This window comes from Primulina eburnea, chromosome 6 (genome assembly GCF_022965805.1).
Source record: "Primulina eburnea isolate SZY01 chromosome 6, ASM2296580v1, whole genome shotgun sequence".
Classification (NCBI taxonomy): domain Eukaryota; kingdom Viridiplantae; phylum Streptophyta; class Magnoliopsida; order Lamiales; family Gesneriaceae; genus Primulina; species Primulina eburnea.
Genome location: NC_133106.1, coordinates 703,236 through 775,324, shown reverse-complemented (window position 1 = coordinate 775,324; position 72,089 = coordinate 703,236). Strand labels below are relative to the sequence as shown.

The 72,089-nt window shown below is 36.2% G+C and overlaps 4 protein-coding genes across 5 annotated transcripts; 2 read left to right on the top strand and 2 right to left on the bottom strand.

Annotated features, from left to right (window-relative positions):
• The first annotated feature begins 17,780 nt into the window (after positions 1 to 17,780).
• LOC140833711 (nicotinamide adenine dinucleotide transporter 1, chloroplastic-like) lies at positions 17,781 to 21,188 on the top strand. The gene is made up of 9 exons (XM_073198037.1): positions 17,781 to 18,314; positions 18,641 to 18,736; positions 19,030 to 19,136; positions 19,278 to 19,326; positions 19,450 to 19,559; positions 20,156 to 20,250; positions 20,348 to 20,436; positions 20,507 to 20,601; positions 20,701 to 21,188. The coding sequence occupies exons 1-9, from the start codon at positions 18,245 to 18,247 to the stop codon at positions 20,950 to 20,952; spliced, it is 963 nt and encodes a 320-aa protein (XP_073054138.1). The 5' UTR covers positions 17,781 to 18,244; the 3' UTR covers positions 20,953 to 21,188.
• Positions 21,189 to 24,510: 3,322 nt separating this feature from the next.
• Positions 24,511 to 30,780, top strand: LOC140833709 (kinesin-like protein KIN-14I). The gene is made up of 19 exons (XM_073198033.1): positions 24,511 to 24,867; positions 25,292 to 25,458; positions 25,601 to 25,744; positions 25,943 to 26,179; positions 26,263 to 26,331; positions 26,617 to 26,685; positions 26,875 to 26,952; positions 27,036 to 27,167; positions 27,264 to 27,345; positions 27,491 to 27,586; positions 27,662 to 27,835; positions 27,923 to 28,029; positions 28,129 to 28,306; positions 28,485 to 28,644; positions 28,709 to 28,962; positions 29,042 to 29,205; positions 29,305 to 29,478; positions 29,654 to 30,153; positions 30,268 to 30,780. The coding sequence occupies exons 1-19, from the start codon at positions 24,744 to 24,746 to the stop codon at positions 30,395 to 30,397; spliced, it is 3,039 nt and encodes a 1,012-aa protein (XP_073054134.1). The 5' UTR covers positions 24,511 to 24,743; the 3' UTR covers positions 30,398 to 30,780.
• Positions 30,781 to 31,659: 879 nt separating this feature from the next.
• LOC140833710 (probable polygalacturonase) lies at positions 31,660 to 34,755 on the bottom strand. 2 transcript variants are annotated; one of them, XM_073198036.1, is made up of 6 exons: positions 34,503 to 34,755; positions 33,558 to 33,856; positions 33,249 to 33,366; positions 32,967 to 33,141; positions 32,777 to 32,847; positions 31,660 to 32,695 (listed from the first exon to the last, which is right to left on the bottom strand). In XM_073198036.1, the coding sequence occupies exons 1-6, from the start codon at positions 34,516 to 34,518 to the stop codon at positions 32,016 to 32,018; spliced, it is 1,359 nt and encodes a 452-aa protein (XP_073054137.1). In that variant the 5' UTR covers positions 34,519 to 34,755; the 3' UTR covers positions 31,660 to 32,015. The 2 variants fall into 2 exon arrangements, with proteins under 2 accessions (XP_073054137.1, XP_073054136.1); XM_073198035.1 differs by having other exon boundaries at positions 33,558 to 33,860; positions 34,507 to 34,754.
• A 28,924-nt stretch (positions 34,756 to 63,679) lies between these two features.
• Positions 63,680 to 64,561, bottom strand: LOC140833664 (uncharacterized mitochondrial protein AtMg00860-like). Its single transcript, XM_073197990.1, has 3 exons — positions 64,501 to 64,561; positions 64,147 to 64,269; positions 63,680 to 63,969 (listed from the first exon to the last, which is right to left on the bottom strand). Exons 1-3 carry the CDS (start codon positions 64,559 to 64,561, stop codon positions 63,680 to 63,682), a joined length of 474 nt encoding a protein of 157 aa, XP_073054091.1.
• Positions 64,562 to 72,089: the final 7,528 nt, after the last annotated feature.

The window sequence follows — 72,089 nt, the reverse complement described above, 5'->3', positions numbered from 1 at the left end:
ACCCCTATGCGACCCCACACCCGTGCCCAAGCTTCCATTCGTCTGAAGGAGCTTGCCCTTCACTATCAGTCTCGTCAGATTCGGCAACTTAGAGCCAGATTGAGTGAGAGGAGGAGTGAGGTCGAAACCTTAGCCGCTGAGAAAGAGGAGATTCAGTCCGCTTTAACCAATCGATCTATCAGGGTGAGTTAGTAAGAGGTGATAACATGGACCTAAGGGATATCATAGAGCAGTGCAAGTATCAGCATGGGAAGCTGCGAGAGGATACGGAGCGTTGTCGCAAGGAGCTGGAGGACGAGAAACAGCAGAATGCCAAAGGTAAGAGGAGGTTGGAAAATTCGTGTGAGGCCATGAACAGCCTCGCATATGTAAACCAACGTCTGACCCAACAGGTGGAAGCTCTTAAGGACCAACTCAAGCAAAAGAAACAGTATCATCTGCAGTATCAGCAGCATTGGAACGATGAGATGGAAGTGGCTGAGGCAGAGATTCAGGGACTTAAGGCTCAGGTGACATAGCTCACAGAAGAGAACGCCCAGCTCACCCACATGGTGGAAATACTGCAAGAGGAAGAGCCGGAGGAGGAGCCGGAAGAAGAGGAGCCGATAGAGATCGATGAGCCTATAGCTGTCATAGGAGATGTAGAGATAGATGATTAGAGTTTCTTAGTGACCTTTCCTTATTACTAGGAGTTTATCTTTCCATCGTTGTTATTTTATTTCAGTCAGTATGATTTATTTCCATTCAGTACGCTTGGTTCATTCAGTTGTTTCTTTACATTCAAAAATTAATAAAATTATGATTATTTATTAATCTCAGTCGTTCATCTATGTTCAAGTTATGTTTACTTATTAACTTCAGTTGTTCCAGCATAACTCATTTATCCAATCTTGTCGTTATGAACGTCAAATTCTTAGAAGCGTTTAACTTGTAGGAAATGGTCGGTAGACCACCAAGACAGAACCGCAACCCCGTTATGCTAATACCGACCGTGAAGGCGGACAAGAGAATGGGCAGGGAAATGGAACCCCGCCTGCAGTCAACTTAAGCCGAGCTGATCTCATGGCCATAGCCACTATAGTGGCGACGACACTGCAAGGGTTGGGAAACCCGGACGCCAATCAACCTCCATCACCACCACCTAATGGAATCAAATTTCATTACTAGTCCCTCCGTAAGAACAGGTGTCCGATATTCAGAGGGGATGTCGATCCTGAAGTTGGCCAGAGTTGGCTAAAGAGTATCGAGACTCAGTTGAGGCTACTGGAAGTTCCCGATGCGCTCAAAGTTGATGTGATCCTGCCCTTCTTGGAAGACAAGGCAGCTAAATGGTGGGAAGCAGTCTCGCCAGCCATGACCGCTGCTGGACCAATCACATAGCGAATCTTCCGGGAAACATTTCTGAAACAGTACTACCCGGCAGAAGTCAGATTGCAGAAGTTAAGTGAGTTTGAGAATCTCACTCAAGCTCCAAATATGTCAGTAGTGTAGTATACATCTCAGTTTAACTCCCTTGGGTCTTACGCTCCGACAATTATGGTAGACGAAGTTTTGAAATTGCACCGTTTTAAGAAGGGGTTGAACAGCAGGATCCAATCAGCTCTAGCAGTCTACCAACCTGCGAATTTCTCAGACTTGATGGGCGCAGCTATCCGAGCTGAAACTGATATCCAGCGAAGGGAGAAGGAATTTAAAAACAAAAGGCCTATGAGTAGTCAATCTTCGCATAACGGTCAGACCTTCAAGAGGCCTAACCAGTCTGGTGGACCATCTAAAGGGCCTTCGCCTAACTCAAGTTATCAAGATATTAAGCCTTGCCCAACTTGTCAATTACGACACCTGGGAGAATGCCGAAGAAATAGTGGAGTATGCTTCGGATGTGGGAAAGCGGGACACCGAATTGCCGAATGTTCTACTGCCGCCAACCAAGTAGCCGGGCCCAACAAAGGAACTGGGCCAAATACAGGAGCTAACCCCAACAAGCCAAAGGAAGGCAAGCCTAACGCCAGGGTCTTTGCTATGACTCAAGAAGAGGCCGAAGACGCCAATGAAGTCGTGTCAGGTACCATCCTAATTCAGAAAGTGCCTGCTTATGCGTTATTTGATTGTGATGCTACGCATTCCTTTATGTCTAAGAGATTTGCTAAGAAGCTAGGACGTAAGCCCGATAAGCTAACTGAACCTTTCCGAATAGCCACACCTACTAGTAGAGCCATTGAAACTGACGAGATCTACAGAGATTGTAAAATCAGTATTAGTGGTCAAAATTTTAGCGCCGACTTGATACAGTTGATCATGGTCGACTTCGACGTAATCTTATGAATGGATTGGTTAGCAAGAAACAGTGCGATGATAGATTGTAAAGGAAAGAGAATCAAACTCCGAACCCCAGATCAGGACGAAGTCGTGTTTCACGGCAAATCCAAGGACCGGAAGCTGCTGCTCTCCGCATCTCAAGCTTGGAGAGCCATGAAATCCGGAGAAGACATCTACCTAGCAATGGTCAGTGAAGTAAGAGGAGAATTCGAGCTGAAACTGGAGGACATCCCAATAGTGAGAGAGTTCCCAGATGTTTTTCCAGAAGAACTCTCGGGGACGGTCCCGAACCGTGAAGTGGAGTTCGAGATCAATCTGGTTCTCGGTGCTGCTCCAATCTCTAAAGCACCTTACAGAATGGCACCAGCCTAACTCAAGGAGCTGAAAGAACAACTCCAAGAATTGCTAGATAAAAGGCAAATTCGACCGAGTGTGTCCCCGCGGGGAGCTGCAGTACTCTTCGTGAAAAAGAAATACAGGAGTATGAGATTGTGCATTGACTACAGAGAATTGAACAAGATCACAATCAAGAACAGGTACCCTCTACCTTGGATAGACGATCTATTTGATCAGCTTAAAGGAGCCTCCGTCTTTTCTAAACTGGATCTTAGGACATGTTATCACCAGTTGAAGGTCAGGGCTGAAGATATCCCCAAGACAGCCTTTCTGGCTAAGGAGTGTGTCATTTCTAGGACACGTAATCTCGAGAGAAGGAGTGTCAGTGGATCCAAGAAAAGTAGAGTCAATTTCCGAGTGGCCGAGACCTAAGAACGCCACCGACATCAGAAGTTTTCTTGGATTGGCAGGTTACTACCGGAAGTTTGTCGAAGGGTTCTCCTCGATAGCCGTGCCACTGAGGAAACTCACACAGAAGAATGCTAAATTCACCTGGAGTGAGGATTGCGAGAAGAGTTTCCAGGCACTGAAAGAGAAACTCGCGTCCACACCAGTGTTGATCTTGCCAGCAGAGAATAAAGATTTTACCATTTACAGTGACGCCTCTAAGGACGGTCTAGGATGCGTACTAATGCAAGAAGTAAGAGTGATCGCCTACGCATCAAGGCAGTTGAAACCGCACGAGCAGAATTACCCTACTCATGATCTGGAGCTAGCAGCGGTTGTCTTCGCATTAAAGATTTGAAGGCACTACCTGTATGGTGCTAAATGTGAAATCTTCACAGACCATCAGAGTCTCAAGTACCTGTTCACCCAGAAAGAACTTAATATGAGGCAAAGGTGATGGGTCGAACTTCAAAAGGATTATGACTTAACCATAAGCTATCACCCGGTTAAAGCAGACAAAGTGGCTGATGCGCTAAGTCGGAAGGGCCCAGGCAAGATAACTCTAGCTTCCCTCTCGGCACAGCCATGTCTGCAGGAGACAATCAAGTTAAACCAAGATCGAAACCCGGTACTGACTAAACTTAAGGAGCAAGTCAGAGAGGGGAAGCCTCAGGATCATCAGATTGATGGCAAGGAAATTTTGTGGATGAAGGGAAGACTGTGTAGCGACAACCTTCTCCAAGAGATAATGGCAGAGGCGCACAAGTAAAAATTCTCAGTCCATCCAGACAGTACGAAAATGTACAAGGACCTCAAAAATAATTTCTGGTGGAATGGCATGAAAAGAGATGTAGCTGAATTCGTCTCCAATGTCAGGTTTGTCAGCAGGTTAAAGCAGAACACCAGCGGCCCGGAGGATTACTGCAACCTCTGGAAATTCCCGAGTGGAAATGGGAGCATATTTCCATGGACTTTGTGGTAGGATTACCAAAATCTAGGCAAAGCCACGACGGTATATGGGTGATCGTGGACAGACTCACAAAGACTGCACATTTCTTACCCATCCGCATGAATTACAATCTTGACAAGTTGGCTTCACTGTATATGGACAACATTGTAAAACTGCATGGAGTGCCAGTGAACATTCTATCCAATAGAGACCCGAGGTTCGTCTCGCGTTTTTGGAAGAGCTTTTAAGAGGCCATGGGAACGAAAGTGACCCTAAGTACCGCCTATCATCCTCAAACAGATGGGCAAGTGGAGAGAACCATCCAAATATTAGAGGATATCCTGCGAGCATGCGCTCTAGAATTCAGTAGCAAGTGCAGCACTCATTTACCCTTAATTGAGTTTGCTTAGAACAACAGCTATCACAGCAGCATCGGAATGGCTCCATACGAAGCTCTGTACGGAAGGAAATGTCGATCACCACTTTATTGGGATGAAGTGGGAGAGAAAGCTATAGTGGGACCTGAGCTACTACAGATGACCGTGGACAAGGTTAAGATCGTTCGGGAAAGGCTCAAGCCAGCTCAAGACCGACAGAAGAGCTGGACAGATCTGAAAAGAAGGCCTGTAGAGTTCAATGTGGGGCGAGAAAGCTTATGTGAAAGTCTCGCCTATGAGAGGAGTTGTCCGATTCAGTAAAGCTGGGAAACTGAACCCTCGCTATGTGGGACCATTCGAAATCTTGGAAAAAGTGGGCACACTAGCATGCGAATTGGTATTGCCACCAAGCATGACAAGGATCCACAACGTGTTCCATGTGTCCTAACTGAGAATGTACATTCCAGACCCCAGTCACATATTAGAGGTAGAACAACTCTTGGTCGAAGGAAACTTGGGAGAAGAACTGAAGTATGAAGAAGTCTCCATCAGAATTGTGGACACCAAGGAACAATTTCTTAGGCGACGTATCATTCCCTACATCAAGGTACAGTGGTCCAACCACAACGAGCGAGAAGCAACTTGGGAAGTTGAAGAGAAGATGCGAAAGGAATATCCTTACCTATTTGGAGACCAAGTCAACCCAAGTTTCGAGGACGAAACTTCTCATAAGAAGGGAGGGATGTGAAAACCGGATTTTTATTCTTAAGCATTATAAATCATTAATTTCAAGGAAAGTAGGATATTGGTTTCTTGGGATTTGATGGAAAAGTATATTGTAAATCTTTGTATTGGGAAGTTTTATAGATTGAATATTCTATAGCAAGTCAATGATATCTACACCTTGCATACAATTTTCGAAATTTAGGGGATTATATTGCAAGATTTGGTGGAGACCATGCAAGGCTAGAGGAATCAATGGATAGACTTTAGCAAATTTCGAAATCCACTAAATGTTGTGCATCAATATTGTGGTGTTTAAAGATAGAATTCATGCAAGAATAAGCCACAAGAAAATAGGAAGGAAATCATCAACTTTGAACCACAACCGTTGGATCTAGCAACCTAAATTCTGAATTAATCAAGAGCATTGGATTAGAGTATAAATCTCCTAACTTGGTAGCTGAATTTTCAAATTTTAGCAAGGAATATGAGAGTCAATTTGTGAGATTTGGCATGGCTTTTAGTATGATTTGAATACCAAAATTAGCACCCTTCCCTCCACCTATAAATACCACACCAAAGCCTAGCATGCCCTACACTATATTTTCGAATTTCCCCTTGCTGAAAGTCTCGAAATTCAGCAGCATTCCCTAGCCAAAAATCTACTCAAAACCTGTCCTAGAAAAATCAAACCGAAGTGCCGCCGAGTGTAGAGCAAGGATCGACCCATTCCGAAGCTAATCACCTACGTTTTTCAGCATCCAAACACTGTAAATGGGCTGTTTTAAATGCTTAAATTTTCGGTTTTATGTGTATGAATTTCGGTTTTTGCATGTTCCGTTTTTAAAGATTCGGTCGAGCTCCGTCTCCCGTCTATATTTTTTTCCAAAATTTTGGTACGTTTATGTTTGACACTGTGAGGATTCCCTGAAAATGGGTGGAATTTCCAACATATGGCCCTTAACGGCGGAATAGAACCGTTTTATGGCATCGCCCCCTTAGAGAATTAAAACTTAAGGACTGACGTCAGTAAACCGTTAAAGGTGAAAAATTGCAGTGTTATTACGTTATGGAATTTACGTTACGATTATGAAAAGCATGATATAAGTTTATGATATGTTTCAAAAATGTTATAAAATTGTTATGTAGTGTTCAAAGTGCCCCCATTTACTGAGTATTCCCAAAATACGCACCCCCTTACTCTCCCCTCCCAGATAAGTCCGAAGAACAGGTTGAAAACGAAGAGTCCGAACAGTTTTGGGGCTGGTGAATCACGAGATTAGTAATAAGTTTATTTTGAATTTTATGATTTAAAGAATTGTAAGACGCTTTCGCATTATTTACTATTTCGTTGGATTTCGTTATTGTAAAGACGATGTTTGTTTCGTGGAAATTATGAATTATAAACTGGTTTCGGTTTAGACTGTACTACAAAGGCTTGTTGTATTCAATTGTGTGATTGTTAAACAACGCCGGTGTCAATCCCGAGTTTCGGGGCGTGACATACATAGGGACTATGGAGTAGAGATAGGTTATCGCAAGGTGTGGAAGGGCAAGGAAATAGCGATGCATGATATTCACGGTTCAGAAAAGGGCTGCTACAGTAGATAGAGATGGTATTGCCAAGCCGTTAGAGAAACAAATCCTAGCAGTGTTGCTGAATGTGAGATAGATCCGGTAAATAATAAGTTCAAACGATTATTCATTTGTTTTAATGCATGTGCAGTTGGTTTTGCTACTGGTTGTAGATTGTGGATATTTTTGGATGACACTCACATAAAAAAATAAATCCAAAAGAAGTATGCTACTTGTTCTGACAAAGGATGTCAATGACGATCTTTTCACTTTAGCATATTCTCTAGTAGATGCGGAGAATGATTCTAATTGGGAATGGTTTTGTTATCATTTGAGATGTGTCAAACTTACGCATCATACCATGAGATTCGACATATTCACTTTTTTCTCAGACAAACATCCTGGGATTATCAATGTTATCCAACTTTTATTTCCGGGTAGTCATCATGCGTATTGTTTGAGGCACTTGGTCGATAATTTTGTGAAGACAGTTAGTAATTCATTAATGTTTTTGTGTGTGTATTATATGATTAAATAGTTTTAATGTATGTATAGTTATTAGAAAAAAAAATTATTAATTGTCTTTTGGTCATTACAGGTGTTGTCCTTTACATAACAAAAAAATTGGTCGTCGGTATTCAAAAAAGTTGTCTATGCCCCATCACAACATGAGTTTTCACAGCACATAAATAATATCTTTGAGTCAATGCCACGTGCAATAGCATTTATTCAGAAGTCTGAGCATGAAACCTGGGCTAATGCTTTGTTTCGTGGAAATCATTGTGGTGTTATAAATAAAAACATCGCTGAATGTTGGAATAATTGGGTTAAACTATCTCGTTATCTCCCTATTGTTTCTATGGTTGACCATATACATGTGTAAATAATGAATATGATGCACCGACGACGCGACAACATTAGGCATGGTGAAAAAATTAAGCCCAGCAAAGGAAAAGGCTGTTATGAAAACATACATTGAATCTCGTACCTTGAGAGTGCACCGTTCATGTGGTTGTAAGTTTGAAGTAGTTGATGGTGATAAAACATGTGCTGTTGATTTGAATGAATGGACTTGTTCGTGTTGATTTGAATGAATGGACTTGTTCATGTAGATCCTGGCAGATCCATATGCTCCCTTGCAAACATGATTGTGCTGCCATAGAATCGAAGTCAATGTCGGCATACGCCTTCTGTGACAAATTTTTCAAAACTAATATGTATCGTCAAACATACAAGGGCATTATTAATCCCATACCGACATTTGACATGTATGAGTTTAATGACAATGAAGGATATGCAATCAATGCTCCTGATGTGCGTAGTCAGCCAGGGCGTATAAGGACTCAAAATAATATCATCCCAAATTCAATCACGTCTGTCAAAGTGTAGTCGTTGTCGTGTACGAAGACACAACCGAAGAAGCTGCAAAGAAGCTATAAACTAGCTTATTCTGTCTTTTTGGTTTTTTTGAATGGTGCTCGTAGAAATTTGTTCACTTTTCATTGACCATTTTCAATTTTATTTTCAATTGTTATTTAAATGAAGTTGATACAATTTTGATAATTTCTACAGAAAAAGGACAATAGTGGATTCAATTTTGGACGTGCGCAAAAGAAGACACACCCGTTCCAATGGCAGCATTGGCAGTGTAGCCTTGAGTTGATTATGGTGTTTTTGCATACTGTTGGTGTTGAGTTGTTAGGTGTTATATGATTTTTTGAATTTTAATTCTGTTGTAACATTTCATGTGTTGTCTTTGTAATGTATACAATTTGTTGTTCAGTTTAAGATTGATTTTGTGCCACGGGTGTATGATGCTATATTATTTCAGAATTATTTTTCTGCCACTGGTGTATGTCTTTCTGGACACCTACTGGTACATTTGGTTGAGGGTTTGTTGTCCATTTTCTAGTTTGTATTCATTGTGGCCGAGTAAATCATATGGAAAAAAATGTAGCACAAAATTGGCTGAATCTAGTATCATATATATCGATATGGTACACAATGGGCAAAATTCTGGTACAAATATTTCATGACGTTGGAATTTGGATGCTCCTATAATATGTCATTTGTTATTGTGTTCTAGACACGTACTGGTACATGTGGTTGAGGGTTTATTGTCCATTTTCTGGTTTGTATTCATTGTGGCCGATTGTATCACATGGGGAAAAAAAAGTAGCACAAAATTGTCTGAATCTAGTATCATCTATATATTTTGCAATTCACGTAGACATTAATATAAACATTATTGAAGCACGCAAAGCATAATCACACATTGTTCGTGATGACCTTTTCACTTGGACATTAAAACAAACACAAGAGTTACAATGAGCAAAATTGCAATTAAAAAACATGTGCAACCGAAACAACAACAAATTCCTGCCATATTGATGGCCATGTTGTCGTTCTTATCAGATAGAACGGTATCATCATGTGGTGGCAAAACATGTGTCGCTGAAGAGGCAGATTTTGAGTAGCTGAAAGTTGTTTTCATATGTGTACTGATGTTGGATTTTGATGTATTTTCTTCAAGTACTTGGATGTGGTATTCATCATACCAGTAAAATCGATTAGGGTGTCGTAGCTCTCGAGCACAAATGTAGTAATACTTTCTCGGACAGGTAGCTCGTGGCCCAGCTTCTCGTAAATTCATTTTTACATAGCCATATTGGCATTCTGGTGCATCCTTGAACTCCATTCAGCAACAATGGAGGTCGTGTCTTCTTACAGAAGGATGAGAAGTGAAGTGAAGATAGTTGAGAAGGAAACCGAATCGAAAATTAATGTTGTGGTCTACGTTCAAAACTTTTTAGAGTCAAAATTCGTGAGTCAAAGTTGTGTACAGCTGTTGTCACTAACAAAATAGTAGAATGAAGGTGATGTTTTTGTTTTTTTTCACTAGGGTTAAATGTGTAATTATGTCATTGTGAATGGTGCTCAATTTTTAAAATGTAATACTAGATAATAGTCACTGTGGTGGTTCATAAATGAATTATTTTCCTATAATTTGGATTTTATGTACCTTTGTTTTACGAATATAGATATGGTGCACACTTGGAACATAGAAAGCGTGTAGACATAGTAATCGTGAGTGGTGCTCTATTTTTATAATTTAGTACTAGATAATAGTCATTGTGGTGCTTCATAAAGGTCTTATTGTCTCGTATTTGGATTTTATGTACATTTTTTTTTACAAATTTAGATAGATATGGTGCACACTTAGCACACAGAAAGCGTGTAGACATAGTCATCGTGAGTGGTGCTCCATTTTTAAAATTTAGTACTAGATAATAGTCACTATGATGCTTCATAAAGGTTTTACTGTACCGTATTTTGGATTTTATGTAACCTAACATTCATTCTCAACAAACATATCGAATCATTTTACATAAATGTTGATTAATGTTATCTAACATTCACTGACAATAAACATATTGACTAATATTGATTCCTGTTACCTAACATTGATTTGTTATAAACACATGGAATCATGTTACATATTAGGGATTCATGTTACACAATATTGATTCATGATAAACATATCATTCATTTTACATAAATGTTGATTCATGTTATCTAACATTCATTCACAATAAACATATTCATTCATGTTACATATATATATATATATATGAATCATTAGACCAAGTCGACATGGTGTACGAGGTGCTCAATTTTAGGCAAATGACACCACGAATTGGTTACTAAGGTGCTCCGTAATATACAAAGTGTACTGTATTTGTATTTCTTTGTACCAATATTTTAGAAAGTGAGGACATGGGTGCATAACTAGTACATGCACGCATGGAAGTCGACGTGGTGTACGAGGTGCTCAATTTTAGGCAAATGATACCACTAGGGGTGAGCATTCGGTCGGTTCGGTTACCGACCGAACCGAATTATCAATAACCGAACCGAACCGAATTATTTATCAATAACCGAACCGACCGAATTAATTATAATAACCGATTAAAACCGAACCGAATTTAAATCGGTTAATTCGGTCGGTAACCGAATTAACCGAAATTTTTTTAAAAAAATGGGATTTTTCTTGAACACTATACAATCTACACAAATGCTTAAAAATATAAAATCACACACATCACAAATGTAAATTTTGTTTGAACACAATTAATACATGTTTTTTTATAAAATAACATAACATGGCCACAAAAAATATATATATAAATCTAGTTCCATGAAGGAGATTCAACACAAAATTGGCCAGGAAACAATGCACTGAATGCATCAAAATATCAAGTTTCTTTCAGCTTGCACAGATCTTGAACATCTGAAATTAAACAAACATTTGATTAGTCAACTGACGACTTAGAAAACGATACATGTATTTTTTAATGGTAAGAGTCATTCATACTTCACTTATCCCCTTGTGTTGTTGAAGAAGAGTCCAACACAATTTTAGAAAAATCTGAAAAATAAATGATGACAAATAAGAAATATAAACTAGTTTTTGTTAACGGTAAATAAAAATCTAACAAATACAATATTCCGAAAAAAGTTACCTTGCTCAAGTTTTTCAACATCTTCTAAAGTTTCTTCAACATTGATTGGTATTGGGGATGAACGAAGTCAATCTTGCGTACAAATAAGGCTTTCAACAACCATAGGAGTTAATGAATTCCTAAAACAATCAAGTACTCGACCACCTGTACTAAAAGCAGATTCAGAAGCAACTGTTGAAATAGGAATGGCCAAAACATCTCGAGCAATTTGAGCTAGTATGGGAAATCTATGACAATTTTGCTTCCACCATCCCAAAATGTCAAAAGAATCATAATACTCCTCAACCATTTCATTAAGATATTTGTCGAGCTCCGATACACTTCCATCACCAAAAACTTGTGCCTTTTGTCTCTTGTATTTTGCAAGGATTGATTGTCTTTTCAAATCTGTTTGGGTCAAGCTTCTGGACTCAATATCACTTGATTCTTGAGCAGACAACATTTTTGAGGTGTAGGGATCCATTTTATCCTTGTAATTCTTGTACAAAGCAAATAAAGTCTCCTTGACTATCTTTCCTACTCTTGCCCCATTTTCAGCTCCGTGCAACTCTACCAACATAAATTCTACAAAATCCAACTTATGCCTTGGATCAAGCACCACAGCAGTATAATACAACTTATTCGTCTTATCAGGATCTCCCCAATATTTGTCAAATTTTTTTTTCATTCTTAACCCCATGGAATACACATCAATATCATCACTTTCTTGCCACTCATTCAATATAGTATGAATAGAACTAATCTCATGAGCAAAAGTATTGGAAGTGACATACAATGAACCTGAAACCTTCAATGTTATTTCATAAAAAACTTGCAATAAAGATGAAAAAAGTCTAACATTACTCCAATCAGTACATGTTGGTCTCCCATCACAAGTCTCCATTTCTTTTTGTGGTTTACCATCTGCTCCAAATATCACCTTTCCATCATTCAAAACAATTTCCCATTTTTTGAATTGAAGATCTAATCTAAAAAATGGATCTTGTTCATCAAATCTTTCAAAAGCTCTCTCAAATTTTTGAGCAACGTTCAACATCAAGAAAGTCGAGTTCCATCTTGTTGATACATCTAAACATAAAGAACTCTTGCTTTCAATTTTTTCAAGCTTTGCACATTCCTTAAACTTGCTTAATCTAGCAGGAGATTGCTTAACATATTTCACCGCATCTCTAACCCTTGTCACAGATTCATTTATATCTTTCAAACCATCAACAACAATTAAATTAATTATATGAGCTACACACCTCATGTGAATATGAGCTCCCTTCAAAATAGTAAAATCCCAATTAGCCATCTTTCTTCTAAAATTATTGACAGCAACATCATTTGAACTTGCATTGTCAACAGTAATAGTGAAAACTCGATCAATTCCCCAATCTCTTAAGCAATTTTCAATTGCTAAACTAATGGCCTCACCTTTATGACTTGTAATTGGACAAAAATTGATAATTCTTTTGTGTAATTGCCAATTATTATCAATAAAGTGGGCTGTTAGACACATGTAGTTGATTTTTTGAATCGATGTCCATGTATCCGTTGTCAAACAAACTCTTTGTGATGCTTTATTCAACAAATTTTTCAAGCTTTCTTTTTCAATTGTATATAAAGCAACACAATCACGTGCAACCGTCCATCTTGAAGGAATTATAAACCTTGGACACACCATTGCCATAAATACTTTAAACCCTTTTAGAAAATGAGTACAAGGGTGCACAACTAGTACATGCACGCATGGACGTCGACATGGTCTTTAGATTACTAATTTTTGTAATGGAAAATAATCGCTCTAAAAATTATTATCTTTTCACCATAATATGTTTGTCATCAGTACAAGATAGGCAACAACACAAAAACTCACATTAACACAAAAGGGAACCCAAGTTTTAAACTCTTCTGTACTAAACAAATGTATTTTTCAAATATTCCATTACCATAAAAAATTATAGTGGCGGCAACACGGGATCGATAAGTGTCCATCTTCACATCTTGTTCATATGCCCAAATTTCTTCATTATCACAACAGAGACACTCTATCCACATGCATGCATGAACGCCACAATCCAGATATGTACTTTGTTGAAGGCATCATTGTCTCAAAACCTCATCTCTGCCTACGGTGAATCCGGATATATGTGACACACAACCACTCAAAAAACGTGCCTGCAATAAATAAAATTGATTGACACTAGAGTCGTTACTATTGTTGGAATATAATATTGTCAGACTTACCATTACTTTAGCAGTCCCAACTTCCAAAGGATCGTGAAACGAATTGAAAATTAGGAATTTTCCTTCAGATGATTTGAAAACTAGCAAATACCGATGAAATCTGTCATTATTGGAAAAATGAGATACTTGCATCTTCTAAAAAGATCTTTGTTTAGTTCAAGAAACTTCTCTCGCGTCGCGGATGTTAGCCTACCAATGAAATTTCCATAATATGTCTTGCTTATACGTCTCCTTTTATCGTATCGTACCAAATGTTCAAGCACTTCCTTCTACAAATTCAGAAAAATATATTCATACTCCATAATCTAATAAGTAGAACAAGAATTCAATTTCAATCGCAAATGTACCAACGTATCCATAAATTCAGTAAGTTTCAAATCCATAATCCATACTTTTCTTTTGCATTATTCTGATGTACACGTTTATCATAATGCCACTGACGAGCTCACCAAACAAGAAGTCACAAAACAAAGGTCCAGTTAAAAAAATATGCTCATCCAGCCAAATTGTAACACTACAGGAATAGAATACAAAATTCATTACAAACATTGAGAAAAAGATATTATGAACAAAAATAAAATTTCAAAGATATACGTACTCCAATTCATCAATATTCAAAAATTCTGTCAACAAATTCCTCTGTTCTACAGAAATTTCTTCACTCCTACAAAAATCGCTTCTACCTTTGAATTTCAACATGCAAGTCTTAAGAGGACTACTCCCCTCATCAACATCTTGGACAAAATTTCCCTATGTTGCAATATATTTTTAATATAAGATGCAAAAAAGATTAGCATTGGTATAAATAAGAAAATTGACATATTATTGAGTTAAAAGTAACTATTCAGGGATTAAATTGTGCACCATTGATCGACAAACCTGTTTTTTGGAACGCCTCTTCCGTTTTGGTGTAGAGCTGGGTGGAGTCACAAAACTCGTGGGTTTTTTTTTCCACACAATCACCCCTAGTCCTCACGGTATCTACAATTGAAGATTGGAAAAGGGTGATCTTCGGCACTTTTTAAGTACCAACAACACTACCAACATCATTCTCATCATCGTCATCTGTTCCACTCCCGCTATTTCGACCAAATCATAATTGTTTTCATCAAATGAAGTGGTTGCAAATTCAGGGCCTAATACTTTGTTGTTTTCTATCTCGAAATCAACATTAGCATTATGCACCATTAAATTTGCATTATGTCCAATTGTAATATTATCAGCTGAAGGATTTCCAGAATCATTTCTTTTCACTTCGTTATTCTCTTTATCACCTGAATAATTCCTAGAATCAGCTGCCCTTGATTCATGGTTTTCTTTATGCAGAAAAAACATTCTTCAACATTACGTCAACAACATCATCAAAATTATCAGCTACATTTTTTGCAGACTCAGCAGCCCATTCTTTATCAATCTGCCTAGCCTCCTCCTACTTTTCCTCAATAATCTCATCCAATTCTTTATCACTCTGCTCAACGCCCTCCAAATTTAGATCAATAATCTCATCATTCTTCTTAGAAACCAATGATCTTCTGGCTACATGTAAAATACTTTCTCGCTCTAATTCAACACATTTCTTTTTCAACTTTTTCAGTTCATCTTTTTGTTTTTTTAAAATTTTTACAAATTTTCTCATATGAGATCTACCATTGTCCATCTTAATTGCATGGTTTATGTCCAACAACTCCCTTTCCTCAGAAAATGGTGCAACTGGTAGAACCTGTTCACCAGTACAAAAAAAAAATATTCTGCCAGTTCATCCATCAATTATATTTACAAAGCGAGATTACTTAAAATGAACTCGGATGAAATAAGACCAACTTGGGTTAAATCTATGGAATTCAAGAGTGATTCAACTTCAACAAACTTCAATGGAATCTTACTTTCCACTCATCGAAACAACCGGGGGAAAACATGTAAACCGGTACACACTCCTAATACTGGAAACCTCTCATATAGCCATGCCTAAAACAAATAAGAAAATCTGAAAATTATTGAGAACAAATTCTTTTTAATAAAAATAAAACACAATACTAACCATTAAACCAACAGTGCTTCCATCTAAATAAGTTTTACTTCCGACGTCACGTAAACATCGCACAAAAATCGGAAGGCAACATCTCCTCAAGAATACTCGAAAAAAGTCGAAAGGTCATCGAGATAAGGGAAAATAAAACCAGGGGTTGAATAATTACAAGTTGAGAATATTATGCAGTTGAAAACAAACAAAATAAAAAAAACGACATAATCATCGACTTCACTGTCAACATCACTGGTGGCAAGCGAAATTAGTTTTTTAAAAATATCTGCACGTTTGACATTAGTCACTTTTCTTTCAAACTGACGACACAAAAAATTGGAATCCACTTTCAGGTCCAAATCAACAGGTTGTCCAACATGACGTAGCCCGAGAATAACAGAGAAATCCGCATAACTAAAAGGTATTGAGATATCTTCACCAACAACTAACAAGCACGAATCAAACTGAAATCTATTGATAACATAATCAATTCTCGAACTACTTATCGCAAGGACATGAATATCAATCCATTTCGCAAACGGCGTATCTTTTATCCGACCAATTTGTTGCTCACCTAAGACAGGCTTCGGTTTTCTCATCACGGATTTAAAGAAATGTGAGGAACAACGTGAAAGTAGCTTTGAACATAATTCATTTTCCTCCTTCTGCTCATTACCAGATTCAAAAAGGTTCTTCTCAACAGCAAACTCTACATTAGAAAACGAGAAAAAGATAAGAAATATATCTCTAATGTATGTGTGTATATATATATTTACAAATAATCTAGGCTAAATATAAACACAAATAAAGAGAGTCGATCAAGTATCAATCACATTACTATTAGCATAAAAATAACGTGGTCATTAGAGATAACTGTTTCATAAAGCCAACACTTTTTAACCTGATTTATAAACTTTATCTGTAATCTTCAGAAATAATGCAATATAACTAAAAAAACTAACTTGATAACAATATGAAAAAAGAAACCCTAGATTGGGGATAAATGTTCCTAATCAATGGGAAAAATTTCGAGCATTCACTGTCCAAACAAGAAAAAATTTGAGAAACAAAATAGCAAAATCATAATAAGAGGGTTCAATTTTAAAATTACAGATATATACAAACCTGATTTCCGCGTTATCTGATTTTTCTCTTTCACAATTTTCTTCACTATCTTTTTTTGTGGTGATTTACTCGTCCTTCTTTCCTTTGGTTCTATACTCTTTTTCGGATTCTTGTACTCAAGTTTTTTACCCATTTTGTCTCTCTGTTGTTCGATTTCTCTGCCAAGGATTCCTCCGATTCACAGTGGCATGAAGTATATAGCATTTGGGAGACATTGGGAATTGTGAAGAGTAATGTCGGGAAGATATAAAACAAATACAAGAGGGAACCGTAAAAATAAAAACAAATACAAGAGGGTGTTTAAGGGTTTTCGAAAATTAACAAGGGCGGCAACGTAACTTCATGTGATTTAGGGACTTTAAACATATATTAAAATGGGTCAGAGAGTTAAAAGTGATATTTTCTGACATGGGGACTGGAAACACATTTTAGTTTACTTTTAGGGATTTTTGAGAAGTTTGCCCATAAATGTATGGCGAATGATGTTAAAAATAGTGATTGTTTTTTGCTGGTATGATCTATCTGATCTAACCTAACAATAAAATATCATGTTATGTTTTATATATAATGAATCAACCATGTAATCTATTTTTTCAAACTGTGAAATTTGTGGTTGTTATTTTTTAGTTTGTAACTAAGAAAAATTAAATTAAACACAAAATTCAAATGACACGGTCTCACGGATAAATATGAGAAATAGATATTTTATTTATGTTATCTATAAAAAAAATACAATTTTTTATATCAAAATCATTTTTTAAAAAAAAATATATGAGACAAACTTCACGAATAAAATTTATAAGATTGTTTGAAAATATATGAGGCAAACTTCACGAACAATAATCTATAAGATTGTTTGAAAGACATCTGCTTAAATATATCTTTGAAGAAAAAGTGTGCCGTGTAGAATTATGATTACATCACTACAATATTAATTAACAAGCTTAAATATAGGTTGTTCTATATTTGAAATAATGATCAAACTACCTTTTTGATGGAGAGAGATTATGTTATAAATTTTTATATGTGAGATTGATCATTTTTATCGATATTCATAATAAAAAATAATACTCTCAACATAAAAAAATATATATATATATATATATTTTTTTTTTTTTTTTTTATGTAAAACAGACAAAAGGATGGATGGATATTTAATAAGAGTTTGAAGTTTGAAGTGACAGTCTAGCGAATGACCGAATCCATCGTCAATAATTTTTATCCTCTCGTTCGTATTTTGTCTTCACCAGGTTCCGTTTCATCTTCTTCCTGATTCTGATTCTGACGCTTGATCCAATCCCCAAAGGAGGGAGGGGGATCAATAACCCTAACGTTTAGCGTTCAACAACATCTTGCTTGGTCCTTCTGTTGATTTTTTCCGTCAATAAGCCCTAGATTTTTGTTGAGTTATTGGGGGTGGTGTTGAATTTTTTTTGAAGAAGAATTGTTTTCACCGTCGAGAAAGGGGTCGGTCGATTTGATCTATTTGAGTTGTACGGATTGGCCATGCTACGGTTGTCCTCGCCGATCGTTCTCTTGAGAGAGGACTCTGACATCGCCGCCCATCAAGGAGTTGATTTTGCTTTTACTGTTTTAAAATTTTCTTATTACTGTAAATTTCCCCATGGCCATACAAGCTCACGGCCCTAGTCCGAAGGGCCTTCTTTGCAATGCTGGTGCCGGTGCGGCAGCTGGTAAAGTTTCTTCAAGTACCTTCTTTTTAAATTTATCGCTCTTCAACTTCCAATAGTGTGCATGTGCTTGGTAAAAGAATTTTTTTTTAAAAAAAATAGCTTTTTTTAATACGAAGTTCATAAGTTTCAACTTGCTGCCACATATTTTCCTGATATTAATTTTATCGAATTCCGTGTATTTCTTTTTGCCTATCTTCGATTTCCCAGTATTGAAAACTTGTAGGTGTGCCATGTTTTTACGTTACGTACCGAACTCTTTATAATAAAAGTGACACAATGAAGTAATTGGCGATAATCTGACGAGATTGAGTTCCATAATGGTGCAGGAGTGATTGCAGCTACTTTTGTGTGTCCTTTAGATGTTATCAAGACTAGGTTCCAGGTCCATGGACTGCCGCAGCTTTCTAATGCTAATGTCAAAGGTTAGAAAAATAATTGTTATTTTTTTTCTTTTCTTTTGTAAATATTGACTTTTGGATCCAACATGAAATTTTGATTTGAATATGCTTATAATATTGTTATTTTAAGCTTGAGAATGTTAAGTACTTGATAATATTAAGTGTGAGTGCTCTTCCATCTAGTTTTTAGTTTTGGTCGCCAGGAATGTTTGTCTTCTTATTTATTTCATGCTATCTTTTGAGACTGGTTGAGTCTGTCTTTAAGAATAGTTTCACAGGAGATTTAATGATGGTGATTGTTGTTTATTGTCGGCCAGGTAGTCTTATAGTTGGAAGTTTGGAACAAATATTTCAAAAGGAGGGCTTTCGTGGTATGTACCGCGGACTCTCTCCCACGGTGCTTGCATTGCTGCCAAATTGGGCAGTAAGTTATTAATTTTTGTTCTGTTTTTTACTATGGTTGCTGTTAGCATGATTCTTTGTAAAATTAGGCAGTAAATCTCTCTCCTTTCCAAGAAGGTGATCAATAATAATTATAAATGGCATTTCCGTTGATTTCTCCCAGGTGTACTTCACAATTTATGAGCAACTAAAAAGTTTTCTTGGTGCTGATGGTGAGTTCATCATTGATTTTTATTTTATATCATGTTACTTCTATAATGGATATCAATTTTTTTCCTCCTTGTGTGGTGTTGTTATGTACGGTGTACCTTAACTATATGTTTCTGGAATTATAGATGTAAATCATCATCTCTCAGTTGGTGCTAATATGTTGGCTGCTTCTGGTGCTGGAGCTGCGACTACAATTGCAACAAATCCTCTCTGGGTTGTTAAGACAAGATTTCAAGTATGCTATTTGTGACATCCCATCCTTTTGAATGTGGAATATTTACTTGTAATATGGTTAGCATGTGGGACTAAGCTGACCCAATTGTGCCTTCTGGCCTGAACCAAGGAAATTTTAGAGACTTATTTTATGTTTTGTTTTATTGAATGACCATCGAGCTCCTGATTTATATAGAAACATGTTGTGTACGTGTATGAAGTATGTTGGAATTAGAATTGGTGAATGAAATATGAAATGTTCGGTTCGGCATTGTGGCCATGGTGTGGCCTCCTTTAAGGAACTTCTTAGAATTTGAATTGGTTAGTTCAATTTATTTCTTTTAAATTTATGGACATGAGAATTTATTGAATTTAAAAAATCCATTCCAACGAATTTTGTAATTCATTTGTGTGGTAATTTACATTTGAATTCCTTACTGATTTTTTTACTAAAACTTATCTAATGATGAATTAAAATCTAAGACCGTTATCGGTTCAAACTTCAAACATTATGAACACTATCCTCCTAAGTCAAAATACAACTCTTTGGTGTCAGTAGTGTCAATGTCTATATCACAACTAGATTGGGTTTAATCATTACTAATTTCGCTACTGCAGACACAAGAAATGAGAGGAGGTGTGGTGCTATATAGGAGCACGCTGTCTGCCTTGAGAAGAATTGCACATGAAGAGGGCATTCGAGGATTATACAGGTTAGTTAATCATTTCACAGAATCTCATGGATGATTCTGTTTTACTAATTTACCAAATATAATTCACTTCATAATGTTGTGAATGTTTTGTGTGCAGTGGCCTTGTGCCGGCTTTGGCTGGTATTAGTCATGTTGCAATTCAATTTCCAACATATGAGAAGATAAAATGTTACTTGGCTGATCGTGGTACTTAAGAGTCCCAAATTCTCTCTTCATGTTCATATTTCTATTCGTTAATTTATTCTGGTGATGGTAGATAACACGACGATGGATAAACTTGGCGCAAGCAACGTCGCAGTGGCTTCATCAGTTTCTAAAATATTCGCTTCCACCTTGACGTATCCACATGAGGTGTGGATCAAATATTTGCTTTCAACTTTATGAGAATTAATCGGCACATCTTTGAATCTTGAAGAAATTCCTGAAATGAACCATCTCTACTGAATGCAGGTCGTGCGATCGAGGCTTCAGGAGCAAGGGCACCACTCTGAAAAGCGGTATTCTGGTGTTGTTGACTGCATTAAGAAAGTCTTCCAGCAAGATGGAATACCTGGTTTTTATCGAGGTTGTGCTACCAACCTCCTCAGAACCACACCAGCAGCTGTAATCACTTTCACCAGTTTTGAAATGATTCACCGCTTCCTTGTTGATGTATTCCCTCCAGACCATCAATCATTGCGAAATCACAAGTCTCCAAGTTGAATTCAAGCATTAACGATGACCGTCGTTTTAGCTCGTAAGTTGTAAGCTTTTCTTGATTGATTCTTTATTCCAACAGTTCCGAGAGCAAATATTTGGACTTCAATGATATGAGAGTTAAGATTTCTTTTAATTTATTGACAGACTTGGTAACTGATTCCATGCTATGCCATTTGCAGTCATTTTTTGTTGGTCTATTTTGCATAATAATATATGAAAGTTTAGAATAGTGGTGTTCATGACATACTCTAAAATAACATTTCTTGCGTCGCTCTTTCGGCTAAATTAGTTCTGGAATCCCATGAATTAACAATTATATGTCCCTTCATCAATAAATATTTATCAAATGTAAAGTCAATCTAGTTGTATTGCACATCACATATAATCATGGATCAAAGAAAAAGTTGTGAAGAGCGTGAAGAATAGTTTTGATTATGATTATTTGTCAAATGGTCCCTCTTCACTGAAAAAAGATAGACAGGGCGTTAGGTTGAGAAGAACCTGGAAATTTATCCCACAATTAAACCTAGGATTCCAGGTCTTTGCACAACAGTAGTAAAGTTTCAGTGTTTTGTGACATACTATTGGAGTATAATAATAGGGGATCCAACGAATTAATTCGGACCCTCTAAATGAAAGAAAGACTAGGTGGGATGGGATGCATAAGAAGACATAATGATAGTTTAGCAGCAAATTAAGTTATAATTAAATGATTCGTTTGTGTCCACCATAGTTTGATGTGCTGTAAAAGTTAAAGGCCCCCTAAAGATCATTCATTATATATATATATATATATATATATATATATATAAGAGAAGGCGAATGCTGCTTTCACGATGTGCGAGTAGGCCAGGGAGAACTTTTGTATAAAATTACAAGAATATCTCATTCAGCATACAAAATCTTGTTATAATAGGATAGTAGTATCCCATGAAGGTTATGTCTGGATCGTCCACATTTAGCAGGGTTCAGCATCTTTATATTTGTTGGATTGGCTATAAACTGGAGTAAATTATATATTTTTAAACCACAAATAAGCATGTATTCATTCGTCACTGATAGTATAGTACCACAGCATTTGGATAAAACAAAAACAAAAGAAGGTCCAAAATGTGCCGAGCATACCAACTGACCTGAGCTTCGGTGCCGAACCACTTATTTGAAAATTTTGAACGTTGGTTAAAAATCGTTGGACGAGAACACCCTTTGATTTTTTTAATTTTGGTGGTTGGTTGTGTCGCTCCTCTTTTCAAATTCAATTAATTACGGCAGGCTGGGGCCATATTAATATATAAATTGACACCAACATTTTCCTTATGGTTAAGTTCTACTTTACCCAGAATAGTAATACTTTGATTCTAAGAAAGTAAAATGAAACAAAAATTGAGACTTGTTATCTTCTTCTTTTTTTTTTTTTTTTTAAATGGAACCCATAATTGAAAAGGACTTATTGCCTGCAGCTCATTCACTTTTTTTTTAAAAAAAATAAATAATAAGTTTGAGCAAAATAATAAATAAAATTCGTGCATTATTGTTTAAAAAATAGATCAAAAAAGGTTCTTTCTGACAACTAAGTTGGCAATTGCTCCATCAGGCAATATAATATATCATATTTTTCGGCTAATTAATTGTTTTAATGACAAAAAACATCATTATTTATATTTCACAATTATTACTTAGTGCTTGTGGTCTATCTCGATTGGTAAAAAATCAAAATATTACTTTAAGCCATTTTAGTATGTATTTTTAACTTAATCGAATCGTGATTTGTTAATGATTTATGTAATTAGCTAGTCTGAAATTCCGTGATTACACATACAGTTAGTAGTAATTATTAAGTGTTTTTTTTCTTCCTTTTTAACGGTTTATTGTCACACATACAATTTCAAAAAAAAAAAAAAAAATGGATCCTATATATGCATGGACAAATCTTGGCCATCCATCGTATCATGAGAAAAATGCTTACATGGATAGGATGAAATAAACCCATATATTGGTCATAACTGAAAAATCAATCCAATACAAATCATACCTTTTTGTCAATTATTATTGGAATCTAGAAAAACTGACCTAATGTTTAAACTCAAAATGATTTCTAAGTTATCACAAAGAATCCTTGAAATATAAGCATATCATAGATTTTAAATTAGTAAGATACCACAAGTAAAAACATCCAATTGTAATTATGCAAAAATTTGTGTGAAACGATTTTATGAGTCGTATTTTGTAAGATGGATCTCTTATTTGGGTCATCCATAAAAAAAATATTATTTTTTATGCTAAGATTATTATTTTTTATTGTGAATATCAGTATGGTTGACCGTCTCACAGATTAAGATCCGTGAGACGGTCTCACATGAGACTTTAATTATATGTATATTAGTTTCCTATTCACTTTTTTTTTCAAAAAAATAAAATAAAAAAATTTGAAGTACATAAGTGGCTACAAATAAAATATCTATTTAGGTCCTTGAATATTTCAATTTAAAACCATAAGTACAAAGGGACATGATTGTGTAACATACCTTCGCCTTGATTGGCTTAAAAAAATTTTGTTGCAAAGATAAAGACGACAAATAAACTCTTACTTACGATATGCATATATTATTTTCTTAAATTATTCAACATATTAGAAAAAATATATCTATAAGCTTATGAAATACATTTTTGGAATATATAAATTATCAAAATATGTTCATAAATATAATTTTTTATTTTTTAAATTTTATTATTTTTTCAAAAATATTTACGCGCGTGTATAAAAAATTTCAAACTAATTAAAAGAAAGAATTTAACTATTTATAGAATAGAAATTGAAAGCTTAAATATTATAAAAGGAGTTTTTTGCATTTGTTTTCTTACTATTTATGATATATACTATATTTACGCATACACAAGATTACATACATTACATAGATATACGTATTACCAAACAAAAAAGAATCTCATTGTAATGAGAAAAAAATATTTATATATTTTGAAGTTCATATTATTAATTAATACTTAATTGTATCAATACACTTATTTTTAGTTATGAATCTGGAGAATGTTAAATCATATTCCATAAATTGATTCATGTCACGGACTTATTTAAAGATCCACGATAAAATATATGATTAATTAGAGATCCACGATAAAACATATGATTAATTGTTATTTGAGTAGGTCTCTTGTGAGGCGGTCTCACGAATCTTTATCTGTGAGACGGTCAACTCTACTAATATTCACCATAAAAAAGTAATTTTTTTGACATAAAAAGTAATATTTTTTCATGTATGATCTAAATAAAAGATCTGTCTCGCAAAATAGGACTCGTGAAACCGTCTCATATAAACTTTTGGCTTGTTATTTTTTAATAAAACTTAGAGATCAAAAGTATTATAAAAAAGTTTCTTGTGAGACGGACGGTCGAATAAAATATCCGTTTCAAAATGTGGAAGAATGGGAAGTATTAGTCATAAAAACTACAATTATAGTAATTTTCCAAATCTGTACAAAAAAAAAAAAAAGAGAGAAAAAGTCCCCACCGAAGCAGGAGGTTCGGATCAAGGCCTGTCGTGGCTTTACGCGAAGGAAAACATATTTGAAAAAGTAGCAGTAGCATACACTCCACACTACTCAGCCTTTTCCAGTTTGTAGAGAGAGGAAAAAGGTGAAGAAGCCATAGCCAAAAACTCCTCGCTGTAGAGGGAGAAAAAAGTTGCTTCAATATCCATTAACCTCCTTTTTTGGTTACTAAATTGTTGAAGAATTTGTCAAGTTGGCATTCGAGGAATATAATTCAATTTGGTGGGATGGCGGCCTCGACTGAAGGTGCATTCTCTTTCTCTGTGGCGTCAGTAGTGGAAGATGTTCTGCAACAGCATGGAAACCGATCTCGTGGTCTCGATTTGGATGCTCGCAGAGCAGAAGAAGCTGGTAACTTTTCAATTTTTTGGGGGGATTTTGTTGTTTCTTTCCAATTATTTTTCTGGTGAAATTCTGCTTTTTTGACAGGAAATATTGTAGCATCTGTAATTTGCGTGAACTTGAGACCTTGATGAAGTTTAATTCTCTGTTTCTGGATCAAATCCAAAATGTTACATGCTATGTCGTCTGAACACGGAGTGAATTTGTGATTGTGCCTTGGACTGTTCTTTTTTTCTTTCTCCGTTTTGTGAAAGTACGATTATTTGTTTAGATTCGTTCGTCACGAATGGTGATTTGTAGAGTAAACCTGACTTTTCAGTGTCTTCCATTATAAAATATAAATGTTTAAAGATAATTATCACATCAATGTTTTTTTTTTGTTTTTTGTTTTTATAATGGATCAACCTTAGGTAATAAATCTCTGTCTGTGCAGCAATAAGAAGATATGAAGCAGCTGCATGGCTACGAAAAGTGGTTGGAGTGGTGGGTGCAAAAGATTTACCCTCGGAACCTTCAGAAGAAGAATTTAGGCTTGGTTTAAGAAGTGGAATACTTCTCTGCACAGCACTAAATAAAATTCAGCCTGGAGCTGTGCAAAAGGTCATTACAATTAGCTTTCCATGCACGTACACATATACTCATTTATATATATGTGTGTATATATACATATCACCATATCACACCCCTCTTCATATGCATTACAACAGCCTTTAATTATCATAAAGAATCAATTTAATTACAGGTTGTTGAAAGTCCATGTGACCCTGCTCTTATACCAGATGGTGCTGCATTGTCTGCTTACCAGTATTTTGAAAACTTAAGGAATTTTCTCGTAGCTGTGCAAGAGATGGGGATGCCTACTTTTGAAGCCTCTGATCTTGAGCAGGTAACTGTGGATGCTAGAGTTGAATTTCTAACAAATATAAAGGAAAAGGGACAGCAGTTACTTCCTTATTGAATTGGAAGAAGCAAGGATCATGTGTCCGTAATAACCTGCTAACAAATTCGAATTTGAGTTAGCAAGATATAATTAATAATTAAGAAGCTGTGATATTGACAATATGAGATTTTTCGGAATTTTCAGGGCGGAAAATCGTCAAGAATTGTGAACTGTGTGTTGGCACTGAAGTCCTATAGTGAATGGAAACGGACAGGGGGAAATGGCATTTGGAAGTTTGGTGGAAATGTTAAATCCACTGCATCTGGAAAGCAACTTGTTCGCAAAAACTCTGAGCCATTCACAAGCTCTCTATCAAGGTGCATGTCCGCAAATGAGAAATCCTTGAGTGGCGTATGTAGTGATGCAGAATTAAATAGAATGGTAAGTACGCTGTTTTTGAAGAGGACATCTTATTCCGAGTAAATAAACTTGATTTCTGTGTTTTCTCTGTTTTTAACTTACAGCCTAGTTCTTCCTTGGGACTTCTCGTTCGAGCAATTTTATTGGATAAGAAGCCTGAAGAAGTTCCAAATGTGAGCAAATATGCAAGTTTATGGTGAACTGTAATATATTCCACTTCCTAAAATTGTATTTCCATTTTGAGGTTCCAAAAAGTTGGACACTTTCGGTCATCATGTTTGCTTTCTCATGTTTTATGTAATTGGAAAAATTATCCCGTAATTTGCGATTACTTGTTTGTATAATTTTTAATTCCTATTTTATTTTTTATTTTTGGATTTTGAGATATAGCGGCTATCATTTGTAATGTTATTAGTACCTTACTCTAAGAAGTGATTATTTTAGTTTTATATTTGCAGCTTGTTGAATCCATATTAAGTAAGGTTGTGATGGAGTTTGAGGATCATATTGCAGGACAAGTCGAATTGGTATAGGCTTATTTTCTTTATGGTGCCTTAGTCACTTATACATTGTTATGACATGTAAATATTTATTCTCTGATAATTCATTTGAAATTGGTGCATCTTGAAACACCCAGATATTGCTTTAGAGGATCTTATTGTCTTTCTCTCTCTCTCTCTCTCTCTCTCTCTATTTTATGTATGTGTTTCTACCAGAAGAAGGTTAACCTCAAAGACTCCAATATTTCATATGGCGATAAATCTTTACTAAAAAGTACTCCGTCCAGTATGAAGGTAATTTGCTATCCTTTCTCCAATTAAAGTTGTTTCTTGTAAAAGCTCTACTAATACAACTTTTGTACTATTTAACTCAAAAGATGGAACAGAAGATACCAACATCACTAAAGAAAGACGATATGATACAAATGAACAAAATTCATGATGAGGAATCTGAAAGTAAATTTGCAAAGCAGAAAGTGATCGTTGACCAGCAGCAAAAAGACGTTAAGGTAAAGAATTATGGAAGTTGACTTACCTCTTTTTATCTTCTGCTTATCTTTTTTTCCAATATAAAAGCTTGTCATGTTCATTTTTTCTCTCTCTAGATGCTGAGGCAAAATCTTTCTGCTACAAAAGCTGGTATGCAGTTTATGCAAATGAAATTCCATGAAGAAATGCAAAATCTTGGTGAGAATTTGGAATTCCTTGATTTGTTTATATTTTTTTTGGGAGAATATAAGGATGTGAGAATAGAGGAGGTTCATTTATCTTTTCTGAGATTTTTCATTTTGTGTGATCTCTGTCTTAATCGGTGTTTACATTTGATTTAAAGGATTCCATATTAATGGGTTAGCTCAAGCTGCTTCTGGTTATCATAGAGTAGTTGAGGAAAATCGGAAGCTCTATAATCAAGTCCAGGATCTAAAGGGTATAGTGATTTTGTCCAAGTCTTGTCCTTCTGAATTTATCTGTATGCTAATGTTGAAAATTCAAAATCTATCAGGAAGCATTAGAGTATATTGTCGTGTGAGACCTTTTTTGCCGGGCCAGTTCAACTCATTGAGTAGTGTGGAACAAATTGAAGAAGGAAGTATTACAGTGAACACTTTAGCAAAGAATGGGAAAGGGCGAAAATCTTTCCACTTTAACAAAGTATTTGGTCCATCTGCGACTCAAGGTTCGCAAGTCAGTTACTGTAACACTTGATTTAAATGCCATTTTAAGAACTAATGAACATCGTCACAATTTTCTTTCTGTTTTACAGAGGAAGTTTTTTCAGACACACAACAACTAATAAGATCAGTACTTGATGGTTACAATGTTTGCATTTTCGCCTATGGACAAACTGGGTCTGGAAAAACATATACTATGGTAAGAGATAAAAGCTACTTATTTGTTAAAATAATGAGTTGCTGCAGCCTGTTTTTGCTCAAAATTCAATACTAATGACTATTTCTTATGTTTTAACAGAGTGGACCTAAGGATCTCACAGAGCATAGTCAAGGAGTGAATTACAGGGCTTTAAATGATTTGTTCCTACTCGCAGAACAAAGAAAGGATACTTTCTGTTATGACGTGTCTGTTCAGATGATTGAGATATACAATGAGCAAGTTAGAGATCTACTTACTGAAAGCCTAAGCAAAAGATATCCTTTTCAAACCTTTTATTTGGTATTGTGATTGGAAGAATTTTTAAACTTTATTTAATGCAAGAAAGTCATGGACTAGAGTTTCAGTATTGTGGTGGTGATGTACACTTTCAGAAGTGCTATCTTGAGAGACTTTCTCAACCTCACTATAAAAGGATTCCTCAACTAAGCATACATTAGAAATTCGTAACAATTCTCAAACTGGACTTAGTGTGCCAGATGCCAGCTTAGTTCGTGTCTCATCAAAATTTGATGTTATTGATCTGATGACCATTGGACAAAGAAATCGTGCAGTTGGTGCAACTGCACTCAACGACCGTAGCAGTCGTTCTCACAGGTGACTAATTGAAACCTAATTATGTTATTTAAGTGAGTTTTAATCTAACATTTTACTATTGCAGCTGTTTAACGGTTCATGTTCAAGGAAAAGATTTGACTTCTGGAACTATTCTGCGCGGTTGCATGCATCTAGTTGATTTGGCTGGCAGTGAGAGAGTTGATAAATCTGAAGTAACCGGCGATAGACTCAAGGAGGCACAACATATTAATAAATCTCTTTCTGCGTTAGGTGATGTGATTTCCTCTCTTGCCCAGAAGAATGTGCATGTCCCCTATAGAAACAGCAAACTCACTCAATTGCTCCAAGATTCACTTGGTAAGTACTAAGTGTAAATCCATCAATCTTACAATTTCTCACTTCTCTCCTCTTCGGTTAATGTCATCGTTCTATATAGGAGGGCAAGCAAAGACTCTAATGTTTGTTCACATAAGTCCTGAACCTGATGCTGTCGGAGAGACCGTTAGTACACTTAAATTTGCCGAGCGTGTTGGCACTGTTGAGCTTGGTGCCGCTAGAGTGAATAAAAATTCTGCAGATGTTAAAGAGTTAAAGGAACAGGTTGTTACTTTAATTATCTGCATTCTTTCCCTTGTGTTAGCTTCTTGAGTTTTCAAACTATTGGAAAAGTTAATAGCTCAAACAATATTATTGTGATAGATTTCCAGTTTGAAAGCTGCCTTGGCAAGGAAGGAAGGAGAACCATTTTCAATGCAGCAAAAGCAACCTGGCATTCCATGTGGCATGCAGCCATCATCCTTTCAACCTAACTTTGTTAGCATGCAGTCGCCAAATGGCCTTCGGAGACCAATGGAAGATGTGGGCAATATGGAGGTAACTAAACGAATAAAATTTTGTTAGTATTCTCACTTTTACAATCTCAAGGTTGGTACTAACAGAAAAATCTCCGTGAAACGCTAATAGAGCATCTGGCGCTCAGAGAATGCATTTTGAAGAATAATTTTTTTCAAGAATATGTTATTCTGGTTTTAACAATCAAAATCTGCAGAATGGACAGGCCCAGGGCAATTCTGCACCGAGGCAAAAAAGGCAAAGCATGGACCTAGATGAATTACTCGGAAATTCCCCTCCCTGGCCTCCAATCTGCAGCTCTCACCAAAACAATGGGGAGGATGATAGAGAATTGGGATCTGGCGAGTGGGTGGACAAACTCATGGTAAACAGGCTAGATCCTAATAATGGAGCTGAGGACACCATTGGGCGTTTGGTAGCTAACAGTGCCAACATGTCTGATGTCTTGTATCAGAAATATATATCAGATTCTTCCAAATATTTCCCTGGGAAACAACATGATCTATCCTCTTCCAAAAACCAGTGTGTTGTCAATACTGCCGATGATTTGGAAGAGGTTGACGCTGCAACAAGTGACTCATCTGAGCCAGATTTTCTCTGGCAGTTCAATCATTCTAAACTTGGTAACTTCAGTAATGGCGTTGATTCAAGAGTTCAGAAACCTGATAAAAAACAAGTCATAAATCAAGAAATCAGGTAATGAAAATCTTATTGACATCTTGCATACTTGATACTTATCCACCGTTCTCTGTTAAGAACTGATTTTAACAAAAAAAATTGTGATGATTTTCATTTTCTTGACTCTCTCAGGACCATGATACCAAAATCAGGCCCATCACCATCTAGAAAAACTGTTAATGGAGCTGGTCAAGGTCATTATCTTCCCAGGAATGGAAGGCAGACTCTTGAAACACACCGTAAGACAGGAATTAGAAAGTAAAGAGTCACTGCTGGTCTTTCTTCTGTCTTACCTCCAATCTTTCAATTTTTTACTTTTACTTCACTGAGAAGTATACTTATAGTTTCTTATTGATTTCTACATATTTTTCTTCATTGCGTCATTTTTTTGTGTATATACAGCAGCAATTATTTCAGTTGCTCACTATCCTTGTATAATGTGGTCGTGTTTACTTTTGATGATTTTTTTTTCTTTTTTGTGTGAAAATAGGCGATGCTTCTTATTTAATGACTGGATTTCAAGAAAGTGTGCCAGTTTTTACTTTTGATACTTGAGAAAAGGCTGTGAATTTTACTCCTGTCTTGTGAAGTATGGAGTTTAAATGACATGCAATAAAGCAAGACAATTCTGCACTCTTTTATCTTGGAAACCTATCATGCTCTGTCATTCATAAACGCCTAAACTTTCCCACTCGTGCTTACATCCATAACCACGCATCAATAAAGTCACCAGCTATATATTATGTTCATGATTTTGTTTACTTTTTCCATCTTATATGTTTTATTTACAAGTAATGCACAACCAAGATGCCTAGTGCTTGTTTGTTTTCCCATATCTTCTACTAAAAAAATCAGCTTTGAGTGGGATTTCACTTTCCAATACATATTGAAGGATGACACTTTATGCAATGGACTCCGAAGACAATTTGTGCTCACCATTAATGGAACTAAATTTAAAGTGACGACAAAATAAACTTTGATTTTAAGTCGTCTTATTGATTTTTTAGAACTTGACACGAATACTGCACATGAAAAAACTTTAGCACATACTAACGACGACACCTGATCAATATCCCACAGGGAAGATATTTTAAAACTCAGCAACAATCCAGGGTGATGGCATTTGGGTACAAGGAAAGGAATCAATCATTCTACTTTTTAGGACATTCTCTGATTCTGTGGAACGCACAAATATTTGCTTCATAAAAAATGAATGTTTCCTATTGGTCGGCCACTGAAATCTGCAGAAACGACTAATTAGCAGCATTCAGACATTATCAAAGTTAGTGAAATTTATGCGCTTAAGTCTTAACAAAAAAAAAACAATTAATCAATCATCACCAGTTTAAAATATTGAATGGGGTCCTCCCTTTTTTTTTTTTTTTTTTTTTTTTTATCAATCACCTAGTTATTCCCTCGATCATTCTGTGGTGGACGGCATGCAATGTTTTAGTACAGCATTTGGAATATTAGCAAGACAAATAAGTGATGCCAACTCGAAGAAACAGATTCAAAAAGGAATAATAAAATGAAAGCTTACAATTTATTGCAAATTCCAACAACACATAATCCCTTTTTAATCACAATTAAGAATCAATCAATCTTGCAGCACTCTTCAGTTCAAGAATTTACAATGTAAATGTAATAACTATTAAACACAGAACAAGTGAAGCACATGTAACTGAGTCGTTATATTCTACCAAAACTTTTCTTACACATGAATGAAGAAACCGACTCTGTACATAGAATAGAATCTTATCTGACCTTCTTGGTTTTTGGCCGTCTTGCTTATTCTCAGAAGATTATACAGCATAGCCGGCAGAAGTGTTATCTAATTTTACAGATTAACAAATGAATAGTTTATGATTCGACAGGCTCTGTTACAAGTCTGCAACTTGACTGGTCAGATATGAGTGCAAGAAGAAACAATCTGAGGATGAATTGGAAAACGGGCTTTGGAGTTCAGAACAAGGTTCAGGTGATACATTAATAGATGAACCAATGACATTGGAGCACAACCACCGTAAAGATGGATCATCGGAAGTGAAAGAAAATGAAACATTCGACAGACATATAGAAGTGAACGGAAATTCATCAATTCCTGAAAAATTACCGACTGTGGTAACATTTACGCCAACTACGTCCTTAACTGAGATTTCACTAACCACTGGAAGAGCATCCGGATCAAAATTTTTATCTGGATGAGAATCATAATGACCTGTAGCTTCGATTCCTTCCTTCAAATTTTCCATGAAAACATCTGATATTTTTATGTTTTTGATATAGCCACCCCTTCCTCTCGCTGTCTTTAGCTGAATGCCGGATAATGAATCAAGTATATGAATGTGCTCGACTAGAATATTCGAAATGCCACCAGACATTTCACTGCCAAATGCTATTCCCGATCCCGAAGAAGCTGTCAGGTGAACCTCTCGAATGTGAACTTTGGTGGTTGGTTTGCCATATGCAATGCCATACTCATCCCAACCACTTTTAAGAGCAATTGCATCATATCCCATGCTAATGTTGCAGTTCTCAATGCAAATATGCTTGGAAGAATCTGAAGTAACAATATTTTACATCAAACCCTGAACCAGTTAATGCGTGTGATTTACTGAAAGGGATCTGGATATCGACGAACCTGGAACTATTCCGCTAGTATATGGAGAGTCAGGTGGAGAATATATGGTTATGTTCTGGACTCGCAAGTAGCTTCATAAAAGAAACAGAACAGAAAAGCAGACTTTAGAATAAAAATGATTTAGAGGTCATATGCTTAATGTAATATATAATAAAACAAATGGTTCAGGTACAAAAATTAAGAAATCTACCTGCAATAAGTAGGGTGTATGTTCGAAGCAGGTGCATTCAAGAAGGTTAAGTTCGATATAAAAACATTGGTGGAGCCAATGAATTCTATTAAATGTGGTCGACTGTGATTTGAGGAACGTTCTTTCATCTGTTCCCACCAAACCAAACCCTGACCATCAATAGTTCCATTATTGCCTGTAAAGATGGTACAATACACAAATAGATCACATCAGAATCAGAATACTGTCATGGTAACTAACAATACGATATTGAACTGGGAAATTCAGGCCAAAATGCGTAACCTGTTATAACCACATCAGTTAAATTCTGCCCAGTGATCAAGCTGCGATACCTACCAGGTACCTCGAGGCCTCCACCATAAGAAGGCAGTGGTCCAACGACACTCCACTGACTGTAATCCTGCATAAACAACATTTAAAGATAAAGACTTCAGCGTAGAATAATTCACATTCTGATAGATTCTGAAAACTTGTGCTCCCCAAATAAAAGAACTTAGTTATTCCTTTTTTAAAAATTTATAGTCTTAACCTGAGCACCAAGAATGATGGCATCTTTTTCAAGGAATAGGGTAAGATGGCTATAGTCTTAACCTGAGCACCAAGAATGATGGCATCTTTTTCAAGGAATAGGGTAAGATGGCTAGTAAGATTGATGCATCCGATAAGCCACCTGCCTTCCGGAACATATAGCTGCGCACCACCCTTGTCTACAAAGGACTTGAGATAGAAAATGGCATTCTGAAATGCTAAAGTGTTCAAAGTTCGCCCATCTCCAACTGCCCCAAATTCGGAAACAGAAACACTGTGAGGTCTGGGAGTTAATGGCCAGGCAGTCTCACATTCTCCATTGTACTCTACAGCATAACTCGATACCAGGAGCAAAAGAAGTACTGCCTGAGAAGAAATGAGTAATAACATTACATTGTACATTACCCTGAAGAACATCAAGTTTAAGGGCTTCCATAACTAATTGAACAAGTGTATTTGCTCAAGTACGGACATAAATGGACATGTTCAGAAAGGAAACCAAAAAATGCAACTTGTCTTAAGGGCAGTAACCAACAAAAAAATTGTCAGAAAATGCATAATATAGGATCCAATGGAAACAAATACTAGGTAAGAAGTAAGAACCCAGAAACGGCTCAAATTTTGTATCTAAATAACTATCAATACCCTCAAATTAGCACACGAGAATAATTATTTTCAGATCCAGTATACAAGAATCAAGCGTCTCTTACAGCAGATGTAGACATATAAACTGGCATCCAACTCAAAAACTGTGAAGATCTAATTAAATTAACCAAAACTGACCCAAATAAAAAGCCACTTCCATCTACAGTCACTAAACTCGAAGAAAGACCATATAAAAAACACACAGCAAGGGTCAAAGATAAAGCAAATAGCACGATAACAGAAACCCTGAAAGGAAGAACATCCATTCGTACACACACGACCACATAAAGCGAAAAGAACCATAATCAGGAAAATAAAGCAGCTACATTCATCAATAACCGAAAAAAGAATCAACGAACATACTTACAAGCCTCTTCATGTCCGACTCTCTTTTTCAAGTCCTCTACTCATTCAAAGACCTTGAACTGCACAGAAGAAAAAGGGTGGTGAGTGGCAATTAAGGAGAAAAATTACTCAAACAAATAACGGATGCCAAGTGAAAGGGACAGCCAGCTCCAAATGAATAAATAGCACTTTCTATATCAAGCAATTTGACTAACATGATTTTAATTATTACAAAATAAATTGGAAAATTATAGATAATTGGATTCGAGCGTCATCAAATGAAGGAGACAAGTTGAATAAATATTTGTGATGTGAGAGAGAGTGCGTCATGTGCATTCTTTCCTTTATGGGACCCATACCCCCAATCATACTATATTTTGTTAGGCTGGCCACCTATTTATACAATGATCTTTTTTTTAAAAAATAAAATAAAATAAAATAAAATAAAATTATACAAGGGTCTTTTTTTTAAAAAAAATAATAAAATAAAATTTTAGACTAGGATTTTTTTAAAAAATATATAAAATAAAATTATACAAGGATTTTTTAAAAAAAATTAATAAAATAAAATTATACAAGGACTTTTTAAAAAAAATAATAGTAAAATAAAATTATATAATGATTTTTTTTAAAAAAATAAAATAAAATAAAATTATACAAGGATCTTTTTGGAAACCCCAAATAATAAAATATCCAAAACAACCCATTTTTAATAAAATAAAATAATTATATTCCTAAAAGACAATTGAATGCATAACTGCTCCAGGCTGAATCTTTTAATTGTCTTTCACACATTCTCAGAAAATGTATCCTAATCACTTTTGTGACAAAGTATTTTGTTTAACATAAACATAAAGATTCAATATATTAGATATAAGTGTTATCTTAAATATTGTAATACATTGTCACAACATGAATTAAAAAAATATAACAAATAGAAAAACCTTTAATTAAAGGTAAAACAAAGATAAATACGCACAAGTGTGTTATGAGTGTGCAAGGACAAAATAATCACTAGAAAAGAAATCGTGTTTACAAAATCAATACCAGTGAAGAAACGAAAACTATCTTCCTTAACAAGTCAAGTAAGTAAATCGTGTCACAAAATATCAATAACAAAAATAATCAAAACAAAATAATGCAAATTTGTGTGGCTGAACTACGTACGGAGTAACAAAATAACTCTTCAATCAACACTTTTAAGAGTGAGTCTTTAAATTTCTCCATCACGTCACGGAAATACATTGAAACAACGTTACTTTGTCTTTGTGAGTTCTTAAGAAAATTCTCTTTGTTTTATCATATCTCGCTCGTCTCGCTTTTTTTTGGTACCTCAATTATTTTTCAATATATATAGACTTGCATTGATCTTGTTATGATTCTTTGAATAGCTTCTTACGAGATAAAGAAAGTGGTTTTTCATTAGGAAACAATTTTTTTAAATATTAAAAATCAAATCTAGAGTCTAAGAAACTCAATATTCTAGAAATACAACTTTTATGCAAAATCTTATTAAAAAAAAGAATTTAGCAGATAAATTGTGTTTTGCAAAGCAATACACATTTCCTTCAAACTCTATTTTTTGTATTTCTCCACAAAATAAGCACAAATAAGTCCACACAAGTTGATTCAACTCCAAGAACTCCCCCTGAATTTAATGGCATGTCTCTACCTGAATTTGATAATGTTAGCTAGAGGTTGTTAATGACTATGGGTGAGAAAAAATAGCGAAATATCGAAAAACCGTACCGAAAAATATTGAACTTACCGAAAATTTCGGTACGGAATATTTTTTTTCGGTATTTCGGTATATACCGAAAATAATTTTTTATTATTTTATTTTAAAATTTAAGTTCGGTATACCGAAAAAATATCGGTATACCGCGAATGTTTTCGGTATACCTACATTTTTTCGGTATACTGACAAAATTTTCAGTGTCGGTACGGTACCGGTATGAATTTTTTTCATACCGAAAATTCGATATAACGAATGTGCGGTATGAAAAAAGTTCATACCGGTACCGTACCGACACCGAAAATTTTGTCAGTATACCGAAAAAATGTAGGTAACAGAAAACATTCACGGTATACTGAATTTTCGGTATCGATATCGGTATGGAAAAATTTCATACCGATATTTTCGGTACGGTATACGTTACTGTAGTTCGGTACGCTATACCGTACCGTACCCATCTCTATTAATGACCGCATGTGTAATGCCCGAGATTTAATATCGTATTAAATTACGATTATTGATTTTTAATCAAGACGATTATGAAAGGACTAACCGAGACACGAATAGAAAGTGTGCATGTGAGATTGTTGGTGCGAGAGCCGAAGGTCTCGCGCATATGCGCGAAGAGTAGACGTGCATATGCGCGAGCTGTGCGGAAACCAAGGAGCCAAGATCGAACCTTGCGCGCACATGCGCAACGTAAAGCACGCACATGCGCGATAGGTCCAGTGGGGTTGGCGCATATGCGCCGAGAGAGGCGCGCATATGCGCGAGTGTAGTTGGGCACGAGACAGTAGGTCTCGCGCATATGCACGGCGATGGGGCGCGCATATGCGCGAGCTGCCGAGAAGCCGAGCAACGAGACCAGTAGGTCTCGCGCATATGCGCCGATAATGTCGCGCATATGCGCGAGACGTGTAATATGTGGGATGAGCCACTCGTATTGAGAGAAATCCGTCTATCCGATTTTGAATCCGATTTCGGTATTGAGTTCCTATCGACGTAGGCTACAACTAGACGCAAGTTTTGCTACGTTTTGATATGTTTTGAAATTATGGTATTGTCAGAATCTGATATGATTCATATATGATGTTCTTGTCATGTTAGACATCGTATAATTGAAACCGGATTGAAGAACAAATACTATATGAAATTGTTATGATTTTCGGAGTAGTTTTGGAGTCGATTTGATATCAGAATTGAATTGTTATTGATTATGAGATGTTGGGATTGATATCTGATTAATATGATAGTGATGGATATATTGAAATTATGATGTTATGTTGTTGAAACAGAATTTGACTGAATTCTGATTATATCCAGTATGGATTGAATGGTGTATTGATACCGTACCCTCGATATTGTTATTATCAGATTAAGTATTGACAGGCTTGGGGTTCGAGACTACGACCGAGTCAGAGTATCAGAAAGAAAGGTATAAATTAATGTTGAGTTGGGATTGCACAACTCGAGTGAGGTTTGACTCGAGTTTCCCTAAATCACATACTTAGTTTATTACATTGATATTTGTAATTGATGAGATTGATGTTTGTAGTCTATTGATTTATAGCCACTGCATGTATTGACTACTGAGTCGTTTAGTTATTGGCTGATTCGCCTAGTCACCGGCTGATTCGTCTGGTTATTGGCTGATTCGTCTAGTTATTGACTGATTCGTCTAAACTTTGGCTGATTCGCTTAATTACTGGCTGATTCGTCTAGTTATTGGCTGATTCGCTTAATTCTTGACTGATTCGTCAATTCTGCGGCTGTTTCGCCCAAATACTGGATATATGAATTATATCGATGCCATGTAGGAATTGATTCATTCCTATCGACTGAGATTCGATATAATTATCAATATCCAGACATCGGGATCCCTAGGTTAGAGTTGAGTCGAGTCTGAGACGACGTGTTGTTTGAGTCGAGTCTGAGTCTGAGTGTGATTCATTGCTTGATATTGATTTATGTTTCTGATTTGATACATGTTATGAATATTTCTTATATGCTTTTGTATATGCTTTTATATGATTGCATGTTTATATTGTTTATACTGGGATGTAATTCTCACCGGAGTTATCCGGCTGTTGTCTTGTTTTGTATGTGTGCATGACAACAGGTGGGGCTGGATCAGGGTCAAGAAGAGGATGAGAGAAGACAGTTAGCGTGGAGATCCGGACTTAGGAGTATATCTGTTATATCACCTGAGATGTAGTGAAGAAACAGTAGTTATAATGATTTCTTGTTGTACAGGACTTGTACTTAGATCTGATAATAACAATATCGAGGGTTTATTTTATGATAGGATCGGTTCTCGTAATAAGAGTGTTTAGAAGGGAGGGTTGAATAAACACTCACACTTAAAAATGTTCTTTAAGAATATTTGAGTTCAGTTTGGTGATAAACTGAATCTCGGAATCTTGTTGGTCAATAACAATCAGTGAAACTAGAATAATTGCGGAAAGTAACTGATTGAAAGATAGAATACGAAACTGAAAGAAATATGCAAGAGTTGTTTCTGGATGTTCGGAGAATTTAATTACTCCTACGTCACCCCTTCTATCACAATGATAGGATATTCACTAAAAGACTTTGATCAAGTACAACACTTGTACAGACCCACTTCAGTTTGGACTTACAACTGCCAAAACTGAAACTCTTATTTCTACACAATATTTTCAGTACGTAACTGATATTAGCACAATTGAGTCTAACAACTTTTAGAAAGTGCTAATAAGCTCAGATTGTAGCCTTGATTGCTATGAATAATTCAACTGAGAGTGAGCTGAGATTTTGACATAGTAACAACAAGCTTTAAGATTGAATGATCGTCTCTGCTTTATCTGTTGTTCTTCAGTTATATTTATACTTCTTTTTCAACGGTAACTTTGATATGTATTTGAATTCTAGTATCCGTTGATTGCTACTTCATCGTTCCTTGGGCAATGTTCTCTTCATTGATTGTGATACGGCGTCTTAATTGCAATAGCCGAAACACATTGTTCAATGCTGTAATGATTGAAGTGCGAAGTTCTTGTAATCTGTTATGTCTCCTTTGTTCTTTCCAGAGACGTCTTCAGTTGAGAGACTGATCAGTTGATCAGTTTACTTTATGTCATTGTATCAACTTACTTCAGTTGCCGAATTTTCTTGTGCGCATCAGTTGATTCATATTTTGTTAATCGATTGATTTATGTTTTGTCAAACTCCAGAATCTAGTTTCCAACAATTTCCCCCTTTATGGTGTTTGACAAAATCAAGTGATTTAAGATCGAATAACTGAGCTCTTTGTAGATTACGCAACTGAATTATAAAATAACTGGGTTCCTTGTAGATAACATAACATCTGAGAATATAATATCTGGATTTCCTTGTAGATAACATAACATCTGAGAATATAATATCTGGATTCCTTGTAGATAATATAAAATCTGATCATATAAATAATCTGATTAAATCTTCTTCAGCTGCTTTGTCCTTCCTCCTTTTTGTCAAACATCTCCATTTTGTCTGACAGCTTTCGAACGTCAATGGATAGAAGTTTTACATCTGCTGAGAGACTTGAGGCGACAGTTGTGAAGGAAGTTTGAAGTGATGCTATTCGATTAGAAACAGAGGTTTCCAGTCGCTCAACTCTCTGACTGATTACATTCTGAGTTGTACAGAATGAGCTAACTAGCCCATTCTTCATTTCTTGCACAGTCCTGGTAAGAGAGTCCATGTTGGCTTGAAGATTGTTTAGTTTTGCTGAGTCAAATTCAATCGAAGAATCCAATTTGACAGTATGCGACAGCTGTTCGAGTTGAATTTTCTTGATTTCAGCTAGCATCTGCTGCATACTGTACTGTATGTTCTGAATTTCTTCAAGAACAGTATCCATTTCTGTGGATTGAATTGGAGGTTGCTGGCTGGGCGTTTCTGAATGCTTTGATGGTTGTCCAAAAAGAACTAATTCTTGATTAGTTTCCATTGTTCCAACCGTAGACTGTGCTGGAATGTTTTCTTGAATTTGAGATGATGATGGTTGATTTTGATCAAATAATTGTCTGTCTGGCTGAATGATGGAGATGGGTTGTTCATGCATAGAGGCTTCTTGTGTAGGATTAACTGAACTTTGTTCTTGCTCTTTTGATTTAGTGAGCAACCGACTTTCTTCATGTTCAGCAGTTTCTTGGTCTAATGGTTTTGCTTGTTCGTCAGTTTGAACAACTTGTTCAGCAGAACTTTCGGACTGAACTGGTGCTTTAGTTTGAGCTTTGTCCGCTGCAGTTATTTCTTTTCTGATTTTTGGGTTGGTACTTCAGTTTGGTCTTCAGTTTGAGCAGATATAAATTTTCCATCAATGAGTGACTCAGTTGGGGCTTCAGACGATATCTTAATATCTTGCTCTGGTTGTTCAGCTGAATGAGTAACTGAGTCATACTCAGCTTCTAAGGCAAGAGCTTGAATGATTTCATCGATGTTTGCCAAGGATAGTTCTTCTTCAGAATATAACTGATGTTCTGTCTGAGAGGATTTAGGTATTTCCTGAACTGGCTTTTCAGTTGACTGTTGTGGAGATGGTTCTTTTTGTGGAGAGAAGGATAAATCTTTTTCAGTATTTGAGTTGAAGGGTTTTTCATGAATAACTAGTTCCTGATCTTCTTCCCAAAATCTTATTTCCCTTTGCAGGCTATTAAGATCTGCGTTCAGTTGAGTGAACACAGCTCTATCATTGTATGCAGTTGGACTTGTTGGATGGTAGTTGGACTTCAGCTGTGCTACCATTCTTGCTAGCTTTTTGACGCGAATCTGATCAAAGAAGTATTTCTGCCTTTCTAATGCTTGTGAAATTGTAGCAGCTTTGACTACTTTCATCACGATTGCTTCTAGTTTGATGAACTTTTTCAGTTGAGATCTATGCTTCAGTTCTTTGGCAAAGATTTCTGTTATGAATCTTTTCCAACAGTCAAAAGATTTTAATTGTGATGTGGCAAATGCATTGACCTGTTCCCAAACAAGGTCAATGTGTGTTTGAATGGCATTGGATGGCCGGGGTTCTTCAACTAGCTGTCCTTTTCCTTTGTCAGTTGAAAGAGTGTGAAGAAGATCCATCCCTGAGTGTGTTGATTGTACTGGTTCCCTTAATACGATACCTTTAGATCTGGCCCTAGGCAAGATGGTAGGGTGATTTACAAGGGTTAATGGGGCTTTATCCTTAGCTGTTGTCTTGGCTTTGGTAACTGGTTCATCAGGTGAGAGTATCTGCAAAGGTATGGCTTGAATGAGTTGTTGATCAGCTGATTGGATAACTTCCATTGTTGTTGTTGTTTAGGTTCTTTTAGTCCTTGGTCTTTTGACAAGCGTAGGTGAAGGAGTTTTCTCTGCGTCTGATTCACTGAGAATCAGTTTCCTTTTTGCTGTTTTGACCTTCTTGACTGGTGATGGCTCAACTTCCAGTTTGGTTATTGATTGCAAGATGTTTTTGGCAGTAAAGACTTTGAATTTTGATGATATTTCAGCATTTTCAGCTACTAAACCCTTCAGTTTTAACAGATAACTGATTTGGATAGCAAAGCCACATGATTGTTTGGATGACTTGAGCATATTCTTCAAGATGTTAAACAGAATATATCTCCAATTTACTTTCTTTTCACTCATGATTATGGTCATTACCTGGAATTTTTCGAGTGTAAGAGCAGCATAAGAACCGGCTTTTGCTAATATTCCCTTTGCTACGATATCAGCTAGCAACTGAATTTTTGGTTTCAGTTCCTTCTTTGGATCGGAAACCTTGATTTTTCGTCCATCAGCAGATAATCGAGACTGCATTTCTTCAATGTCCTGAGTTTTTACTTAAGAAAAATTTACATAACCATCAGTTGGTAAAGAAAAGATTTCTCCGAAAGATTCCTCAGAAAGACGTAGCAACTGATCATTGATAGTCACAGATATAGTGTCATTATTAGTGATAAATCATTTCCTGTAGAATTCATTGACCTCTTTGAGATATATCTTCTGGGAAGATTGTCCTAAGAACATCCTGAGACCTGTCGACTCAAGCTTTAGAAATACATTCTTAACATCTGCTTCTTGAATCGATAGAGCCGAGTTAAAATCGATGACCATTGCATTTAATATGTGGGCAGGAGTTTGAGTCGCCATTGAAAGCTGAATGATTTCCTGTAAAAACGAAAAATATAGATTTCCTTTGAAAAGTGAGGATAATCGTGATTGTAAGGAAGACGAACTGAATCAAAGCGGGTAAAGTACTTTTGTTTGTGACTGTTTGAATTATCGGACACGTGTCAGTCCAGGAAAATTTTGAGTAAAAAATGTGTGTACGTGTGCTGTAAGCGTGTGTACAATTTTGAGCGGTTAAAAATGTGTCCACGTTATAAACTGAAATTCATCATGATTTGTCAGACAGTCACGTCATTTGATTTGGAATATGATAGGTTTAATTAAGTAACTTATATGAGAATATTAGTGAAATTAGCAACTGAACGATCAGTTAGTGAGGCTGAGTCCTTTCAGTTGAGAATACACTAACAATTGTCTTCTCAGTTAACCTCTTAAACCACCATTCCCCCTAAATAGATGCATTATAAAAAAAATAAAGTCGATTAAATAAGATAATCCTGAGGCTTAGTAGAGTAATCATCACTTAAGAAAGTGTCCTTTCATTTTCCCGACTTGGCCTATAAATAAAAATAAAGAAGTTAGTCACAAGTATCAGTAAAAAATAATGGAAGGAGCAAGTAGTTCAAACGTCTCTCCACTTTCGCTTGAAGTTCAAAAGGCTGCTATAGAGGACAGGGTTTTTTATGCCAGTCTTCCCTATTGGGAAGAGTTACAGGAGCTGGAGCTTCTGTACAACTCTGGGAGGGTTACCACCTTCAGGCGGATAGCCCAGCTGAGAGAAGTGCGAAGGCACTTAAACATTTCTGTAGAGGTGGATGCTTTCAAGGAGGGCCATCTCTATGAGCTAATGCTTCGCAAGGAGCTGGAGATTCTTAATGGCATTGCTTCTTCCCACAGCTTCTGCAAGACTTCTTCCTCAGCTCTAGCTGTTTGGATGAGGATGTGGATAGCTAGTGTAGAAGAAACTTATGAAAATGTAGTTCTCTCCAAAATTTAAGGATAAATAAAATGTTTATTTTGATAATGCGTCGTTTTTCTTTGTTTCTGCACGCAATGATCTGTATGAGATTTAAACACATGGAGTAATGACACACTAAGAAACATCAGTTGTGATAAGTAAATAAATGAACTGTTGAGAAACTAATTATCATAAGTTGATGATAAACTGATACTATTTAAACAGCTGTTAATAACAATCAAACTGGTGTCAGTTGATAATGAACAACTGATAACTTAAAAGTCCTCGGTATATGTGAAAAACTCTTTAATTGACTTGAGACTCTTCAGCTTCTCCATCGTCATTTTCCTATAAATAGGATGATAGTGATAAAAGATGTGTTTTAATATCAGTTCAAAAATATTTCAATATGTCCGATTCTGATGCATGCAGCAGCACTCATGTCCATGTGACTGAGCAATCAACCCCTCATTTAATAAATATCAAAAGAAAGATGGAGATATATGTCCTGCAGAAAGTGTTGTCAACATGGGAGAAGATTCATGAATTGAAGAGGATTAGTGACAGTGATGCTATTCCTACTCGTGCTCAGGAGGCAAGAGCATTGAAGTATCTTGAACGTTTTGAATTTAGGCATGTTAGAGATTTGGTGGAGGACAACTGTCTTTTGAAGGCATTGCTGTGGAAAGAGTGGCATGTTGTTGATAGGATTTCGAAATCTAGGGTATTTGCTAGAGTTCGAATTTATGAGTTAAATGATTGGGTTAGAGCATGGCTAGATTCAGTTGATGCCATGATATCTTCTGTAAAATGGGAACGTTGGTATTCATAATAAAGTGTTATTTTCTATTTGTTGTGTTCTTATTTTCTGTATATGATTCTGTTAGTATAACAATATTACTAAAAATTTCTAAGATAAGTCGATTAAACCAAGAATATTTCGAAAATAAGAAAACTTAGCCTCAGGTAATGGTTTTGTGAAGATGTCAGCTGCTTGCTGTTCAGTTGAGATATATTCTAGCCGAATATCCTTTTTTAATGCATGATCCCTGATGAAGTGATGCCTGACATCTATATGTTTGGTCCTTGAGTGAAGAACTGGATTGTAGGTGATGGCAATTGTGCTGGTATTATCACAAAATATGGGTGATTCTGTTGATGTTACTCCATAATCCTTCAGTTGTTGCTGAATCCAGATCAGTTGTGCACAACAGCTACCAGCAGCAAGATATTCTGCTTCTGTTGTTGAGGTAGCTATGGATGTCTGCTTCTTGCTGAACCAAGAGATCAGTCTATCTCCTAAGAATTGACAAGATCCACTTGTACTTTTACGATCAAGCTTACATCCTGCATAATCTGCATCTGAGTATCCAACTAAATTGAAGGTGAAGTCTTTGGAATACCATAGTCCAACATTTTGTGTATCCTTAAGATATCTCAGAATTCTTTTGGCAGCTGAGAAATGTGATTGCTTAGGGTTTGCTTGAAATCTGGCACACATACCGACAGCAAAAACAATATCAGGGCGACTGGCTATTAGGTATAGCAGTGAACCTATTAACCCTCTGTATAATGTCGCCTCTACTGATATTCCCCCTTCGTCAGTGTCTAATTTAACTGATGAGCTCATGGGAGTTGTTGCGGCTGAACATGATTCCATACCAAATTTCTTTAGCAGCTCCTTTGTATATTTTGTTTGACTAATGAATATGCCAGTTTCCAGTTGCTTCACTTGCAGTCCAAGAAAGAATGTCAGTTCACCCATCATACTCATTTCAAACTTATCCTGCATTAACTTAGCAAACTTTTCACGCAATTTGGGGTTAGTTGACCCAAAAATTATATCATCAACATAAATCTGAACTAATAATATATGATTATTTTTAGTAAATTCGAACAAGGTCTTATCAACTGATCCAACTAAAAAGTCATGATCAGTTAGGAATTTTGAAAGAGTTTTGTACCAAGCCCTGGGAGCTTGTTTAAGACCATATAATGCTTTGTTCAAATAGTACACATGATCAGGAAGTTTGTGGTTTACAAAACCTGGAGGTTGTTCGACATATACTTCTTCTTGTAACTGACCGTTTAGCAATGCACTTTTCACATCCATCTGATAAACTTTGAAGTTTTTGTGAGATGCATAAGCAAGAAATATTCTGATTGCTTCCAATCTTGCAACTGGAGCATACGTCTCATCGTAGTCAATTCCTTCTTCTTGCCTATATCCTTGTGCTACTAGTCTAGCTTTGTTGCGTATAACTGAGCCATCCTCATTTAGCTTATTCCTGTACACCCATTTTGTTCCTATAATGGTTTTTGAAGTTGGTCTTGGAACTAAGTTCCAGACGTTATTGTGAGTGAACTGATTCAGCTCTTCTTACATAGCATTTACCCAGTTAGGATCAGCAAGAGCTTCATCAGTTTTCTTTGGTTCCAGTTGTGAGACGAAGGCTGAGTGAATAAATAAATTTAACATTTGATTGCGAGTTCTTACAGGAGCAGATGGATTTCCTATTACTAGATGAGGTGGATGTGACTTTTTCCATCTGTATTCTGTATTTGTTGCATCAGCAACTTCTTCGGTTGGCATCTGAGTGCAATTTTCAGCTTCAGTTAATGTCTCAACAGCTGGTATTTGAATGTTATCAGTTTCTTTTAATAACTTATTGTTGTCATTGACTTCCTGCTCATTTAATTGATCTAAAATCTCTGGTTCTGGTGTTTGGAAGATGTCTTGATTGTTATGACTTTCATCTTTATCATCATCGTCCAAACTTATATCTATCAATCGATCAGCTAGCTCAACTTGATCAGTTGGCTTATCAGTTAGTACAGTTTCATCAAAATTAACATGCGCAGATTCTTCAACATTTAAAGTTTTCTTATTAATGACTCTATAAGCTATGCTAACTGATGAATATCCAAGGAAAATTCCTTCTGCAGATTTGGCATCAAATGCCTTTAAGTAATTTTTACCATTATCATGAATAAAGCATCTACAACCAAATATTTTGAAATAGGTGATTATACTTTTTCTTCCATGCCAGATCTCATATGGTGTTTTCATATGATTCTTATTAATCATCGATCTGTTCTGAGTATAACACGCAGTGTTTACTGCCTCTGCCCAAAATTTTGAGAAATCCCAGAATCAGCAAGCATTGTTCTAGCAGCTTCTTTTAGGGTCCGATTTCTTCTCTCAGCTACACCGTTTTGCTGAGGAGTTCTTGCTGCTGAGAGCTCATGCTTGATTCCAGCATTTTCTAGAAAACTTGAAAGTGTTTGATTGATGAATTCAGTTCCTCGATTAGATCTGATTCGATCAATCCCAACTGATTTTTCATTTAAAATTGTTTTGAAGAGTTTAATCAGTTGTGCAGCCGTATGGTCTTTGGATTTTAGAAATATAACCCAAGTAAATCTTGAAAAATCATCTACGACCACCAGGGTGTATTTCATTCCCCCTAGACTCATGTCTGGAATTGGACCGAAGAGATCCATGTGCAATAGTTCTAAGCATCGGGATGAAGATTTACAGCCCTTGTTTTTGAAAGAAGATCGTACTTGTTTTCCATACTGACATGCTGAGCAAAGTTTTTCTTTTGAAAAATTTATTTTGGGCAAACCAGTTACAAGTTCATTTTTACTCAGATAAGCAATGGATTTAAAGTTTAAATGATTTAATCTTTTATGCCATAACCAGTTTTGAGATGAATTTGAAGCAATGAAGCAAACTGGTGCATGAGGCTGTTCATTCCAACTGACTTTATATGTGTTTCCACATCGTTTTCCAGTTAGTATGATTTCATCAGTTGATGTTTTAACTGAGCATGAGTTTTTATCAAATTGTACCAAAAATCCATTGTCGCATAACTGACTTATACTAATCAAGTTATACTTTAGATTTTCTACCAATAAAACATCTTTAATAGTAAAGTTACCATGGATAATCTTACCCTTACCCACGGTTTTACCTTTGGAATTATCTCCGAAACTGATGTTTGGACCACTATATTTGGTCAGTTGAGATAGCATACTTGCATCTCCTGTCATATGTCATGAGCAACCGTTGTCCAAATACCATATTGAATTTTTATCTGTACCTGTTACCTGCAAGCACACATAATATGATTTGGTACCCATATCTATTTGGGTCCACGACTTATTAGTCCCTTTGGAATCCATACTTGGATTAGTCTAACTGTCTTTCCAGTAGCTGTGTTCCAAATTGTTTTTCTCGGCTTCTGTGTGTTAGGTGTGTGTTGTACAAATGACACAGTATGCATTTTGGCTTGGTTCGACTGATTGTTTAGTCTGTATCTTTTCTGGACTGGTTTGCAGTTGTGATAATTCGAATAGTTATTTGAGCGATTCCTTCCAAACCTTTTTGATGACTGACTTACTGAGTCAGTAGAGATTTTTGGACTGTAACCAACTCCATGTCTTTTGGGCTTATACATATTCTCAATGGATTGTTCATTCATTTTGCTAGGCTCAAATTTTTCTTGATCTACTGTTGATCTGACAAATTGAATGTACTTTCCTTTGTTTACTGTCAACTGTGGTTGCGTATCTTTTTAAAATGTTTCTCCTTGATTACTGAACCCTAAACCAGTTTTGTCAGAAACTGATTTTTGTGAATTATGCATCTCATTCAATGCAGTAGACGACTTATTCCAAGATTGAATGAGTTCAGTTTGTTTTGAATTTTCAAGGATCAATTTCTAGATCAGTGAGTGATCTTTCTTTCTCTCCGCTTTTAGCTCAGCAATTTCCCTTCTTAGACTCAACTCATCAACTGATTCATCAGTTTTGGTTTTGTTGTCTATGGGATCATTTTGCTTTGATTTCATTTCCTCAAATGATGATGCAAGTTTCTGGTACTCATTTACCATATCATGCAATGTCAAAATGAGTTCTTCTCTTGTAAAGTCAATTGAACTAAAATCAAATACCTGTTGACTTGTAGATTCTGCTTCAGCATCATTTGCCATTAGACATTTGACTTCCTCTTCATCACTTGAGCTATATGATCTTTCTGGTTCTGATTCGTCACTATCAGTTTCTGCCCATTTGGATTTGTTCTCTTCAGCTAATAGAACTTCGTATTTCTTTCTGTTGGTTTTCTTATCATCTCTGGGCCTTCTCTTATGCTCATATGGTTTCTTTCTTCTGTCAGTTGATCCTTGACTGTCCTTTTTAGGTTTAGGACAGTCTGCAATGTAATGACCTGTTTTGCCACAATTGTAGCAAGCATTTGTTTCTTCTTTTGAATTATTTTTCTGGCATTGCTTCTGAAAGTTTCCTTGGTTCTTTCTCATGAACCTCCCGAACTTTTTGATGAATAATGACATTGCATCATTGCTTAACTGATCAGCAGATTTCTCAGCTGAACTGTTTGATTCAGTTCTGACAGCTGCTAAGGCAGTTGTAGTTGTAGGAGTAGATGGTTCTCCTTCTCTGTTCTGCAATTCAAATTCATAAGCTTTTAAATCAGCAAACAGTTCATGAATTTCGATCTGGTTCAAGTCTTTTGATTCTCTCATAGCCATAGTTTTGACGTCCCATTCCTTTGGAAGACCTCTCATTACTTTTAATGCAACCTCTTTGTTAGTATGCACTTTTCCGAGTGCATTTAATTCATTTACAATACTGCTCACCCTTTCATCATACTCATTCATTGACTCTCCAACCTTCATTTTGATATTGTCAAATTTCTGGACAACAACAGATAGTTTATTTTCTTTTGTTTGGTCATTTCCTTCATGTAACTGAATCAACTTCTCCCAAATTTCTTTTGCTGTTTTGCACATCTTTATTTTGTTGAAGGTTGCTTTATCCAGTGTTTTGTATAGAGTATCTTTGGCCACATTGTCAAGATTGGCTTTTCTTTTGTCCTCAGTTGTCCACTCTTCTCTGGGCTTCTGAATTCTCTGTGGTGCCCCTTCAGTTATGGCTATTGCTGTGTTTGCTTTCAGAATCTTCATGGGTCCGTCTGTTATGACAAACCACATATCATCATCTTGTGCAGCTAAGTGAGCCTGCATTCTGATTTTCCAGTCATCAAAATCTTCTCTTGAGAACATAGGAATTTTATTGAAAGAAGTCATGCTAACAAATTTATAGATCAGAAGTATTCAAAAACAAGATTCAACTGCTCTGATACCACTTGATAGGATCGGTTCTCGTAATAAGAGTGTTTAGAAGGGGGGGTTGAATAAACACTCACACTTAAAAATGTTCTTTAAGAATATTTGAGTTCAGTTTGGTGACAAACTGAATCTCGGAATCTTGTTGGTCAATGACAATCAGTTAAACTAGAATAGTTGCGGAAAGTAACTGATTGAAAGATAGAATACGAAACTGAAAGAAATATGCAAGAGTTGTTTCTAGATGTTCAGAGAATTTAATTACTCCTACGTCACCCCTTCTATCACAAGGATAGGATATTCACTAAAAGACTTTGATCAAGTACAACACTTGTACAGACCCACTTCAGTTTGGACTTACAACTGCCAAAACTGAAACTCTTAGTTCTACACAATATTTTCAGTACGTAACTGATATTAGCACAATTGAGTCTAACAACTTTTAGAGAGTGCTAATAAGCTCAGATTGTAGCCTTGATTGCTACGAATAATTCAACTGATAGTGAGCTGAGATTTTGACATGGTAACAGCAAGCTTTAAGATTGAATGATCGTCTCTGCTTTATCTGCTGTTCTTCAATTATATTTATACTTCTTTTTCAACGGTAACTTTGATATGTATTTGAATTCTAGTATCCGTTGATTGCCACTTCATCATTCCTTGGGCAATGTTCTCTTCATTGATTGTGATACGGCGTCTTAATTGCAATAGCCGAAACACATTGTTCTATGCTGTAATGATTGAAGTGCGAAGTTCTTGTAATCTGTTATGTCTCCTTTGTTCTTTCCCGAGACGTCTTCAGTTGAGAGACTGATCAGCTGATCAGTTTACTTTATGTCATTGTATCAACTTACTTCAGTTGCCGAATTTGCTTGTGCGCATCAGTTGATTCATATTTTGTTAATCGATTGATTTATGTTTTGTCAAACTCCAGAATCTAGTTTCCAACATTTTAATTGATTAATTATTCCCAGCAAGTGATTAAGAATTGAATTAAGTTCGGGACCACACAGCATGACTGAAATTGTACACTTTATCATGAACAAAAACTTTTTCAAATTTTCTTGATCTTTCGTCACCTACATCGGGTGAGAGCTTGTTGTAAAACTCAAGAACATTCTTACGATGGTACGAAACTACTGTAGAAACAGTCAAAAATATCTCATGAAGTTTGAGGAAACCCACCAGATTCTGCCTAACAAAGACATCTGTACTCACGTTCTTCTCATCAATGAACTCTCGGGTGGCATACACAGGCCACTTAATCAGAGATTTTTTAGTGTAGAACTTAGTTGAGAATTCTTTCCTCAAATCATAATCTTTGTTGTGTTTTGTTTGGAATTCCATCAATATCACCCACAACATCTTCATTGTCAAAATCATTATCAGCACTATCATCGAATTTTTCATCAATAGAGATGGAAGATGAACTGTTGGAGGACTCAAGTATGTTGTCTACGAATTCTTTTTTCATTTCTACATCAGGTTCATCTTCATACTCGCCAGGAGTAGATAAAAAGGTGACGCCCTTGTCTTTCTTCAATTTTACCAAAAATTAGAGTGATCTCTTCCTCATCAAAAAAAATTTGGTCCCTCGGAAACACAATGTGCAGTAACACTTTGATAAATCAGATGTTCATCACCTGAAAAACTGCTTTCAATAGTAGGTGTGGACTTCTTGTTGTCCACAAGGTGTGGACTTCTTGTTGTCCACAAACTCATACTCTACATCATCCGAGTCATCACCAGATGTGTATTCAGGGTCAGCCAATGATGTTCTCAAAAATGATTCGTCATTGTGGCGAAATCTTTTGGACGGAGTGTGATCAGGGTTGTATCATGCTTGTCACTTTGAACGGCGGACCGAAGGTGGTGGAAGGAACATTTGGTTCAACACAAAAAAATCGAGCTGATTTTCGATGTCGATCTCATTTTCGGGTTTATCTCGAGCAATCTTTTCAATAGGATTATGGAACTCCGGTGCGGGAAAAATTTGCAGGGCTGATGTATGTGTATCATCTTCCAATGTTGTCACACTGGGGGGGGGGGGGGGGGGGGGGGGGATCATCTTTATAGCCCATCTTGCTTTGAATATCATGGGAGTCAAAACCTTATCCTACCATTAGTGAGTTTGGAGAGAGTGAGAAATATTAGGGAAGATAGCAGGAATACAATTCAAATAGCAGATGAATTTCAAGATAATCAAATCAAAGAAAGATATAGGGTGAACAATATATCCACTGAACTGATAAATAACTCTTCATCTCCTAACTGATTGTTGAAGAACTTACCTACAGTAATAAAGTTTAATGAGTATTTTCTAAAAAAACATTTTAGTAAAAATATCGACATAAATAAATAAATAATCCACGTAATTGATTTTCAAAATAATTTCAAGATTTAAACTTCATGTCGGCTTATGTATTGTCTTAGATGTCGTAACATCCAAGACAACATCCGTGAGTGATCAGAATGTGCACATGCTAAAAGATTTCCTAAGATTGGAATATCTCTTAAATATAATGATTTTGTGAATATGTCCACCAATTGATTATTAGTCCCAACAAATTCCATACACATCAAACATTACTCCACTAAATCTCAAATAAAATTATATCTAATGTAAATGTTTTTTGTTCGAGAGTGTTGTATTGAATTTTTGAGATATGAATTGCATTTGAGTTATCACAATACACGATGAGATTCTCACTCTTAAGGCCACAGTCTTCTACCATTTGATTCATCTATAGAAGTTGATGGCAACAACTCCCAACTACTACATGTTCAGATTCAACAATCGAGAGTTACACACAGTTTTGTTTCCTACTATATCACGAAACTAAGTTATTTCCAATGTAGAAAAAACCTCCCGTAGTGCTTTGTCTGTCGTCTAAATCCCCTGCCCAATCGGCATCACTAAATCCTATTAGATTGGTATTGGTTTCCCTGGTTTACCAAAATACCAGATTTAATGTTCCTGCTATGTATCGTAAGATAAATTTCATAGATTTTAAGTTTTTGATTTTGAGATTTGATTGATACATCGCACACAAACAAACAATAAACATGATATCTGGACGACTTTGCATTCAAATATAGAATGCTACCAATGATGTTGCGGTACAGTATGTTATCGACACCTTCAACAACATCATCTCTGCATATTTTCTCACTAGGCCCCATGGGATTTTTCATGTGTTTAATGTTATACGACATAATTTCTTCACTAAAATCTTTGCATAATTGCATTGACATAAAAAAATTCCATAATGCAATAACATTATTTGAAGAACAAGGAATAAACTTAAATCACCTACTATGCTCATTTCAAATTTCAAAGACATACATTTAACAAAATTATCCACATGCTTTTATGAAAAAACACCGAAAATAGTATCATCTACATAAACTTGACATAGGAGTATATCATGCTTCTACTTTTGAATGAATATATTTTTATCAAAATCACCACGTTTGAAGTAAATCTGAAGTAGATAATCAATCAACCTACTATACCAAGTTCGTGGAGCTGTCCATACAATGGCTTCTTCAGCTTTTAAACATAGTCCAAGTGATGTGGATTCTCAAATCTTTTTGGTTAACTCACATAATGTTGGAAACTTAATTTCGGATTTTGACAAATTGAGCTTGAAAAGGTTGAACAATTGATCAAGAAAACTGAATGTAACTTAACTGAAAGATTCGTAAACTGATAGTTTCCCGAACTGAAGATTAGTGCGCATATAATCAAAGGCAACTGAACTGAGCTAATTGAAATATGTAGTCAACTGGATGATCAGTTGGAACTGATCACCTACACTACAATCAATTGAGAGCAATCAGTTAATACTATCGGCTTTGTCATCTGATAAATCAGCTTGACAAGTCTCGGTTAAGGAACGTAACTATCAACCGACAACTGTACAAGAGCATACTGCAACATGTAGTGGGAACGCTGAATTTTCAGAAAATCTACAGTGTACAATTGTCAGAATAATGTTGACGTGGCTATACAACAGATATAAAGATTCAAATGCATTCATTGTTACTGTTGGAAGCAAAGCCTATAAAAAGCCGAGAAGATCAGCTAAAGAAGAGCAGTGGTGAAAATCGTGCAATCGAGTAATCAAGTAATCAAGCAGAACTATGTGCATACTCTTTCAGTTCAAAAATCTCTCAAAAGCTCATGCTTAGCATACACATTCATAGCTTTCAGGCTATACATTGAGCTTAAAAGCACAAACAATCAATGTTGTATTATTCGATCTTGTAGAGATTAGTTGTGTTAAGAAAGTTACATATCAGTTTAACACTCATATATTGTACTGAACTAAGAGTTTCAGTTTTGGCAATGTTAAGTCCAAACTGAAGTGGGATTGTACAATGTGTTGTATAAATCAAAGTCTTTTAGTGAATATCATATCTTCGAGATAGAAGAGGTGACGTAGAAGTGTTTGAAATCTCCAAACATCCACAAATCTTGGGTCCTTTAATTTCAGTTTTTATTCTTTCTGTCATTCAGTTTATTTCCGCACTTTTATCAAGTTAACTGATTGAAATTGACAACAAGATTCTCGAATTCAGTTTATCACTAAACTGATTCATAAATTGAAGAAGTTGTGAAAATTGTCAAGTGTTTATCAACCCCCCATTTCTAAACATTTTTTTTCACTCCCAACCAATCCTAACAAGTGGTATCAGAACAGTTGAATCTTGTTCCTGAATATTCCTATTTACAAAACTGATTACCATGTCTTCCCTCAAAAAAATTTCAATGTTTTCTAGAGAAGAATTTGACGACTGAAATATTAGAATGCAGGCTCATCTAACTGCACAAGATGATGATATGTGGTACGTTATCACTGACGGACCCATGAAAATACTAAAAGCAAACACTGCTATTGCTATAACTGATGGTGTCACCACACTGCATTGAAAAGCCCAGAGAAGAATGGACATCATAAGACAAAATAAAAGCCAATTTGGATAATGTGGCTAAAGACATCTTGTACAAAATGCTGGATGAAATTACTTTCAGCAAGATAAAGATGTGAAAGACTGCAAAAGCAATCTGGGAGAAGTTGATTCAGCTCTACGAAGGTAATGAGCAAACCAAAGAAAACAAACTCTCAGTTGCTGTTCAGAAGTTCGATAATATTAAAATGAAAACTGGAGAATCTATGAACGAATATGATGAGAGAGTCAGCAGCATCATAAATGAACTGAATGCACTTGGAAAAGTGTATTCAAACAAAGAAATCGCGCTGAAGGTGGTCCGAGGTCTTTCCAAGGAGTGAGATGTTAAGACCATGGCCATGAGAGAATCAAAAGACCTGAATAAGGTCAAACTACACTATTTATTTGCTGATCTAAAGGACTATGAGTTTGAATTGCAAACAAGAGAAGGAGAACCTTATACACCAGCAGCTACAAATGCTCTTAGTGCTGTCAAACTGGAACCAACTAGTTCAGTTGAGAAAACTACTGATCAGTTAAGTAATGATGCTATGTCATTATTTGTCAAAAATTTTGGAAGATTCATGTGGAGAAATCAAGGTTCTATCCAAAGACAATATCAGAGGAATAATACTAAGGAAGAACTAAATGCTTGCTACAACTGTAGCAAGACTGGACACTTTATTGCTGACTATCCTAAATCAAAGAAGGATAGTCGATGCTCAGCTGAAAAGAAAAAGAAATCATTCGAGCACGGGAAAAGAGCTAAGGATGATAAGAAATCATTCAGAAAGAAACACGAAGTTCTTCTAGCTGAGGAAAGTATAATTAAATAGAAATCTCGTTAGTGAAGTCACCCTCAGATCCCCTCCACCTCTTTTTTCATTACTAATGGAATATTCCAGAGCAAGTTGGGTTGGGGTAGAGAGCCGGGCTATGTTTTCATGGCGGAAATGAACGAAACGGCAGCTAAGAACCTTTATTCGAGACCATTAGTAGGTTTTGAATGAGAGAAAAAAGTGAGGAATCTTCTCCAGCTGATGTTGCGGCGTCTTGGCTTAATCCAGAACCTTCGCTCTCCCACCCTAGGTGGATTATATAAGGGAAGAAACTGATAGCGATGAATCAGAATCTGAGAGCTCGAGCAGCTCCAGCGATGACGAGGAAGTGAAATGTCTAATGGCTAATGACACATAACTAGAATCGACCAGCGAACATGTATTCGATTTCAGTTCAACTGACTTTACACGTGAAGAACTTATTTCTACATTACATGATTTGGTCAACAAGTATCACAAGCTTGCCCTCTCATTTGAGAAGGCCAAAGCAAAGCAAATTGATCCCAAAGACAATAAAACTGAAATTGATGAATCAGTTAAACTGTTGAGTCTTAAACAGAAGATTGCTGAGATGAATGCTGAAAGAAGAAAAAATCAATCCACAATTCAGCAGTTAACGCTTGAGAATTCAAAACAAACCGAGCTTATTCAGGCATGAAATAAATCATCAATTGCACTAGCTGAAATACATGATATGTAAAAATCAGTTACTGATAAAACTTGTTTAGACATAGCACTTAGCAGCCAAGATGAAACTTCTACCAGTGATACGAAGCCATAACTGAAAATATGAAAAGGGAAATATATTCACTTTTTCAAATCAGTTATGGTACAAGAACAACCTGAGTCGATTAAACCAGTTCACCAGCCTATTGAAAATACGAACAAGGCTAAAAGGTATGGAATTGACTATAGCCATAAGAGTTCAACTGACTCGCGAAGCTGGTCATCTAAAAGGTTCAGCTATAAATACCAGAACTCACCAAATAGCTATTCCAATTACTATAACTGTAAATCAGTTCAGAAAAGATATAGGCTGAACAACCAGTTGAACAAGGCTAAATCACATATTGTTTCATTTGCACAAAACACACCAAGCACACACAAGCCGGGAAAAACCATTTAGAACACAGCAACTAGAAAGTAAGTTAGACTGATCCAAGTCTATGATCCTAAAGGACTAATCAGTTTAGGACCCAAATAGATATGGGTACCAAAATTATTCATTGTGTGTGATTGCAGATGACAGATACAACCGAAGAATCAATTTGGTATCTGGATAGTGGATTCTCACGACATATGATAGGGGATGCTGAACTGCTATCCCAACTGATCAAATACACTGGTCCAAACATCAGTTTTGGAGACAACTCTAAAGGTAGAACCGTGGATAAAGGTAAGCTTATCCATGATAACTTTACTATTAAAGATATTTTGCTAGTTGAGAATTTGAAGTATAACTTGATTAGTATTAGTCAGTTATACGACAATAATTTCTCAGTTCAGTTCAACAAACACACTTGCACAGTTAAAAACTCGACTGATGAGATCATTCTAACTGGCAATCGTTGTGGGAATACTTACAAAGTCAGTTGGACTGATCAACCCAATACACCAGTTTGTTTTATAACTTCAAAATCTTCTAAAACTAATTTTGGCATAAAAGGTTGAACCACTTAAATTTTAAGTCTATTGCTCATCTGAATAACCATGATCTTGTAACTGGTTTGGCTAAGATTGATTTTTCAAAAGATAAAATTTGTTCAGCATGCCAATTTGGTAAACAAGTAACATCTTCATTTAAAAACATGGGTAGTAAATGAACTACACCTTGATAGTCGTTGATGATTAGGGGGAATGAAATACACCTTGGTAGTCGTTAATATATCCAGATGCTTAGAACTGCTACATATGGATATTTTTCCAGTGAAATACACCTTGGTTACTTGGGTTATTTTTTTAAAATCAAAAGACCAAACTGCTACACAATTGATCAAGATTTTCAAAAGATTATAAAATGAAAAATCAGTTGGTATTGATAGAATAAGGTATGATCGAGAGACTGAATTCATCAATAAAATCTTTCACAATATTTAGAAAATACTGGGATCAAGCATGAGCTCTCAACAACAAGAACTTCTCAGCAAAATGGTGTAGCTGAGAGAAGAAATCGAACCCTTAAAGAAGCTGCTAGAACAATGCTTGCTGATTCTGGTATTTTTCAGAAGTTTTGGGCAGAAGCAATAAACACTGCATGTTATACTCAGAACGGATCAATTATTAACAAAAATCATTTAAAAACTTCATATGAGATCTGGCATTGACATAAAAGTGTGGTATCTTACTTCAGAATATTCAGCTGTAGATGTTTTATTCACGATAATGACAAAAATCATTTAATGCAAAATCTCTAGAAGGAATATTTCTAGGTTATTCATCCGTTATAAAGCTTATAGAGTATTTAATAAATGCACTTTGAATGTAGAAGAGTCCATTCATGTTGTATTTGATGAATATGTACTAACTGATAAGCCAACTGATCCAGTTGAGCTAGTTGATCACTTTACAGATATAAGTTTGGAGGATGATAGTGAAGAAAAAGTTCATATCAATCGAGATCTCCTTCGAACACCTGAACCAGATATACTAGATCAATCAGTTGAACAAGAAATTGTTCCTGATCATTATCTGGTGGAGCAAAATGATGAAATTCAAATACCAACTGAAGCAGCAACAACTGAAACTGAAGAAAACGTTCAGTTACCAACTGAACCAGTTGCTGAAATCGATCCAATCAATTCTGAATACAGATGGAAGAAATCACACCCACTAGAATTGGTGATAGATAATCCATCCGACCCGATAAGAACTCCGAATCAAATGATTAATTTATTTATTCATTCAATTTTGTTTCCTAATTAGAACTAAAGAAAATTGATGAAGCTCTTGTTGTTCCTAATTGGATTAATGCTATGCAAGAATAGATAAATTAATTTACCCATAACAATATCTGGAACTTTGTTCCAAGACCGACTTCTAAAACCATTATAGGTACAAAGTAGGTCTACAGAAACAAACTCAACGAAGAAGGTTCAGTTGTGCGCAACAAAGCGAGTCTTGTAGCACAAGGATATAGGCAAGAAGAAGGGATAGATTACGACGAGACATATGCACCAGTTGTATGACTGGAAGCAATCAGAATATTCATTGCTTATGCCTCAAAAATCTACCAAATCGATGTCAAGAGTGCATTTCCAAATAGTCAGTTGCAGGAATAAGTATATGTTGAACAACCACCAGGTTTTATTAATCACACCCTTCCTGATCATATTTATCATTTGAACAAAGCTCTATATGGTCTTAAACAAGCTCCAAGAGTTTGGTATGAAACACTTTGAAAATTTCTAACCGATCATGATTTTACTGTTGGATCACTTGATAAAACTTTGTTTAAATTTTCAAAGAAAAAATATATTTTACTTGTGCGAATATATGTTGATGATATTATTTTTGGTCAAATAACCCCAAATTATGTGAGAAATTTGCCAAGTTAATGCAGAAAAAATTCGAGATGAGTATGATGGGTGAACTGACATTCATTCTTGGTATGCAAGTGAAGTAACTAGAAACTGGTACTTTTATTAGTCATACCAAATACACTAAGGAACTGCTTATGAAATTTGGCATGGATAAATGTTCAGCTGCAAGTACTCCCATGAACTCATCGATTAAATTAGATAAAGATGAAGGGGGAATATCTGTTGAGACGACAATCTACAAAGGTTTAATAGGTTCTTTGTTATACATAACTGCTAGTCCTTATTATATTGTATTTGTTGTTTGTATGTGTGCTAGATTTTAGGCAGATCCTAAGCAATCACATTTTTCAACTGCCAAACGCATATTGAAATATCTTAAATGCACACAAAATGTGGGCTTATGGTATGCTAAGGACTCATATTTCACTTTAGTTGGCTATTCAGATGCAAATTATGCAGGATGTAAGCTTGATCGTAAAAGCACCAATGGATCATGTCAGTTTCTAGGAGACAGATTGATTTCATGGTTCATCAAGAAGCAAACATCCATAGCTACTTCCACAACTAAAGCAGAATATCTAGCGGCTGGAAGCTGTTGCGCTCAACTGCTCTGGATTCAGCAACAACTGAAGGATTATGGAGTCATTGTAGAAGAATCACCAATATTTTGTGACAATACAAGTGTAACGTACCGTACTTTTAAACATACTTAAAATTTGCGGAAAAATAAAAATTTTTTAAATAAATAATAAACTTTCAAATTGCGAAAAAAATAATCTGCTCGTCTAAAAATATTTGAAATAAAACAATTACAAAAAAAGTTTGCAAAAAGTAATCGTTTAAACATCGTAAACAATCTCATGAAAATCAAAGTATTTGAAACATGCATAAAGTCTTAAAAATGTAGGCGGTCCTCGGGTTTAGCCTCCGCGTAATCTGAGCCGGCTCATTGGTCCCCACCCCTCATCTCCTCAAACTCGTCCTCACCTGCATCGATCAAGTCTAGTGAGTCTAAAGACCTAACATATATAAACTGAGAATAACAAGTAGTACATAATATAATCACGTGCATTTTAAAGTAGGACATACATACTTAAACTTGAACGTACTTGCATAAACAAAGATGTGTCATCATATCGTAAATTTCATAAACATACTTGCATCATACATACTAGAACATACATAAACATCATCATTTTGCGTAGAGATATGTTTCAAAGCAAGTGACACATACATAAATACGCATGATCAGACTAAACCACAGTACTGGGTTGACAGGGATGTCCACTACCACATACAAGAGATCCCCGTCATGCTTTACCGGGTGGATTGGTCTCTGGTCATTCTTTACTGCTTTCTAATCCTGATCTAAACCTGGTCATGCTTTACCGAGTGGATTGGTCCCTGGTCATACTATACCACTTTCCAATCCTGATCTAAACCCGGTCATGCTTTACCGGGGTGGAGAGGTCACCGGCCACGTTTAACGGCTTTCAAACCCGTTCATATTTGGTCACAAGACATTTAGCATACCTCAAAAACATAAAATATTTTCTTTTGCACATCGAACATACTTACATATCATTGAGAGATTCGTTGGATCTCGCTCGGGGCTCCCGCTGCACATACATACTAGTACGTTATCCCAAAAACTTTGAAATTCATAACTTAACCACACCAATAAACTCGCCACCGAAGATATTAAATAACTTATGACTTTCTAGACCCGTCGGGACTTGACCACGTTTAATCAATATACTAACCCATGACTCGAACCTCGAAACAATCTTGGCATGGAGTAAGAAATTTTCCAGGCAATGGAAGACACAGACCTCGCTTAAACCATAGTTCAATGTTCCCCAATCAAACATCGTAACATCTAGACTAACTTTCACTATGCTTGGACATAACGATGTAATAGTACCCAAAAGAAGCAATATCACCTGAATTCAAAGCCTGAAAAATGCCTAGGCGCTACATTGCAGTGCTACGACGTTGCCTGGTGCAAAACTGCAGCGCTGCAGTGCTCCTGGTGCAGCGTTGCGGCTCTAGTCCTTCGCAAATTCAACCCCAAAAAGCCATCTTCTACCCCTTCCCTTCCTTATGCCTTCTAATTCCACCAAACTCATATCGACTCGAAAAGAAACACCGAAAGATGACTAATCACACCACATGACCCCACCTATGCAGCAAAGAACACTCGGCGATTCCCAATGAAGCATGCAACAAACAATTTTCAAGAACACAATCAAGAACACGTTCTCATAAAATCGTAGTTTGAGCAGTCCCACAAAAATGATCATAACTCACTAGTTTCTGGTCCAAAAATTACGAATTTACTGTCAAATCGAAGGTATCAAAGAGTACTACGTTTTATATGTTGAATGTTTTTCCAAAAAGTCGACAAAAAATTCACAGTACACGAAATGATATTACTCTCTTTTTAGATCTAAAATTTTGATCAAAAATCGTTTCAAATCATTTTTCTCAAACTTTTGCACAATATACATGGAGTTTGTACACAATAAACAACAAAATATATAATATGACGAGATCAATGCAGAAACGAAAGAATATACATGCCTTTGATGAATATACTCGCGAAACGACGATACCGAAGCGGAGAGAATGCGAGGGTTGATCCAAGAAGATCTGTGGCACTTTTCTTATGACAAAACCAGCGTGAATCTCAGAAAATTGTATGGGATGGGGTGATATGGAGGCTGCTTAAAAGGAGCACTCAAGAACCCTATAATTTATACTCTCAAAAAATGAAAATGAAAATGAATGGGAAGCAATAATGTGTGTATATGCATGTACGCGTGTGTGAGTTTCTGTAACGTGTATGTGAGTTATGGGAGGGAAATTAAGGGGTTTAATTAGGATATTAAAAATACTAATAACCAATAAGTATGCTACATAAAATACTAATCCCCCACTAAGTATAATAGCATTCCTAAATTTGAAATAAAATACATATGTGTTAAACTTTAAAGGTTTAAAATCTTAAAAATCACCTAATAAATAAATTAGGCTTTAAAATGCTTAAAAACTTAATAAATCATTTAAAATGACACTTTCATGACTTGAAATAAAATATCACGTTTTACAAATCGCCCAAAAACTTACAAGTCATCGGTCTCATTTCCCCGATCCTGCATCGAATAATAGCCTGAAACATAAACTCAAGAAAATAATTTAACGTGCATCACATAAATATAAATAATTTAAAATAATACAAATTCATAAATCATGCATCGCTAAAATCATTTTAATATTAAATAATTAATTAACAATTTAAATAAAAACATGAATTTTACGTGTACTGATTTTGGGCTCTAAAATTCCTTCCCCACTTAAATAAATTTTTATCTCGAAATTAAATCTTACCAAACAACTGCGGGTAGCGATTCCTCATATCTGCCTCGGCCTCCCCAGTGGCCTCCTCCACTGATTGATTCAGCCACCGGACTTTGACCAACTTGATCTCTTTGTTCCGAAGTCTCTGCTCCAGTTTGTCTAGGATTTGGACAGGTCTTTCCTCATAGGATAGATCTAGAGTCAACTGCAACGGCTCAAAACTCAAGACATGTGCAAATGATACGTTTTCCAAAAACTAACATGTAAGGAGACATCCCTATTGGAGTTTTGTAAGTAGTCTGGTAAGCCCAAATGCATAATATAGACGAAGGCTCCAATCTTTTCTTGTCGGATTGACGGTCTTCGCTATGATAAACTTGATCTCCCGATTGGAAACTTTAGCTTGACCATTCATTTGTTGATGATAGGCAATGGCCACTCTATGATATACCCTATATTTTTTCAACAACACTTCAATTGTTCGATTGAAAAAATGAGTTCCTTGATCACTTATTAGTGCCCTTGGTATTCCAAACATGCTGAAAATATTTGACTTGATGAAACCTGCCACTACTTTAGAATCATTTGTCTTAGTGGGTTTTGCTTCAACCCACTTCGAAACATAATCAACTGTCAACAGTATAAAAAGATAGCCTCCTGATGAAATCAACGGCCCATGAAGTTCATCCCCCAAATATAAAAAATATCATACACAAGAATCGGGTTTTGGGGCATTTAATTTCTATGGGACAATGAAACCGTTCTTTGGTATTGTTAACAGCTTTTACAGAACATATTGACATCTTTAAAAAGTTTTTCCCAGTATAATCCATTACCAAATTTTTTCTAGCAGTTCGTTTTGGTCCAAAATGACCACCACATGCACAATTATGACAAAAAGCCAAAATTGATTTATGTTCATTTTCAAATGCACATTTCATAACCACTTGATTAGCACAAAACTTCCATAAATGAGGTTTATCCCACACATAATACTTTGTTTCACAATGAATCTTTCTTACGGGATTTTCCAAGACTGTTAGGTAAAATTCCGGTAAACAAGTAATGAACTATGTCTGCATACCAATGAATCATACCTATCACTCTAAACAGTTGTTCATCAGGAAAAAAATTCAGAAATAGGAAAACATCTTCTTCTTTCACCAGCCTACTCAGATAATCAGATATTAGGTTTTCAATTCCTTTCCGATCTTTGATTTCAATGTCGAATTCTTGGAATAAGAGTACCCATCTTATCAATCACGATTTTGATTCCTTTTTCGTTAATAGATATTTTAATGTTGGGTGATCATAAAACAATTTTACTTAAAAGCCAAGCAAATATGATCGAAATTTATCTAGGGCAAAAACAATAACTGAAAGCTCTTTTTCCGTAGTGGTATAGTTGCACTGTGCAAGATCCAATGTTTTTGAAGCATAGTATATGACACGACTCTTCTTATCAATTCACTAGCCTATAGCAGCTCCCACTGCATAATTGATCGCATCACACATGATTTCAAAAGGCAAATTCTAGTCAGGTGGCTGGATTACGGGCATTATGGTCAACATGTTCTTGAGTTTGTCAAAAGCCTTCTTGCAATCTTCCCCAAACTCAAAAGGCACATCCTTTTGGAGTAACTTGGACATCGGCATAGAAACCTTTGAAAAATCCTTAATAAACATGCGGTAAAAACCTGCATGTCCAATAAAACCTCGAACTTCCTTAACGTTAGTGGGGAAGGGTAAGTTAGTGATAATATCAACTTTGACTTTATCAACCTCTATTCCCCTAGAAGAGACCACATGTCCCAACACAATCCCTTCAGTCACCATGACATTTTTCGAAATTCAAAACCAAATTGGTTTCAATGGATCTTTTCAAAATCTTAGACAAATTATTCAAACATTTGTAAAACGATTCCCCATAGACAATGAAATCATCCATAAATACCTCAATGAATTTCTCGATATATTCAGAAAATATACTAAGCACGCACCTCTGAAACATACCTGGAGCAGTACAAAGTCCAAAGGTATTATTCTGCAAGCAAATGTTCCAAAAAAGCATGTTAAAGTCGTCTTATCCTGATCCTCTTGAGCAATGAATATCTGATTATAACCTGAAAATCCATCAAGAAAACAAAATTAAGTTTTTCCATCAAGTCTTCCAAAGTCTGATCAATAAAAGACAAGGGAAATGATCATTTCTGATAGCTAAATTAAGCTTTCGAAAGTCAGTAATATACATCATCCATTTTGCATCCTTGTAGAGACCAACTCACTATTTTGTTTTCTTACCACAGTGATACCCGTTTTCTTTGGTACAACATGGATCAGACTTATCCACTTACCATCAGAGATCGGATATATTATCCCTTCCTCTAAAAGCTTTAGGATTTCTTTCATTACCATTTCCGTCATCATTGGATTCAGTTTTCTTTGGATTTCTCTTACTGATTTGGAATTATTTTCCAAACAAATTCTAAGCATGCAAATAGAAGGGCTCATGCCTTTGATATCCACCAGAGTCCTGTAAAATGTTTTTTTTGTGCTCTCTTAGGGCTAACCTCTCTTCTTGTTCTTCACTCAGCCTCTTCGAGATGATCACTGGAAAAGTCTCATCACTACCCAAATATATACATCACGTGTTCTGGCAAAATTTTCAACTCCAATTTGGGTGCCTATAAACAGAAAGTAGTAATTTCTTATGAGAGATTGAAATTCTAGCTTCTAAATTTTCCACCACTGTTTGTGATTCCCATTTCAGCTTCTGAAAAATTTCCCAAGTTTCAACTATTTCTCCTTCCACATCCAACTATTCATGCATATGAAATTTGTCAAATTCCTATTCCTGCTCAAATTGTTCATACACAATTGAATCAACAATATCAATAGAACATATAGAGTGATTTTCATTTGGGTATTTCATAGCATCGAAAATACTAAATTTCACAATCTCTCTGTCGAATTCAATGGAAAATGTGCTCTATTCCACATCAATCTTGGATCTAGTAGTTTTCATGAAAGGTATCCTGATAGAATTGGGGCTGAAATAGCAGTGGAGTCCTCTTCCATTTGCAGTATATAGAAATCTACAGGAAATATCAATTCTTTAACATGCACCAATACATCGTTAACAACTCCTTCCAGATAAGCATTAGATCGGTTTGCTAATTGAATCGCCACTATATTTTCTTTCAAAGGACCAAAATTTAAAGCACAATAAATTTAATATGGCATGACATTAATGGATGCACCTAGATCTAGCATGTCACACTCAATTTTCAAATTACCAATAACACAAGACATCGTAAACATACCTGAATCCTTGCATTTATTTGGTAATGACTTCAAATTTAGCATATATTGGGATCTGTTTATGGCATCTGGTCAGAGGAATATTGACATCCACTTTTTTGAATTTTTACAACACTTCTTTCACATAGCCAAACTTTTTGGATTTTTCCAACCTATAAGGAAATGGAGGAACAATTGCATTAGAAGTAGTAGACGAAGGAGATTTAGAATTTACCTTTATTTGCTTGTCAGATTCTCCTTCAACCTCTTCATCTGTGTCTCTTCCTTTTGTATCCTATGTAGCTGGAGTAGGCTTATTCTCAATCTCCTTCCCACTCCTTAATACCAATGCACTTGCATTTTCCTTTGGATTAACTTCCATTTGAGACGAAGATTTTTCAAAATTCATTGCCTCCAATTTGCTAACTGATATAGAGATTTGATTGATTTGGTTTCCTAGATTATGAAGGCTGGTCCTTGTTTCCTATTGAAATTTTTGAATGTTCTCAACTAAGGCCTTCACAATTTCATCTAGGGATATACATGAGTTAGAGGATTGCGTAGGTGGTGGATGTTTGTTAAAGTTCTGTTTTGGATATTCTTGTTGGCTTCTTGATTCATATAGCTGGAATTCAGATGATCTTTCCATCCTGGATTGCAACTATTAGAATATGGATCGTACCGACGCTGAGGCTGTCCAGTAAATCCATCAATTGCATTAACTTGCTGCGTTAGATCTTCTTGTAGTGTAGGGCACATGTCCGCCGAATGTCCAACAATCGCACATATACCACAAGCTTTGGATTGTTGTAATTGTCCTACAACCAAATTTTCCAAAAGAGATGTCAAATAATCTAACTTTTTTATCGATATGATTAGCGCTTACCTCATTAACTTGGCGTGGAGGTTATCTTGCCTAGTTTCAAACTGTTGTGCATTGGAATCCATGTTAAAGATTAGAGCTTGTGCCTCTTGAGGTTTTTTGTTTTCTAACACACATACAATTACAACATCAATCATGTTTCTATCGAAGTGAGAGACCCTCGTAGAAATATTGGACTATGAGTTGTTTTGGAATCTGATGTTGAGGTCAACTAGCACATAACTGCTTAATTCTCTCCCAATATTCGTATAAAGTCTCCCCTTATAACTGTCTAATCCCACAAATGTATTTGATGCTCGTGAATCTGGGAAGAACTTCTGCAAATATTATTGTTTCATATTGTCCCAATTCGTTATCGTTCCAGAGGGCAAGTAATAGAGTCAATCATTAGCTTTTCTACTTAAGATAATGGTAAAGCTCGCAATGAGATTTGCTCCTCCGTAATCCCTTGTGGTTTCATGGTTGTGCACATAATATGAAACTCTTATAGATGCTTGTGAGGTTCTTCACCTACAAGACAATAGAAAGTAGGCAATAAGTGATATAAATCCGTTTTTAATTCAAAAGTAGCATCAATATTAGAGAATTGAGTGCATAATGGTTGTTGAATAACATTAGGATTAGCCAACTCCCTGAGGGTTCTTTGAGATAATTCTAATGTTACTTCTTCATCACTCACACTTCTTGCAGTGTTAAGATCAAGATCGGATTCTCTTTTAGTGTCACTTGACTCCATAGCTACGTTTAAACCAGGAGATGACGATGATGATGGTTGTTTACCTTGTAGAATTACTTCTTTCCTCAATCTTCAAGCCGTCTTCTCGATTTTCGAAATATATTCGAGTTCACCTATACAAGAAGAACGAGGCATAAAAAGAAAATAAAATAACTAAACCCAAAAGAAACTAACCTCGTTTTTGGAATATTTCAAGTTCGCAATCTTGATTTTGATGTCTACAAAAGATTTTATTTTGTTTCTAATAATTTTATCTAAGTGCGCACAAACTGGAAATGATCAGGATTCGAACTGATCAGTTATCGAGCTAAAACTGAAGCTATCGAAACGCAAACTGAAAACGCCAACTGATCGTCCAAATTGAACCAGTTCAACTGAAATATCAAAAAACCAGTTCAACTGATTGTGTAGCGCCCTTACCCGAGCAACTACTAAACAGATTAATAAACATGCAACATTAAACTTAATAACAACAATTAAATAGCGGAAACCAAATACTTAATCATATTACAACCCAAATGAAAACAAAACAATAACAACAGTCTTAAACATTAATACAACCATAACAAATACATGGTTCTGAATGAGAAAACGATAAACCACGGAAAACCTCCACTGGATCACCAACAAAAACCCAACTGCTCTAGCCACTGCCTTGGTCATCTGAACCGTCCAACCTAAGACATGCCCCGTGGAATGGGGTGCCCAAGATGAAAACAAGGACGTGAGCGACAATCGCTCAATACGAGAATGTACGAGTATAAAAACTGATATGATGCATGCAAAATGCAATATGCTCGGATATCAATGATCAAGTCAAGAATCTCATGCTCATTCTAGAGGCGCCCGAGTGTGTAGTCTCTGATCTGCCCTAGGCATGTTTTGGCTCACACACTCATCATCAAGACGTGGACCTGTAATGTCCAGGTCATCAGAGCCCACGGGTCCCGTCGGACACTATAGCTCTCGATGCCCCATCGTCCACAATACAGAATAAGACTGAGAGGCCCCAAAAAACGAGGTATATCTCAAATGATATCAGGCTCAACATGATATGTCATGCACAATATGCCAAAGCAGTAAAACATGTATCATGCAACAGATAAATATGCAGCATAAAAATGTGTATACTACGCTTAGATATCTCAGTCAATACATCACGTACCTCAATAAAACAATCTGACAGAAAGCTCTGAACCTAGACAATACCAACATAATGAAATCACTACCAAACCAGAACAAACATGCTACAAGTTCTCCCTAATGATCCTTAAATCACTATCTAAGGATTTAAGATTATACCTGCGTCCGTCGTCAGCCCGCTGATGATGCCTAGATTTCAGTTCACCGACCCCTCCTCGAGTCGATACTAGCTCCAAAACTTCCCGACACCAAAGTGCCCTAGAAACTGACTAGAAACTATGGTATAACTAGAACTCTCTCTGAAAAATGCGGTGAAGGAAACAAAAAAATTCGGCTTCCATCTATAGGCTGCATCCGAACTATTTCAGAAAATCCGAACCAATCTTATCTGCCACGTGTCAGAATCTCATTGGTCTAGTTGGATTTCTCGAGATAATGAAATCTGAATTAGATCAGGTTATCCATTTAAAATTCGATGGATACCAACAGCTTAATCCCAGATTATCAATTCCTTAATAATACTTAATTAACAACTCATTAATTATCTCTTAATTAATACTTCAATCAAAACAAATATTCGGGTCATTACATCCTCCCCTCTTTACAAAGATTTCGTCATCGAAATCAAAACTGAAGTACAATACAACTGAATAAAATACAACTCAAAACAAATGAGGATACTCTGAGCGCATACGACTCTATAACTCCCAAGTCGCTTATGCAGTACCTTGGCATTGCCATTGCACTAGAACAAGTGGAATGGTCTTATTTATGAGCTTTTTCTCTTTCCTACCCAGGATTAAAAGCAGCTGCTCGACATAAGTCAAGTCTTCTTAAAGTTGAATATCTGTCGGACTAAGAACATGCGATTCATCTGCTACATACCGTCGTAGCAATGATACATGAAAGACATTATGAATGCTGGACAGATACGTCGGTAAAGCCAATCGATACGCCAAATTTCAACACATTCCAAGATCTTAAAAGGTCCGATGAATCTTGGGGCTAATTTTCCCTTGAGTCCAAATCTCATCACCTTGCGGAACGGTGAAAATTTAAGGAAAACTTTTTCCCCTGACTGAAACTGTAGAGGTATACGCTTGGTATTTGCGTAACTCGATTGACGATCTTGTGTAGTTTTAATTATCTTCTTGATCAATTCCACTACATCAATCGCCTGTTGCACTAATTCAGGTCCTTGCACTTGTCATTCTCCTACTTCGTTCCAAAACAATGGAGTACGAAAACTTCTACCATACAATGCTTCGAACGGAGCCATACCAATGGTACTGTGGTAGCTATTGTTATATACAAACTCCACAAGCGGCAGATGATCATGCCATGCTGGTCCAAAATCCAAAGCACAAGCACACAACATGTCCTCAAGTGTCTGAATAGTTCTCTCAGACTGACCATCGGTTTCTAGATGATAGGAAGTACTCAGACTCAATGTCGTCCCCAACACTTTTTGAAAATTTCCCCAGAATCTTGAGGTAAAGCGTAGATCCATGTCACTGACTATACTTGTTGGCACACCATGATATTTAAGAATCTCTTGGATGTATAGTCTTGCCATGCGATCGAAACTATATTCCCGACTATACGGAATGAAATGTGCTGACTTAATTAGTCGGTTCACAAGAACCCAAATTGCATCACAATTCTTAGAAGACAACGGCAAGTGGGTGACAAAATCCATCGTTACATGCTCCCACTTCCACTCAGGGATAGGAAGATTCTGAAGTATCCTCCTGGTCGTCGATGTTCAGCTTTCACTTGCTGACAAACTAAACACTTGGCTACAAACTGGTAAACACGTCTCTTCATACCTTTCCACCAAAACTTGGTCTTCAAATCCTAACCAGATGTATTGTCTCTGTTAGCTAACCTTGCTAAATTTTCCACCTTCGGATTAGAAAACTGAGCTTCTCTGATTTTGGCATACAACATCGGTTCAGATAAAATGCTCGTTACTCGAATGTGTTCCATTCCTTTCTTATGACGGAAGTGAAATCCCAGAGAACAACAATCTTGGAGTGCACTTGATATGAAACTTGTCTGAAATGCAGATAATCTCACCTTGCGACTAAGAGCATCAGCTGTAAGATTCGCTGATCCTGGATGATACTTGATTTCGCAATCATAATCCTTTAGCAAATCCATCCATCTTCTTTGACGCATATTCAACTCTGCTTGAGTGAATATATACTTCAAACTCTTGTGATCTGTAAAGATCTCAAATCTTTCTCCGTAGAGATAATGTCGCCAGATCTTCAAAGCAAACACAATCGCTGCCAATTCCAGATCATGAACTAGGTAATTCTCTTCATGCTTCTTCAACTGTCTGGATGCATATCCAATCACATGACCATTCTGGGTTAAAACACACCCAAGTCCTGAAGTGATGCATCAGTGTACACAATGTACCCTCCTGATCCAGATGGCAGAGCTTAAACTGGTGCAGTTGTCAAACGTTGACGCAGTTCATTGAAACTATTTTCACAATCATGTGTCCATTCGAACTGCACATTCTTACACGTCAGTTGAGTCAATGGTTTGGCAATCTGAGAAAATCTTGAAATGAATCTCCGGTAATAACCTGCCAAACCTAGAAAACTTCTTATCTCTTGAGCTGATTCCGGTCGTGCCCAACTCAAAACTGCTCCATGATATCGACCCAGGCTTCAGCAACATCATCATTCTCATATCCGGTCAACGATCGAGGTCCAATCTTCATGAAATCCATAATGTTGACACAATTCCTACGTCTCCTTTCATCATTATCTCGGTGACGCCTTCCGTCACGATCTCTACGACGATGTTCTCGGCCAGCCTCATCATCGCCATAACGGCCATGTCCCACACTTCCGTGACTGCTTCCATCTCCTGACATCTGAAAAGAAACCAAAATCAACCTCTAAATCTTCAAACAGAATTACTAATGTCCCAAAACTCTTTGCATGCTCTGATACCACCAAATGTAGCGCTCTTACCCAAGCCACTACTAAACAGATTAATAAACATGCAACATTAAACTTAATAACAAAAATTAAACAGCGGGAACCAAATACTTAATCATCTTACAACCTAAATGAAAACAAAACAATGACAACAGTCTTAAACATTAATACAACCATAACAAATACATGATTCTGAACGAGAAAACGATAAACCACAGAAAACCTCCACTGGATCACCACCGAAAACGATAAATCACAGAAAACCTCCACTGGATCACCACCGAAAACCCAACTGCTCTAGCCACTTCCTTGGTCGTCTGAGCCGTCCAACCAAAGACCTACCCGGTGGAATGGGCTGCCCAAGATGAAAACAAGGACGTGAGCTACAATCGCCCAATACAATAATGTACGGATATACAAACTGATATGATGCATAAAAAATGCAATATGCTCGGATATCAATGATCAAGTCAAGAATCTCATGCTCAGTCTAGAGGCGCCCGAGTGTGTAGTTTCTGATCTGCCCTAGGCATGTTTTGGCTCACACACTCATCATCAAGACGTGGACCTGCAATGTCCAGGTCATCAGAGCCCGCGGGTTCCGTCGGACACTGTAGCTCTCGATACCCCATCGTACACAATACAGAATAGGGCTGAGCGGCACCAAAAAACGAGGTATATCTCAAATGATATCAGGCTCAACATGATATGTCATGCACAATATGCCAAAGCAGTAAAACATGTATCATGCAACAGATAAATATGCAGCATAAAAATGTGTATACTATGCTTGGATATCTCAGTCAGTACATCACGTACCTCACTAAAACAATCTGACATAAAGCTCTGAACCTAGACAATACCAACATAATGAAATCACTACCAAACCAGAACAAACATGCTACAAGTTTTCCCTAATGA

Excerpts from the sequence above, each read along its gene's own strand:
- LOC140833711 (XM_073198037.1), top strand. The coding sequence starts at position 18,245 with ATGGCCATACAAGCTCACGGCCCTAGTCCGAAGGGCCTTCTTTGCAAT. Across the intron at positions 19,137-19,277 it reads CATTGCTGCCAAATTGGGCA|GTGTACTTCACAATTTATGA; the intron begins GTAAGTTATTAA and ends GATTTCTCCCAG. Across the intron at positions 20,437-20,506 it reads ATGTTACTTGGCTGATCGTG|ATAACACGACGATGGATAAA; the intron begins GTACTTAAGAGT and ends TGGTGATGGTAG.
- LOC140833709 (XM_073198033.1), top strand. The coding sequence starts at position 24,744 with ATGGCGGCCTCGACTGAAGGTGCATTCTCTTTCTCTGTGGCGTCAGTA. Across the intron at positions 28,030-28,128 it reads CTGGAAAAACATATACTATG|AGTGGACCTAAGGATCTCAC; the intron begins GTAAGAGATAAA and ends ATGTTTTAACAG. Across the intron at positions 30,154-30,267 it reads GTCATAAATCAAGAAATCAG|GACCATGATACCAAAATCAG; the intron begins GTAATGAAAATC and ends TGACTCTCTCAG.
- LOC140833710 (XM_073198036.1), bottom strand. Across the intron at positions 32,848-32,966 it reads ATACACCCTACTTATTGCAG|CTACTTGCGAGTCCAGAACA; the intron begins GTAGATTTCTTA and ends TCTTTTATGAAG. Across the intron at positions 32,696-32,776 it reads TACTAGCGGAATAGTTCCAG|ATTCTTCCAAGCATATTTGC; the intron begins GTTCGTCGATAT and ends TTGTTACTTCAG.
- LOC140833664 (XM_073197990.1), bottom strand. The coding sequence starts at position 64,561 with ATGGTAATGAAAGAAATCCTAAAGCTTTTAGAGGAAGGGATAATATAT. Across the intron at positions 64,270-64,500 it reads AATATATCCGATCTCTGATG|GTTATAATCAGATATTCATT; the intron begins GTAAGTGGATAA and ends ATGGATTTTCAG. Across the intron at positions 63,970-64,146 it reads GCTCCAGGTATGTTTCAGAG|GGATTGTGTTGGGACATGTG; the intron begins GTGCGTGCTTAG and ends TGGTGACTGAAG.